This window comes from Eschrichtius robustus, chromosome 3, assembly GCF_028021215.1.
Source record: "Eschrichtius robustus isolate mEscRob2 chromosome 3, mEscRob2.pri, whole genome shotgun sequence".
In the NCBI taxonomy this organism is placed as follows: domain Eukaryota; kingdom Metazoa; phylum Chordata; class Mammalia; order Artiodactyla; family Eschrichtiidae; genus Eschrichtius; species Eschrichtius robustus.
In genome coordinates this window covers 96,659,078-96,728,875 of record NC_090826.1, presented here as the reverse complement: position 1 = coordinate 96,728,875, position 69,798 = coordinate 96,659,078, and the positions used below count along the sequence as shown (strand labels likewise).

At 51.3% G+C, this 69,798-nt stretch overlaps 2 protein-coding genes and 1 pseudogene across 3 annotated transcripts; all 3 read left to right on the top strand.

The window, feature by feature from the left end:
• Window positions 1-15,697: 15,697 nt before the first annotated feature.
• On the top strand, window positions 15,698-16,681 carry LOC137761211 (L-lactate dehydrogenase B chain pseudogene; annotated as a pseudogene).
• A 30,051-nt stretch (window positions 16,682-46,732) lies between these two features.
• On the top strand, window positions 46,733-56,914 carry EPS8L3 (EPS8 signaling adaptor L3). The gene is made up of 18 exons (XM_068538114.1): window positions 46,733-46,763; window positions 46,922-46,986; window positions 48,725-48,883; window positions 49,168-49,317; window positions 49,406-49,461; window positions 49,877-50,016; window positions 50,104-50,219; window positions 50,481-50,601; window positions 50,687-50,748; window positions 50,993-51,067; window positions 51,388-51,536; window positions 54,488-54,569; window positions 54,805-54,839; window positions 55,342-55,525; window positions 55,711-55,839; window positions 56,144-56,217; window positions 56,505-56,637; window positions 56,889-56,914. The coding sequence occupies exons 1-18, from the start codon at window positions 46,733-46,735 to the stop codon at window positions 56,898-56,900; spliced, it is 1,773 nt and encodes a 590-aa protein (XP_068394215.1). The 3' UTR covers window positions 56,901-56,914.
• Window positions 56,915-59,311: 2,397 nt separating this feature from the next.
• On the top strand, window positions 59,312-62,857 carry GSTM3 (glutathione S-transferase mu 3). Of its 2 annotated transcripts, XM_068540450.1 has the most exons (8): window positions 59,312-59,400; window positions 59,799-59,874; window positions 60,215-60,279; window positions 61,682-61,763; window positions 61,841-61,941; window positions 62,066-62,161; window positions 62,250-62,360; window positions 62,660-62,857. In XM_068540450.1, exons 1-8 carry the CDS (start codon window positions 59,353-59,355, stop codon window positions 62,756-62,758), a joined length of 678 nt encoding a protein of 225 aa, XP_068396551.1. In that variant the 5' UTR covers window positions 59,312-59,352; the 3' UTR covers window positions 62,759-62,857. The 2 variants fall into 2 exon arrangements, with proteins under 2 accessions (XP_068396551.1, XP_068396552.1); XM_068540451.1 differs by lacking the exon at window positions 60,215-60,279 and having other exon boundaries at window positions 59,333-59,400.
• Window positions 62,858-69,798: the final 6,941 nt, after the last annotated feature.

Here is a 69,798-nt window from a genome sequence, read left to right as displayed (position 1 = left end):
GGGAGGAAGGGAAGAGGCCTGTTATGCAAGGGACTGTCACCCTCCATGGGCAGATGGGTCATCAAGGGTGTTACATCAGGTGGAAATTGCCATTAATAGTAGTTCCCTCTTGGGCCAGTCACAAACCCACAGAGCACGAGGGGGTGAGAAATTTTACTACTGTGGGAGTAAGAAATGTTGCTACTGGATACAATTCCATTTTTAGAAACTGGGAAGTTATTTTGAGCAGAGGGTTGATACTTGTTACGTTTTTAATAGCCTCTGCACTCTAACAATACAGACACATAGGGGCTCTGAAGAGAAACCAGGGCACAGTGGGGTGTCTTGCTATGCTTCTGTGGTTGCTAGGCAAACCCTCTGGCCTCCCACCCCAGCTGAGGCCTAGTAGAGAGCCAAGGGTGGGCTCCACGGAACCCCACGATTCCTCGTCCCAAGTGCCAGAGCCCCTTAGGTGTCTCTGGGACTCTCTCAAGGGTGTCTAGAGAAAGCAACCTTCTTTTCTTTTCAGCCTCAGCGGTGTCTAATTAGGCAGGCAAATCAGCAGGGAAGAGCATTTTGTACAGCTACACTTATGCCTCACTTTCTAAAGCTATGTTTCCTATGGCTGCTGTAACAAATGATCATGAACTTGGTGGTTTAAAACAACAGAAGTTTATTCTCTTATAGTCCTGGAGGCCAGAAGTCCAAAATCAGTATCACTGCGCCCAAATCAAGGTGTCCGTAGGGCTATCCTCCCTCCAGAGACTTTAAGGGAGAATCTGTTCTTTGCCTCTTGTAGCTTCTCGTGGCTGCTGGCATTCCTTGGCTTGTGGCTGCATCACTCCAGCCTCTGCCTCCATGGTCACATTGCCTTCTCCTCTTCTATCTGTGTCAAATTTCCCTCTGCCTCTCTCACGTAGGGACACTTGTGATTGCATTTAGAACCTATCTGGATAATCCAAAAGCATCCCTCCGTGTCAGGACCCCCAGCTTAACCTTACATCGGCTAAGAACTTTTTTCCATATAAGGTAACATCTATAGTTTTCAAGGGATGAGGATCTGATATCTTTGAGGATCATTATTCAGCCTACTATCCAAGCCAATGTCTCCCTCCAACAAAATCGGACAGCAGGTCACCACTCAGCCCTGGCGTGCTACCCTATCACTCTCTCCTTGGCACCATACACCAGGGTAAGAACAATTGAAAACTCAGCACTGATCTGATGTCCTGCCCATCCTGGAGGTGTCTTGTATGGATCTACGAACAGGCCAGGCCTGGAGTTTCTGGGAGGAGTGGGGATGTTGGACTGCACACTCAGGCAATAAGAGCTCCCGTAAGGCCTCCAGTTACCACCACAGAAGGAAATAGGGAACTGTAGACCAGATGCCAGCACCATAAAAACTCAATAAAGAAATGGAAAAAATAGAAAATGCTAATCCTTCAAGAATCCCAGCCTCTAGAGATAATTAAAATATTGTTGTATAAAGTGATCTTCTTTCTAGAACTTTTTCTATTCAGATAGACCCATATACTTATAATTTTAGCATGCGGAAGTGGGATTATACTACTCATCCTGTCCTTCAACCTGTTTTCTTCAATAAATGATGTATTTAGGATGCCTTTCATGGCAGTACATGTACCATTTCCTCCATATTTCTAAAGGCTGCTGAGGATGGACCATGAGTAGTTACCCTATTGATGGGCAATTGAATTGTTTCTAATTTTTCAGCTGAAACAAATATGGTGAGATAATTCAGTGAGATATTAATATCTGACTTGCCCACGTTGCTACAGGAAGCTCACAAAGACGGGGAGGCATTTTTCTCTCTCCTTCGCCCTCCATCCCAACTCACTCTAAAGCAATCAAGCCTTGGGTAAAAAAAAGTCAGGGCTTCCCTAACTCCTAGGAAGAATTAATAGGCCTTTGTTTTCTAAGACTGAGCCTCACAGAGACAAGGAACCAGTTGTCAGAGAGGGGGAGGGGCTCTGTGTTTGTGGGGAGCTTCCACTGCAAGCACACAAACATCTCCTATCCAACTGACTTAGACAATAGAGAGAATGTATTGCTTCCTGTGTCAGAAAAGCCTAGGGGCTGAGTGGGGATTCAGGTGTAGTTTGATCCAGAGGTTCTTCACTTCATTAGGTTCTGGTTCCGTTTTTCTGTGGTTCTTTTGGCTCAGTCCTGTTCTGTAAGTTAGCTTTGCCCACAGAATCATTTTCTTCCTTATAGTGAAAAGACCTAGAGCAGTTCAGGGCCCACATTCACTCATGACACTATTCATAGAAAAAGAAAAATCTCTGTCCTAGACTCTGTCCGGCAAAACTCCTGTGATGCATCCTGACTGGACCAGTTTAGGTCATGTGCTCATCACTGAACCAATCACTGTGGTGGGGAGTCGGAATGTCCTGACAGATTTAGTCTAAGTCATGTCTCCCTCCACCCCGAGCTCTGGAGTTTCCAGAGGGTTTAATCCTCTGGGGTTAGAGGAGCAGATGGCTTTCCCAAAGTAGGGGGATTTTTTTCCAATAAAACTTAGGAGGTTGGAAAAGGGGAAATAGGGAGGAGTGGGAACTGAGTAGGTAACCAGCAGGGGTTCATGAGCATCGTTAAGAGTGAAGGGGCTCGAAGTGGCCTGGCTTAGGGAAAAACAGGTGGGTTTTCTGGGCTGTGTAACGCCCACGCCCTTGTGCCTCTGGAGTCCCGAGGGGGCAGAGCCCAAGCACAAGTGTGTGAGGAGCAACTTCACACCAGCTCCCCCAAAACGCACCATGAGCATCCTGATGTGTGAGCACGTACCTGTGTGCTAGGATAAGTTCCTAGAAATAGAGCTGTTGGGACAAAGGGCTTGCATATTCAAGTTTTAATAGACATTGCTAAGGTACCCTCCACAAAGGATTTACCCACGTCTCCTCCCAACCATACAGCCTATGAAAAGACCCATTAGCCCACCTCTTGTCAGTACGTACTAAACGTCACCCATCTTTCTAACGTTTGTATCCCAACAGAGTTAATTTCTTGTTTTAAAACTGTAAGGTAGAGTGAACATCTTTACACACACACTTATTAACTACTTATAATTCCTCTCCTATGGATTACCTGCTGGTCCTTTGTTCTTTTTTTTTACTGAGTTATCTTTTGGTTGTTGACTTGTGAAAGCTCTTTGTAGATTAGGGGTATAAACCCGTTTGTTCAATCTGTTGTAAATATTTTCTCCAGCTTGTTCTTTGTGTTTTGACTTTGTATATAGAGCTTTTGTTGTCAGAACTTTACAAATTTTATGTGGTTCAACATATCAGGCTTCTCTGGTTTTCTGCTTAAAACGTCTCACTCACCCTAAAATAACAACAAAAAAATGGTCACCTGTGGGTGTCTTTTTATATTTAAATATTTCACCTATCCGGAGTTTTTAAAATTGCATTATATATGTGAAGCAGTGATGAATTTTCTTTTTTTTTCAAATGGATAGTAGATTGGGATGTAAGAACTCTGTGAGATTCCAGAACTTTCATAACTTTCCTGCTGTTATCATTTCCATGGAGCAATTAGAAGAGATTAGAAGGAACATGGCTGGTGCTTGTCTTCACGTTCAGGGACAGCCAGGAAAGGGGGATGAAATGAGACTGGGATGCAGCCTTCAGACAATGTTGGGAGGATGCGGTGTCGTACCCAGAGGAGTGGAAGCAGCTGAGCCCTGCAGTGAAGAAGAAAGGAGGAAACGAAGAGTCATGCTCCTCTTGAGAAGAGTTCAGGGAGCGAGAGAGAGACCCCTGCGGCATCCACCACTCCCCAAACCCCATACCCCATGCCGGGGAGCATTCTGTACTTTTGCCACCTCTTTCCAATCTTTCTGCCCAGAGGTCTGGGCTCATTAGCGTGTGTTCCTTCCATGAGTGTTTTTGGCCACCTACTCTGAGCCCAAGAAAGGGTCGCCACATCTGGTCTGGTGGTAAGGGAAGTTCATAATAATCACCCTGAGACAGCAAGGAGAATGCTTGTGGGGACTCTGCCAGGCTGCAGGAGATGGAAAGTCGTTTTATAAAGGTTTCCTTCAGATGTGGCATTTAAAATTTTGTCCTTCAGATCTGGAAAAGTATCTCCCTGACTCCTGGGAAAATGAAAAGGGCCATATTATTACCAGTCGTGCCCACCCGTGCCTTCCCTGAAAGGGCTATCCTGGCTGTGCTGCTTGCCTGGTTTGGGAGAGGTCAGAGGTCAAGAACACCCTAAGGGAAGGGCACCACCATCAGCAGCCATCCTGGCCTCCATTGCAGGGGTTGGAGGTCAAGGACCGCAAGCAGCCAGCCCCAGCAGCTTCCCAATAGTGTGTGTACATCTCTGTCCCTACATTGCCCTGGACTCATCTTTTAGGTGACCTTCCCCGTTGGAAGGCACAGACCATGCAGCTTGGTGTGGGAGGTGCTCCACGAGTGGCTGAATAAATGAATGAGTCAGTGATGGTGGAGAGCAGGGTATGGTGCTGGGGCCGCAGGGCTGCGTGTGGGCCAAGCCCAGCTGAGGACCACGCGGGGGCAGAGCCCACAGCAGGCAAGGGAGGCCCGAGGGCAGCCTGTTGGGGGAGCATGGCCCCTTTCATCTGCTTCCTTGCACACAGGGTTGCCTGAGAAATGGCCATCACCACCCAGTCCCGTGCCCACAACCCTCTCTCCCCTGGAGGAGTGACTCCAGTGCGCAGCCCCTCACGATGAAGGGCAGCCGCTCCTCCCTCAGAAGTTTCAGCAACTGCAGGCCCCACTGGTCACCCACCCGCATTCCCTGAGCCCTTTCCTGCTGACTCACCGCAGTCCCTTCGTTGGTCCAAGCTTCCTGCCAGAAACCCAGCGGGGCTAAAGGGGAGGGAGCGAGGAGGCTGTGGACGCTGCATCAGGACCCAGGAATGCCCTGCTGGGCGGGAAGTGGAGCCGACTAACTTCCCAGCTTCTGCTACGCTGAAGGGGTGACCAGGAAGTGGACCATCTGGGGGGCTGAGTGGACCCCTCTGTCCCCGACTCAGTCACGGCCAGACCCTCACCAACCCCCATTTCAGAGAACGAGGCCCCCCAGCCCCTTGCCCCTGCTGCTTGTGTTAAAGCACCATCTGGGGCCTCCCTGTCATTCATGTTCCGTGGGACTGCCCGTGACGGTGTCTGGTTGTGTGCAGTTGCCTGTGACTGTGCGTTCCACTTACCCATGAGTGTGCCCGAGTGTGACTGTGGTTGTGTAGGGTGGTATGAGTCTGTGCGTGACTGTGTGGATTCAGAATCCCTGTGTGTCACAGGGTCCAGCTGTGTGTGATCACACGCAGGTGAACGGGTGAGTGTGAGTGTGTGCGGTGAAGCCCCACTGTGTGCGATGTGAATGGTTTCACGTGCTCGGGTGTCCGGCGTGTGAATGCACGGTCACCTGTGGTTATAAGTGACTGTGGCTGCGTGTTGCTGACAGTCACAGTGTGTGACGGAGTGTATTTGCGGATGCTTGTGTGTGACTGGGTGGGCTTCGTATAAGTCTTCAAGACCCCGTGTGTGTTCCACGGCACAGGCCCAGGGAGGTGAGGGGTCTGCAGCCCCTACTCCATGGTAAGGGAGGGAGAGGGGTGTGTGTGTGTGTGTGTGTGTGTGTGTGTGTGTGTCTGTGGTGTGCTTTCTTCTTTTCTAGGTTCTACCCCGGAGGAGGCTGTAACTTTTGAAAGGAAGTAAAATTAGGTTGCAGGATGTTCTTCCCCTGGGTCACTGACTGGTTTTAGAGCGTTTTCTTGGAACAGGCCAGGCTTCGGGGTAGTGCCAGCCTGTCTGAGCCCTCACAGCAGCTCCAGTGCTAACAGAGTCCCAGCACAGGCCTGGCTCAGGCCCAGGCAGCCTCCCCCGTGCAGGGGCACAGCCAGCTTCTCTCAGCCTGGACATCTGCCCCCAACCCTCCCCATACCTCATCTGGGCGCAAAAGGAACACAGGCACCCAGCTCTCCTTCCCTTCCCAACCTGAAGACATGCCTTTCAAGGGGTTCACCCCTAACTCCTTCAGGGAAAGCAGAGGGAGAAACAAAAGCATCCCACATGAGGGTTTGAGGAATGTTTCAGAACTTTACAGGCTCTTACAGTCCTGGCCTCTGGGCTACTGCCTCTGGGCTTCTGGCCTCCACTTTTCTACTTGAGGAGGGTGGGTGAACCTCCCGTCTGACTGGCTCCAGCAGGACCCTCACTCACCACCCACCCCCACCTCCTGCAGCTGAGATGGGCCTTCTGCCTCTCTGAAGAGACTCCAGCTCTGAGGGCCATGGCTTTGCCCAGAAATGACAGAAAAGGCCCGCCTGGTTTGTCTTCTACAGATCCGAGTTGGGCAACAGCTGCCCACATATGCGAGCCTCAAAGTGCTTCTGCCCCTGCTGGGAAAGGATGTCTACGCTCAGGCTCTGGATGGGCTGCATGGGCTGGTCTGGTGCCAGGCCGAGGATGAGCGAGGTGCTACCGAGTCAGCAGGAGTCTGGAGCCCCCCAAGCGGAGAAAGTGCTGGAAGCAGTGGTAGAGGGAAATAAGAATCGAGGGTGGGGAGCCAGAGCTCTGTAGAGAGAACTGGGCCAGGGCCAAGGGTGCCCTAGCAACACCAGGGGCCCACAGACCCTGAGGGAGGAGCACTGTTGAGAGAAAACCCTGGACCAGCAGCTCAGGATACGTAGGTTCTGTTCTAACTCTGCCACGCAGCAGCTGTGTGACCAGAGGAAGCCGCTTCCCCTCTCTGGGCTTCCGTTTATCTACCTTGAAGATTGAAACAGAGGAAATGAAATACGTAAAGTGTGGAACCCAGAGGCAGGAGTAGGCACTTGATAGACATGAGTCCTCATCCCGTATCCTAAAGGTGGCTGTTGACCCCTTCCCAGGGGTCTAAGGCTCTTCCCAGCCCAGATGCTCTATGTCTCTGAAGGAATCCATCTTTTCTTCCCCCATTAAAACCTGCAGGGCACACCACACCCAGATCCCAGGGAGACCCTGCTCAGAGTGGGCGAGGCGCGGTGGAGGTGTGGGAGGGGAGTTGAACACTAAGAAGGGAAGAAAGCCTGGGGTGGAGGCAGGTGGGCAAACATGGCAACAGGAGCTGGGGGCTCCCCATAGCAGGGCCTGACATGTATTTACTTGTCCTTCCTGACTTGTCCATCCAACCTGCTCCTGTTCCCTCCCTCCCACCAACTACCGCGTGCCCTCTGGGGCTATAGCTCGGACTCAAGTCGTTCTGGTTAGTGCTGTGGCTCAACGCTTGTGAAACATTCAGACTAAACTCAACGTCCTAAACCCAAAAAGCTAAGCACCAGAGGCTAGAAAAGTTAATAAGATACAGAACTTATCTTCCAAGAACTTTAGACTACAATAATAAGAACACCTATTGATCATACTAGCTAATACCACATGACAAATTCAACTGCCTTCAAGATCCAGACAGATGATATAAATGGTGAAGCAGCCTGATGGAAGCCAATAGGACATGGTGGGGCCTGGGGACCAATTATGGATCAACATTTCCTATTTCCAAGTGGGCCAAAGAAGAAACAGCTGCTTCTAGCTGCCTTTTATGGCATTTTCTGAGTTTTCACTAAATGCCAGGCACTGTGTGCAGTGTTTTTGTGCTTTCTTTCGTTTAACTCCCTCACGAATTCTGAGAGATTAATATCGTAGGAGACAGATTCTAAGGTGGTCCCCATGATCCCCATATCCCCACGTTCATTCCCTTGTGTAATCCCCGCCCCTCGAGTATGGGCAGCACCTGGGACTTGTTTCTAATCAATGGAATAACCAGTATGCCAGTATCTAACCAATATTGGCAAAGGTGATGGGATGTCCCTTGCATGATTACATGTTTTAAAGGCCCAGTCTCGCCAGCAGACTGGTGCTAGAGACTTCCTCTCTCGCTGACTTTGAAGACGTTAACTACCATGTTCTGAGAGGGCCTATAGAGAGAGTCTCATGGCAAGGAACTGTGGGTGGCCTCTAGGGACTGAGAACAGTTTCCCCCACCCCCCGCCACCAACCAGCAAGATTTCAGTCTTTTACCACAAGGAGATGAATTCTGCCAACAACCTGTGTGAGCCTGGAAGTGAGTCCATCCTCACTAGACTCTCCAGACGAGAATGCAGCCCTGGCAGGCACCTTGACTGCAGCCTTGCAGAGGACCCAGCTAAGCTGTGCCCAGCTCCTGACCCATGGACGCTGTGGATAACAAATGTGTGCTGTTTTAAGTTGGGAAATTTGTGGTAATTCGTTATGAAGCAGTAGAAAACATTAATGTAAGTATTAGCCCCATCTTACAGATGAAAAACCTAAAGCCCAGAGGCTGAGCAGAGTCCCCAAATTAGGATAAGGCACAGCAGGGACCAGAGCCCCGCCTCCAGCCTCCTCGGGCTGATGTTCTCTCCAGGACCCAGCCTGCTACGCTGGTCATTGTTCTCCCAGTGTCCACCTAGATACAAGAGGAATAATCTGCATGGCATTGATTGAAATATTGTTTTTCCATTTCAATTCAACAACCTCCTAAACCCTTACTGTGTGCCCTGCACTGTGCCAGATGTTGGGGATACAGCGGTCAGCAGTGCAGACACAGGGTCTCCTTTTAGGGAGAGGATGGAGCAGTGGAGGATGTAGACAATGGACAAGGGATATCGCTGTGATGAGGGTTACAAAACGAGGAGGGATGGGATGTGCTGGGAACATGTAGTGGGACAGCCAGCCTCAGCCAAGGGCCAGGGATAGTGTCCATGAGGAAGTGACACACAGGTCCCTTGGGGGTGGGCTTGGTAGGGAGTCAGCCTCTGCATTGCAAGTGAGTGAGTGAGTGGGTGAGCTTTCCTGATCGAGGGTCCCCAGGGAAGAGGCCTCTTCCAGCAATGTGAAGTCACCCTATTTCTGTGCACTGGCTTCCAAGACACCTTGTCCCAAGGACCCAGGGTCTGTCTGACTGGACTGTGACGTCCAAGACCTCAGAGCACTACTTCCTGGATGTATCATGGGTAGACAGGGTAGGGGTGAAAGTTGCTTAGCCGTCACTCTCATCCCTTAAACATCCCCAGACATCTGGCAGGGGAAGAATGACAGGTGAGGGTTGGAGGCAAAGCAAGCAGACAGGGGAGGGGGGAGGGTTTGAGCAGAGGCAGAGAGAAGAGCAGGAATTAGAAAGCCCCCCCCACCCCCCCCCCACAGGCCCAGCTGCAATCTGTGATGACTCAGCAGACCCAGGGATCCTTGCCAATGAGCTGGCAGGATGGTATGGTTCAATCAGGGTCCCGGCAGGAAGCAGGCAGCATACTCAAACTGGACCATTTGAGGAGCATTCAATAAAGAGGTTCTTTTCAAAGGTAAGGGCAAGCTGTAGGAAAGGACTGCGGGAACCTGGACCAACAGCAGCCGTCTGTTCCACTGCTAAGCCTGATGGGGCGGGGGAGGTGACCAGAAGGGGCCTGAGTGGAGAGGCTGCCTGAGAGTATCTAAGGTCTCAGCTGAGGGATGCAGCCAGACAGTGGCAACCCCACAGGGGGCATCAGGGGGAATAAGTGCCCTTGTTCTCTCTCCTCTCTGCCTCCCATAAGCTGGCAGTGCTCCCCACTGGTCAAGGCAGAGAGTAAGTGTACCGTTGAAGCAGTCCCACAGGTCAGCCTCCCAGGGCGCTGCAGAGCAGCGTGGAGAAGATGGGGAGCAGACCCGGAAGCGAGGAGAGGCCCACTCTCAACTCCACTCCTTCCCAGCGGGGGAGTCTGGACAAGCCACTCAACTTTCCTGGGCCTCAGTTTCCTTCTCTGTAAGAAGGACAGTGAGTGTGTTCCGAATTTGAAATTCAGTGATGAATTTAAGAATTCCAGCCTGGAGCCCCGCATGCATTGGCTGGCTGCCAGCACTTGGTTTCTAAGCGTCGGCAAAGAGAACACAAAATCGAGGCCACCGAGGAGCCAGACACCCTGGACATCCATCCCAGAAACGCTGGACATCCGAACACTGCACTATGAGAGGCTTGATCAGCAGGTCTTGGGGGCCCTGCCAGGCCTGGAACCCAGAAACTCTCTCTCTCTGCAGGGGCCTGAGTGGCACACACACACACACACACACACACACACACACACACAGCAGCTGCAGGAAGGGCAGTGCCTCACCTCCTGGCCCCTCTGGAGAGAAGCAGCAGTAGGCCTGTCGCAGCCCAGGGTCTGCCCTCGGGATGGCTGAGGTCGGTGGAAGGACAGACAGCAGGACCGGGCCCCGAAGCCCTGCCCGTGGGCCCAGCTAGAAGGGAACTTGGCAGAACAAGTGCACCTCCCTGTGTGGAAATCCTTCCAGGCACCCTAGACACAAGTCGTTTAGGTGGGACCCCGGCTGCAACGGGGAGGGAGCTCACCACCTCACAGGGCACCCCGGGCAGCCGGGCAGCCACCTGCCCCTGGATGCCCAGGCCCCGCCAGGACAGTCTTCGGAGCCTCAAGGACAGACTCCAGGCCCCCACCCCACCTCTGTCTGCCTGTGACATTGCTTCCGTGCCCAGAACAAAGGCAGCTGGTGAAACCCACAGCCCTCTGCCCTTTATTTCTTTATCACCCGCATTTCAAGTTCACAGGAAGAGGGTTTTCAAAGCCTCAGAGTCAAGGTGGCACTGCGGTCAGTATTTTCAAAAGAAAGGAAACCAAAAAGGATCACAGAACTGCAGGTACAGCAGATTAAGGCCCTGCAGGGTGGGAAGGGGCCGGGCGGCAGGGAAGGGTGTGCACGCGTGCGCGGGGAGCCCACTGCTTTCCCAGCTCTCCAGGGCAGGAGCGGAAGAAGGGGCAGAGAGGGAGGCCGCTGAGGGAAAGGAGAGCAGGGCTGCCCCACTGCTTTTTAGGTTGAGGGGGGCAGCTCGCGTGGCCGGGGCACTGGCCAGCTCTTGCCTCCACTGCGACAGCCCCTAATGTTCGCCCCCCTCCAGCCTCGCGCCACGGTGGCATGTTTCCTTTTGATGAGCGACACCATCTCTTGTGCTGCTGGCGGCTCAGGTGCATCCTGAGCTCAGCGTGGGAAACGTTGTGTCCACATCTCCAATGAGACTGTGATTGAATCTACCACGTTGCTTATTAAAAGTGTGGGCCATGAAGTCGTTTATTTACTGCCTGTGTTTTCCTTTTGCTTCATTTTTCTGGTTTCTTTTTCATTGATTTTATCTTGTGTATTGAATGAATCCTTTTTAGAAAAAAAAACTTTTTTAAACTTGTGAAATGTTTTTAAAATATAGAAAAGCGGGGGCTTCCCTGGTGGCGCAGTGGTTAAGAATCTGCCTGCCAATGCAGAGGACACGGGTTCGTGCCCTGGTCTGGGAAGATCCCACATGCCGCGGAGCAACTAGGCCCGTGAGCCACAACTACTGAGCCTGCGCGTCTGGAGCCTGTGCTCCGCAACGGGAGAGGCCGCGACAGTGAGAGGCCGCGACAGTGAGAGGCCCGCGCACCGCGATGAAGAGTGGCCCCTGCTCGCCACAGCTGGAGAAAGCCCTCGCACAGCAACGAAGACCCAACACAGCCAAAAATAAATAAATAAATAATTTTTTTAAAAATATGGAAAAGCAGAGGGAATTATTAAATGAACCCCCAAGTACCCACCTACCAGCTTTATCAATTCTTAACAGATTGCCACAGTTTTTCCTCTTTTTGTTGTGGTTAGATACACTGACACAGAAGTTACCGTTTTGACCATTTCAATTTCTTTTAGAAACATAACATTATACATACAGTTAAAGGGCCCTATGACCTCTCTCCCACGCCCTTCCCTTCTTCCCTAGAGGTACCCACTATTCTGAATTTGATTCCCCTATAAAAGTGATATATGGGTATTGTAAAGCAATCCATATAGTGGAAAAGGGTATAAAGCAAAAAGTAAAAATCTTCCTGCTACTGCCAGCCTTAAAGTCACTCCCCCCTGAAGTAACAATTGTTAAAACTTTCTATGAATCTTTCCAGGTATCTTTTAATACATATGAATATATTATTTTGTTTCCTTTCTTTATACATGTGCGCTTACACCATGCATAATGTTCTCCAACATGCCTTTAGTTTCCAGTTGTCACTGTTCCTTGGACATTTTTCTGTGTTAGTACTAATAAATCTACTGTGTTCTTTTTAACAGCTGCATGAGATTCTACTTTATTTGATAGTTTCCCATGGATGGGTATTTAGGTGGTTTCCAGAGACTTAGCTATTCTAAACAAGCCTACATTGAACATTTGTGACATACAGTTTTGCTCACTTGTGGGAATACTGTATTTCTGTAGAATAAATACCTCAAAGTGGAGTTTCCAGGTAGAAAGTACTGAACATTTGACACCTTGAAAGATATTGCCAACCCTCCGTCTACATATGATCAACTCAAACGCCAACAAACAACATGTGAGAGTTTCTGTCTCCCCACATCCTTGAGAACACGACTTTTCATACCACTATTGGCCTCTTGTTTATTTTCTTCTGTAAGCTGTCTGCTCTTACCCTTTTTGAACCCTAGCATTTTGTGGGCTTACTTTTTACATTTGAATCTTTGATCCATCTGGAATTAATTTTAGATGCAGTGTGAGACAGATATTCTTTTCAATGAACATTTATTGATATTCCTGCTCCGTAAGTAGATTGAATTAAGTACTGACATAAAAGGAAAAGCAGATTTCTCTTCATTCCTAACAGGCCACAGCTACGTGGTTTTGCCTCCCCACTTAGAACTAGCTGACATCAAGGCTCTAGGTTAAGAAATGGACCATCCATAATGGATGGGTGAACACAGAGGCTCTGCAGACATTCAATCACTTAGTTGTTCAACAAATAGTCAGCGGTGGATTCAGTCACTGGAACTTTGGTTTTTTCCTGAGGAGAGGTGTATTGCATGTGGGAAGAGGGGTATACACGTATTTGGTAGCCAGAGTAGACCGTGGCCGACTGCAAAGAGTCCACCCAAATCCATTTTCTCTCTTCCATTATAACGGACTTGAAGCTGGGCGCATGGCTGCCTGACTAGGGACAGCATGTCCCAGCCCTGTGCGTTTAGAAGGGACCATATGACTGCATTCTCACCAGGGGAATGTGAGTAAAGCTGACATTAGCCCCTCCAGATATAGTGGTTTTAAAACATGACACAAAGTCTTTGACTCTCTACCTGCCAAGTGGTGGGTGTCTATGACCCCTCCATTTGAACCTGGGCAGTCTTCACCCAAGGGGAAAGTGGGAAGTAATGTGATTTCTGAGGCTAGGGCATAGAAGGCTAGGCGGCTTCTACCTTGTGGGAACACTCGCTCTTGGCGCCCTGAGCCTCCATAAAAGAAGTCCAACTCCCCTGAGGCCCCATGTCAGTGCCCTGGAGCAAGCCCTGCTGAGCCCAGTCTTCTAGCGAAGCAGCAGGCAAGTGAAGGTGTCTCCTGACAATTCAGCCCCCAACCATCTGAGTCACCCCCAGTCACCTGAGTCTTCCCAGCTGAGGCCCCAGACGTTGTAGAGCAGAGAAACAAGCCATCCTCCCTGAATTCTGTCCAAAATCCCCAGCATTCCTCACAGACCCACAGAACCAATGAGGATAATGGAATAGTTGATATTTTATAGCACTATTTTGGAGTGGTTTGTTATTCTGTAGTAGATAACCGGAGCTAAGCCAAAACCTAGAAAACTCTTCCCCCTTCCTGCTGGCTCCAACTCAGATGTGGCAATGACCTAGCCTCAACTATGCAGACGACAACTCCTAGGAATGACAGAGCCACAGGATGGAAGGAACTTGGGTCCCCAAAGGACCACGTGGAACACTGCCGCCAGCTGATAAGAAACACTCACCTCGAGGGTTATACGTGAGAGAGGAATACATGTCTTTATCCCTTAAGCCAAACAAACAATACATACTGCACCCCTGAAACTAACACAGCATTGTTAATCAACTAGACTCCAATGTGAAACAAACAAACGAACAATACCATACGAAGATGTAGTAGTGAGCAAGGTACACCTGGTCTGGGGAGGAGGGTGGAGGGAGGGGTCACAATAGCAGGTCAACCCACCCCCCAAAACAATGCGATAGGTTATTTAATGACAGTTGTAATCAGTTCTTAGCAGAGATATACAGGGAGCTGTAAAAACAATTCACAGGGGCTCTCACCCAGTGTGGATGGACATGGAAGGTAGCCCTGAGGAAGTGATGCTGCTTTGAGACCAAAAGGGTGAGTAGAAGTTAAGTAGGATGATAGGGAGGGAGGAGAGGAAGAATGTTCAGGCGCTGAGGGTAGGTGGAGCACGTGCAAAGGCTCTGAGTCAGGAAGGAGATGGTGAGTTTGAGGAACTGGAAAAAAATAAAAGCCAATGTGGGTCTTGTGGGTCAGGCTGAGGATTTCAGATCTGACCTCTAAGAAATAAGAATCCATGGAATAGTTCTCCAGCAGGAGAGTGACTTGATCAGGTCAGCCTCTGGAAGCTGTAGGGGGAAGAGACCAGGGGCAGGGAGACCACCAGGAAGCTGATGAAGACCCTGTCTGTGGTGGGGGCAGTGGAGAGAAGTGATTGGGTCTGAGAGATATCTGGGAGGCGGTCGATAGTATCTGGAGGGTAGGGGGAGCTTGTTGAGATTGGGAGGAGTCAAGGATGAAATACCAGGGAGATGTCCGGTCTATGAGTAAGTTATGATGTCATGGCCGGAGGAAATTTAGACATGGCCAAGTCCAAAGGTAGCTCAGAGCAGGAGAATGGGGATTGGATTTTTTGGTGGGTGCCTTTGAGCAAGTCATTTCTCACATCTTTATATCTTTTCTATAATATGGAAACAACCTACTGCACAGGATGGCTGTATGTATAAGGACAATGGCTGCCTTCATTCACCCAAAAACACTTAGTGAGTGGTGCCTATGACGTGCAGTAAATAAGATAAATACATAAAGTACATGGTGTGTTAGTGAAAGTGCCAAGGAGAGCAAATAAAGTAGGGAAAGGAGACAGAAGGAAGAAGCAAACTTTTAGATAGGATGTTTAAGGTATACACTCATGAACAGGTGATCCAGGTTCTGTGGAACCTGAGGGAGGCTCTCCTCTAGAAGATAAAAGTTAAAACATCTTATTTTTTCAAATTTCACAAAAATATGTGGCCATATGAATAGATTTCTAGGGCTTGGAAGGGGACCCAGAGCATAAGCGTCAAGGGTTGCTCAGTAAACCCACCTCTGCTCACGGGTAACAGAGCTGTGGGAAGGGGAGGAGGAGGACTGTGGGTGTCACCAAAAGAACCTGTTTTATGAACCTTATGGTAAGTCATTCAACTACTCTGACCCTCAATTTCCTGATCTGTAAATGTCCTTATAAAGTTTTAAGGAGTGAATAGAGGCATATAAATCAAGTTCCTGGCTCATAGTAGTAAGTGGTCGCTATTACTTTAATTTGCATTCCTACCATGGAGAACCATGGTCTCAGCCTTGGGGAGGGACCAAAATAAAAAAGGGATTACGAGCCCCAGTGGCAGGCAGACCCCGCACTGCCTGTGAATGCTGGGGTCAGTGGCTCCCCTATGGAACTGGCGTGCGGCAATGGCCCTCATGTGCTACACTCTGGAGAACTGCCTTATAGAGATCACACATCTCGTGAAGGCCTAGCTGTCCCTATGGACTTGGATGCGTGAACAGGATGAACAGAAAGAGAGGAGGCTGGGCACATGGCTGACCTTGTATCCTTTGCACGACTATTACAACTGTCCCCAGAGCCTTCTCTCTCCTGTGCACAATGGCATCTCTTAAGGAAAAACTGATTGCGCCGGTCGCAGAAGAAGAGGCAACAGGCCCAAATAATAAAATCATTGTAGTGGGTATTGGACATGTAGGTATGGCATGTGACATCAGCATTCTGGCAAAGTCCCTGGCTGATGAACTTGCCTTTGTGGATGCTTGAAAAGATAAACTCAAAGTAGAAATGATGCATCTGCAGCATGGGGACTTCTTTCTTCAGACACCAAAATTTGTGGCAGATACAGTTTACTCTGTGATTGCCAATTCAGAGATTGTGAGGGTAACTGCAAGAGTCCGCCAGTGAGAAGGAGAGAGTCATATTAATCTGGTGCAGAGGAATGTTGTCTTCAAATTCATTGCTCCTCAGATCATCAAGTACAGTCCTGATTGCATCATAATTGTGGTTTCCAACCCAGTGGATAGTCTCACATATGTTACCTGGAAAGTGGATTACTTAAGCACCGTGTGATTGAAAGTGGGTGTCAAATGTGGATTCTGCTAGGTTTCACTATTTTATGGCTGAAAACTTGGCATTCATGCCAGCAGCTGTCATGGATGGATTTGGAGAGAACATGGCAACTCAAGTGTGGCTGTTTGGAGTATATGTGCCCAGCGTTTCTCTCTGGGAACAGAGTCCAGAAATGGGAAAGAACAACAATAGTGAAAATTGGAAGGAAGCATGTAAGACGGTGGTGGAAAGTGCGTGTGAAATCACCAAGCTAAAAAGATAACCAGCTGGTCTATTGGTTGAAATGTGACTGATCTCATTGAATCCATGGTGAAAAATCTATCCAGGATTCAACCGGTGTCAACAATGGTGAAGGGGATGCACGGCATTGAGAATGAAGTCTTCTGGAGCTGTTCATATATCCTTAATGCTCGGGGGTTAACCAGTGTTATCAACCAGAAGCTGAAGGCTGATAAGTTTGCTCAACTCAAGAAAAGTACAGATACCCCGTGGGACCTCCAGAATGACCTATAAGACCTGTGGCTTCTGGGTTCTAGGCTGTAGAAATTTTACAACTCCAATGTGAGGGAATTCCCTGGCAGTCCGGTGGTTAGGACTCTGCGCTTCCACTGCAGGGGGCACGGATTCCATCCCAGTCGGGGAACTAAGATCCCACATGCTGCGCGGAGGGGCCAAAAAACAAACAAACAAACAACAACAACAACAAAAACTCCAATGTGATTAGCCATGATCCTTTGGTTTTCATCCATGTACATGGATCACAGTTTGCTTTTCTCTTCCTAGTTGTGTGAATTCAGGTTCACAGAATCAAAGCCCATGTTTGGTTTTATGTTTGCAATAGGAGCCCTTGAACTAAGAATACTGACTATTAAAAAAAGGAAAAGAAGAAATGAAGGAAGGAAGGATGGAAGGAAACAAAGAAAGGATGGAGGCTGGGGGCTTGGACAGGTCCCGATTCCTGCCTCTGCCAACCTGTGGCCATGGCTGGTGGCTTCACCTGCTTGAGCTGCCGCTTCCTCGGCTGTCACACAGCAGGACAGTCCTGACACCGCTGCACGGGGTGGGGGGGGTGAGGACATGATGTGCAGGCACGCACAGAGTGAGGGGCCGCTGCCCCTGCCCTCCTCCTCTTCCAAGTCAGACACACAGTCTGGGACCTGTACCAGGAGGAGACGAGGCGGTGACGATGGCCTTGGGCACCTGGTGACTGAAAGTTCTCCCGGGCCCTGGGTGCGTGGCTGCCACAGCAAATGCTCTCGGGCATATAACAAAGCAAGCTTGGCTCGTGGTGGGTGCTGGTGACGTTCGATGACCTAAAACAATGAAACCCATAATCAGAGAGTGCTCGGACTTGGCTGCTGTGGGTTTGTTTGCCCACGCACGAGGTACAATCATCTCACTCGGAGTTACATCGGCTGTTAGCCCTCAAGTTCTGTTGCTAAGAGATTATGAGCCAAATGATGTTTCCAAAAAATAACCACTACAGGATGTTTCAGAATAGAACCATAATAACAGCCCAAACAGAACGGGTATGTTGTTATTGATAAATCCTTACGAAGAGCCGAGGGATGGGGTGACTGGGAGGATAGCCTGGCCATACACCTTCTACGGAAATGACTGGTTTGCCAAGGTCTTGAATATAACAAAATAAACTCAGGGATAAAACTGTAAGGGACATAATATAATGTCTTCATGATTCTGAAATCAATCAACCAAGATGTATTTGTTGGGGGCCTATTTGCCTGTTCCGTGCATGTTTATGACCATCTTAGCCACATTAAGTTGCAGGCAGTGACTAAGTCTGGCATAGCTGTAACCACCCCTGTTTGGCAGGGTGCCTGTGTGTCACAGTTGATTAAGTGATTTAACAGCCGTTTGCAGCCACCTCCTCCACTATTGCTCTGTTGCTGGGGCAACAGGAACCAGTCAACTAACAGAAGCCCACGTTAGAGCAGGACAAGAGATTCCATCAACAGGGAAGTCAGAAAACAGGGCCCTTGCAAGGAACTGATTGTCATCTGGTGCCTAGACCAGTTCTGCCCATGGGATTTTCCTGGGAAGATGCAGCCATTCTGCTGTGGGTCCTCACCTCCAGGTGATCTCTATGAGGCAGCTGAATTAGTGCAAAGCAGCTGTCATCTGTTAAGAAAGGAACCCCTGATCTCTGCCCGCCTCTTTCCTGACCAGGGAGCCAAGCCGTGTGATGCCAGCCCCGCCTACCTCTTCCCCTCTGGACGCCCCCATCAGGCCCTCTGCTTGCTGTCTGGCTGGCTCCCCTGGCTGCAGTGGCCTCAGGGTCTACGTTTTATCTCGCTGGGCAGGTAACGGAGGGCAAGTCGTTGTGTTCTTCTTTCTCATTTTACAGGTGAGGGAGACAAGGTCAGAGGGACAGAGTAAAGTGTCAAAGCCGCACAGCTAGTAAGTCAAGTGCAGACTCCTGTCGTGTAGCCCCAAATCCCAGGATCCTCACTGCTCACCAGACCCCAAGAGCCCAAGATGCTTTGCACAGGAAACCGCCAAGTGTTGCAACGGCTCCCAGAAAGGGGTCAGTGTTTCCATGGGCCAACCCTGGTGACCCTCTGTCACTGTGTGGCACCCAGGGAAGGGGGCAGAGCCATAAGCACTCTGCCTTCCTCTTTCCCCCAAGGGGCAGAAGAAGGGGGTCATGAATCAAGCCAACCATTAAGATCCCAGACTTGGAAGCTTATTCTGCCACTTAGTACCTGGGTGACCTCAGGCAAGTTAATCTTCTGCAAAGCTGTTTCCTTTCTTAAAATTAGGAGATCAGTACATACGTACTTTATAGGGTATTTATGAGGAATGCGTGAGATTAAACAGGTAAAAATGGTTAGCAGTGTATATGCGAAACACTTGATGAATTCTAACAGCAGCAGCGGCTGGGGCTATAATATCCTCATTTTCACCACCACCATCATCCATTTCTGCTCAGGACCTGGGGTGCAAGTGGGCAGAAGGCTGGCACCAATTAGAGTGCCATTATACTCCCCAGTAGTGACTGGCCTGTTCCATGAAAGCTTTTGGTGACAAAGGGACACATTTCCCAGGGTTCCTGGTGATAGATGCTTCATTTTTCAGAAGCTGGACTCAAGGAACGGAAAAGCAGCTTTGTGGGTTTCCATGCCTGTCTAAACACATGTGCTTCCAATTGGCTCTGCTGGGCTGGAATTCCCCGGTGCCCGGCCCAGGCCAGCTCCCTCCACTGCCCAGTGCCCCCCACCTTGAGTCATGCTGGGCGCCTGCCCTTGGCCAGACCTGGGGCCTCAATGGCAGATTGCTTCCTCCCCATCATTTCTCAATTCCATCCCTTGGAGTGGGAAGAGCTGGGGGCCCCCCGTCCAGTCTGTCTGAAAGTTGTTACTCTGAGAGTCTGAAAACCGCAGCCCGGAGAAGGGCATCTAAAGGCGGGCTGGGGGGAGGGTGGAGATGAAGGCTGAGGTGGAGGGGTCATAAATTCACCAGCCCCGCCGCTTAGCATCCGCCCCCAGTGCAACGGCTCCAGTTATCCTGTGGGGTCAGGATGCTGTTTCTGCCGAGTCATCCTTTCTTGCCCAGAGGGATCCTGGCCCAAAGCCACATTCCTGGTGGGGTCTGAGTGCCACAGAGCACGGAAACTTCCTTTCTCACCAGCCTCCCAGCTCTCCAGCCCGGCACACAGGCCGGTCTCTCAGCAGCCTCTGCCGGCAGCAAACACGCTCCGCTCCTCCAAGTCTGTGTGTGTCCCCCCAGAAGTCCAGCCCACCCCAGACCCTGAGCTCCGGGAGCGAAGAACATCCCACAGGGAGCGAAGCAGGTAGTGTGCCAGTACCTGAGGGAAGGGAGGAGAGGCAGGGCCTAAGCGGAGGGGCCCAGAGGGGGATTGAGGAACTATTTAAAATTCCTGCCTGTCCACCTGGTGGGCCCTCCTGCCAGTGGGGGTCCAGCAGCCCCACTGAGAAGGAGACTACTGCCCCAGGACTGGCTTGGGCAGGGACCAAATCTCAAGCCAAAGAGGCAATGAGACAGTCTAGGCTTCAGCCCTGGGCCCATCCATACTTCCCCCCACCCAGTAAGTCCAGCTTCCCCTGATCGTGCAAAACTTCAGTGTCCCCAGATAAACAAGCCGACCACACCTTCTGCAGAGCCTAGGTTTCAGGAACACCTTTGAGTACCCACAGTGTGCCAGGCACCGTACTAGGCACTGGCCCTACCACAGAGGACAAGGTAGATGTGCCCAAATCCCTGATGTCTTTTCCAGGTCCACTGCCCTTGTCTCCACTCATGTTCTCATCGCAGACTGCTTGGGTTACAATCTTGATTCCTCACTTCCAGCTGTGTGATCTTGAGCAAGTTACTTTTCCTCTCTGGGCCTCCATTGCCTCAGCTGTAAAATGGGGGCAAGCTAGTGTCTACTTTATAGGAATATTAAGAGAGAGAAATGAGTTCATGTATGTAAAATATTTAAGACAGTGCCTGGCACAAAGAGCTCAACACGTGTGTGTGTGAGCTTGTGTGTGCGCACACACGCGTGTGTGTGTTCCTGACTCTGAGCGTTTGCTCAGGCTGTCCTCTACCTAGAGTGCTTTTCCCCTTTTCTGTGGGAACCTGTAAATTCAGACTTGGCAGTTTCCACAAGGGAGGACCAATGGGTCCTAAGGTCAAGCCACGGGCAGGTGAGGGCCACTAATTCTTGCAGAGCATTTTCCTGTTTGACAAGGGTTTTACACCCCTGTAAGGCAGATGAGGGAAGGGGGCTCGGGGAGGTAAGACACCTGCCAGAGGTCACAGTCCTAGTCTGCACTGGAGCTGAGCGTGGAGGCTGAGAATTCTGACTGCAGGTAGCACTGTCCCTGCCCCACTTCACAGTGCTGGTCCCCAGGAACCTTCAGACACCCTGAGGCCATCGCCAGAATCTCAAAGCTCCCCCAAGGCTCAGCGCCCAGAGGACAGGGCCTTCCTGGCCCTTCAGAGACCCTGGGGTCAGTAGGCTTTGTCTCTCAGAGCCAGACAAGGCCAAAGCAGCCCTCAGGACAGGGGGTGCTGGCCTGGCAGGGGTGCCGGCCTGGCAGAGCCCTGAAGAGGGCCCTGCAGGAAGAGCTCAGCCAAGGAAACTCTGAGCAATGCCGGCAGACCACAGGGCCCCCAGGCTTCCTGCTCTCTCCACACAGGCCGCCCTGTCAACGTCAACGGGTTTGTGAAACCCTGCCGGGCAGGCAGTGGAAACTCAAGGGGCCCCAGGGTTCACTGGCTGTGGTCACCCTGTTCCTTCGCAGCCCAGGAGAAGGTTGCTTTCTAAAGGCGGCCATCCACACTGTAATGGAATCCAGCTGTGGGAGACAGGCACCTGACAGTGGCCCCATCATGTTAGGCCCTGGGGCCTCCAGACCCCAGGACTCCTGCCTGCAGGCCCAGATCTCCTGGGACCCCCACAGAAGGGAACCCCTAGATGCAGATGTAGGGTGGGATCTGTGGTTGAAGGACTCTGGAGTGAGAGATAATGTGGATTATAAGCCCAGTTCATAGCTCTGCTAGCTGTGTGACTTTGGGCAAGTTGATTAACTTCTCTGTGCCTCAGTTTCCTCATGTGTAAAATGGCGATAAAAAACACCTCTCTTGTTTTGAGGATCAAATAAAATAAGGTATACGGAAGTTTTGGCACATATGTGGCCCACAGTAAGTTCTTGGGATATAGAAGCTGCTGTTTTATTTAGTAACCATGATGAGTGGCAACAGAAAATTGGGGTGCAAATACTATTGCATTTCTTTGATTTTGGAATTTTAATTAAAACCATCCAGACCCAGTCTACTATACTTGAAGGAAATCTATACCTTCCTCCTGAAGCTTCCTCTCCCTTTGAATTGTCCAAGAACCCCAAGTCTTATGTGCTCTGAAGTAGGGGGTCAACTCCCCAAAGGGGGCCAGGAGCCCTGGAACTCTGACCAGTCCCGCTGCCTGTTGACACTATTCCCACATGGTCAGAAGGAGAAGCTGGTCCTGTGCCACCCAGAGCCCCACACGCCACATGGATCTTCCAGGGGGATAACTCCAGGTACGGCCCAAAGCGTCCCCAGTCCTGCTCCCAGAGTTACTACCCACACTCATGCTGTTCATGCCCATACACCGCCATTCCCATGCTGAGTCTGCAGGGCTCCTGGGTCCACTCTCCACAGATTGGAGCTTAGTCCCTTTTCCTTCCCCAGGACCCGTGCTGGGGCTGGAGCTACTTCTCATTTCCAGACCCTAAAGCACAAACGATCTTGCTACTCCTCTGTGTCTGAAAGTCCCCAGAAAGCTGCACACCTTGGCCACCCTCCATGGTTCGCCTCAGTGCTGATTCACCTGCCCACAGACCACCAAGGTAACTCTCACAGAGAACAAAGGAAAAAGTGGTCTCCGTGGGGCATCATTTTTCTTCTCAGTAACTAGACAGCAGGGAGAAGCCAAAGTTGAGGCCAGGGCAGCAGGGGAACCTTTTCTCTTCATGCTCCAGGAGCACCAGATGTGAGCTCCTGGAACAGGGCGGGAGAGGGTTGCGTTCTGGTATCCCTGGTGGCTGGCTCCAGCACCTGAGCTCTTGTCAGTTTGTCCATATGGCTCAATGAACACTTGTTGACTGACTGACCGACTGACTGAGAGCAAAAAGACCTATCTGAAGGAGGGGATCCAGCAGAGACGCTGGGTTGGACAAAAGAGGGGGAAATGGACCAGGGAAATCAGGGTAATGGGGGAACAGATGGGTCCGCGGGAGGGGTGGGCAGCCTTGTGGGAACAGAGGAAAGAGGACGCATTTCTAGGGTGGCCTAAGAGCGAGGGGCAGTCAGGGCGGCACTAGGTTTGCTGAAAGACCCAGGAGGCATCTCTGGGAGATCCCTGAATTCCTCCAGGTGCACAGTGGAGACTGGGGAGTGTGATGGCAGGACCTAGTGAAGGGGAGGTGTGCCAGAGGTGCTCCCAGGGGGATTCAGAAGCTACCATCAAAACTGTAACTCCCCTCTCTGAAGGGACCACTGGGCATGGTTCAAACTGAATCAACAGCAAGCATACTGCCCTTGACAGTGCCCAGAGCTCAGGCTGCTTGAGAGAGGGGCTCACACCGCGCAGAGGCTGCTGCAGCGTTCTCTGGGTCCATCTCAGTGCCCTGTGCTAAGACCTCCAGGAGCCTCTGGGCCTTGAGCAGCCTGGAGCTGAGCTGGGCTCCCTCAGGAGCAGCAGACATGGGGAGTGTCTGAGGGTACAGGAACAGCCAGAGCCCACTGGACCACTAGAGTCACAGCCTTTAGAGCCTAATACCTGGGTTCAAACCCCAGCTCTGCCATCTACCAGCTATGTGACAAGCACCCTCTCTGAGCCTCAGTCACGCACCTTGCCAACAGTATGGACCTCACGGAGCTGTTTGTGAGGATTTAGTAGGAGGACGTAAAGCATTTAGCCCAGAGCCTAGCCCGAGGCACATAGGAAAATGGTGCCCCACTTGGCATGACACTGGTACAGGTGTGCTGAGGAACCAGGTAAGGGTGACAGGGACCTCTCCCAGGCTCGTGCCTTTCTAAGAACCTTCCTGGCATCTCTCCCTCCTCCAGCCGGGGCTCCAGGCCCAATTAGAGGAGGCTGGGCCTTGGCCCAGGAGCACAGGAGGTTTCTCACCGGGGCAGGGAAATTGCTGGGTTGGGGGTGTGGGCAGCCACAGTGACCGTCTCTGTGCAGGACGGATGCGGCTTTGCTGACAGAGAGTCTGCGGCCTGGACACGCCAGCGGTGCAGGTCTGAGGTCAGCAGTGGGGAGCCAGCCTCACCGCTCCCACCAGGGCCACACCAGGGCAAGGCATCTGCTTTCAATCAGCTGCCCCTTGGTTCAGGGAGGGGGCGGGGGCTGAGACCCCCTCCCAAGCCCAGTTTCTCATCACACAGAGTGGACACCGAGGGCAAAGAAGGCAGGGAGCAGTTCCAGGGGCCCAGGACAAGGAGACAAGGGTTGGAGATCAGGTTTATTGTTGTTAGGTCACTTAAACCCCTTCGCTAGCTCCCTTTCGCAAGGCCATGCCTAACCCAGCTGTCAGTCCTCCTGCCCCCTCATGTCCTGTCACAAGCCTCTGGCTCGCTCCCCACTCCAGGGCTTTGCATTCATGCCCTGTACCTGAGGGCCCTTCCCTGCCCTGTACATAGCTGACCACCCCCATCCTTCAGCTTAAGCTTAAATCCCATTTCCTCAGGAAAACCTCCCTGACCCCACATTTGGTCCCGGTTAAACAATCTTGTAGGGCAAGATTCATTTTGTACTTACGTATTTATCTGTGCCACTACTTCACGCCCGCCTCCCCTGTAGACTCTAAGCCCCATGCAGGTAAGAACTGTGTCTGTCTTCCTGGGAACTGTATTCCTAAAATCCAGTGCACGGCCTGGCACAGAGTACGTGCTCAATAAATACCTGGTGAATCGCACCTCAAAAGGTTTCTAGCAGTTTCCTTCTGTAATCTTCAATTTTTTGATCTCTACTAAGTCCCTGCAGGATAGTCAGTACTTATGCACATTTTACAGGCCCAGAGTCAAGGTCATGGGTGAGTTCCTGGACCCTGGCTCCTAATCCAGTGCTCATCCTTTGTCTGGAAGGAGAAGGGAGAGGCATGTGCCATGGACTCAGAGACCTGAGAGAGGGCTGGGTGAGAGCCTGAGGAGGGTGGGGGCATTGCTGGACCCCTCCAGCAGCCAGGCTCTCCCACAAATAATGTATCAGTCAGCTTGAAGCACTCCTCATTTCCAGAAAAGTCCAGCAGATGCCACTGGGGCTGTGCCTCAGCAGCCCCCCAGCTCTCCCACCCCACCCCTGAAATAGCCTCCACCACCACCTCAGGCTGGCTCTCAGCTGACCCCCCAAGCCTCAACCCCATGAAGGAAGTGGGCTTGGCAGTCAACCACCCTGGGGTCAAAACAAAGTGCTGCTGCAACTGACAGCTATGCCATCTCAGGCTGGTTACTCACTACTCTAAGCCTCAGTCTCCTCACCTGTAAAATGGTACAATAACAGGGCTGACCTTAATGGGTTGTGGTGAGATTCCATGAGTCCATGCAGGTCAAATGCCTAGCACTAAGAATTGGGTCCCTGCTCTCCCACAGCCCTCGTTGGTTCATGGGGACCATCTCTCAGACATTAAGTGGTTTTTCTGTTGGTGGTGGACAGGCCTTACTCTCCTCTCCTGGGACTGCCTTGAGGACAGGGACCAGGTCTCATGTGGGCACTCCTAGACTAGCGTAGGCCCAGACTGGTTGCTCAGCTAGATGCATGAATACAGGCATTGTCTGCTCGGGTCCAGAGTAAAAGCTCTGCTATTTTCCTGCTGATGCGAAGACTGGGGAACAGGGAGAGAGGCCCCTCCCCCACCAGGATCTAGTCACTGGAGGATGAGTGTGGAGGGCAGAGCTATAGTGCAAAGGGGAGCTTTCAGAGAAACTGTGAGTTCCAAAAGAGGCAGCGATAAACTCCAGAAGGGAAGGGGGGTACAACTGGAGTGGAGGCACAATGAATGCAGAAAATAGGCTGTGATGGAGCCTCTGCCAAGCGCGGTTTTGGCCTGGGACCCAAAGTATAGCCCCGGGGCCCACAGAGACAGGAAAGGATGCCTGGGAGGGAACAGGAGAGTTAGCCTGGACCTCGGCCAGCAGGTGGGGAAATGAGGCTAAAGGAGGCATAAGAATCCAGAAAACAAAAACACCAGCGTGCAAACTTGAATGCTGGAGCCCTCTGGCAGCCTGTAGTACTCTTATCTAGGACGGAGCTCCACCTCTGGGCGTCCCCTTAGCAGCACCGCCCAGAACGGTGCCTGCCCGGAACACGTGCCCAATCAGCATTCGGTAAATGTATGAATAGAGAGGAAGGAGATTTTTCTCTCATCTTTTCAGCTGTTCTCTTGGCTTACCTGCACCCTGCCCTCCTTACGGCCGTCTCCAAGATGCGTCCACAGCAAGCAGGCTCTGACCCCCTCGCTCCCACTCAGAACCTCGGGTGCTTCCTCTCCCACCGCAGGCTGGGGTCACACTAGCGACCTCTGAGCCGCCTCAGGATCGCAGACCTTTCCTGTTTGGCCTGCATGTGTGTTTTTGTTTTGTTATGTGTTAAATTTGAATTAATTACTAACATCTAAAAATAAAAGTGCCCACATAAAAATATGGGTTTCCAGCTTCTCTGAAGACTGAGTTGGGCGACACATCGACTGGGTGTGCCGGCCCACCTTGGGGAGAAGACCTGCCCTCCGCAGAGCAGCCTCCTGCACGGGCATCTTCGCACCCCCCGCCCCCAATCCCCGCCCTGCAGGCCGCTGAGCAGGTGACCCCTGCCGTGGACTAAAGTCCAAACTCCTCCGCCAGGCCCCAGAAAACTCAGAGAAGTAACCCTCAAGATGAGCACCTTCATCTGTCTGTCTCCACGCTCTCTGTCCCCAAGGTCTGGCCACACCACACCACTTCTAGTTCTCCAACAGCCCAGGCTCTTTCACACCTCTGGCACAAGTGGGACCTCAGGCCAAGGAGCCTGTCTCCACCGTGGGGACCTCGCTGACGCTCATCCACTCTTCACTGTAGGCTCAAGGCCACCTTGGAGGTGGCGTCTCCTGCTGCCCATCCCAGGCAGAACCAGCAGCCCTCTGTGCCCCTGCAGCCCACGGCCCAGGCTATCCCAGCAAGCCTCCCTGCTCTCTGCGGTGCACCGCTGGCTGTAGGCTCAGGGGCCACAGGAGCCACGTCTTATTATCCCTCTATCTCTGGGACCCTCAGGCCCAGTCTCTGACCTAGAGTACAGTCTCCTGGGCCTCGCTCAATACATTCCTTGAGGAAATGAATTAAATAGAAACTCTTGATTTCATGGGTGGCAGAGGCATAAAAAATCCCCAAAACAACACCAAAGAAATTGAGAGGGCTTTGTTGTGGCTTTATCAAGAGCCACATTTTATCACATCCACCCCAATACACACACATACTGCCCTGGCAGTTCCAGGACAGACCCTGCCCCAATCAGGCCTGCTCTAGAAAAACAGGAAAATGGGACAAATGTTATTTTTAAAGATATACACACACAAAACCACACACAAACACACACATGTACGCATGCACGCACACCGCTACACACATGCACACACATGTCCCATGTCAACTACCCTCAAGCACCTCCTCTCTCACCTCCAGCTAGGGCCCCCATGTCTCCTTCACGTTCTAGGCCTTTTCTGACACCCCAAAGGATCCACCTTTCTTCCCAACAAACGGCTGTGTCCTGAGTTCTCAGCCTAGCCCTACTCTTTGAACTTGGCCCACTAAACTGATCGTGGAGTTGGACAGCCCAGACCTGGAGCTAGCGGTAGTTTCAGGTATCAGACTTAAGAGCTGAAAGGGATTTCAAGACCCGTGCATGTTCCGGATGAGAACAACCAGCCTAAGAGTCAGACTCCTCCTCCCAGCCAGCTTAGGCGGGCAGGGCCTGGCTGGGAGAATGAGAAGGGCCCTTCAGCCCTCCGCTGAGCACTGCACACCAGGGTGACCTGACCCTCACAGGAGCAGTGGATCCTTCCAGGCCCCATGTGTAGATGTGGAACCAGCCCACAAAGCCTGCTCCGGTGAGGCAGGCCCTCTCCTCATCTGTCTGGTTCTGGCTCTGGCTCTGAAGCTGCGTTCTTCACCACCATGTTCTGAGTGTCATTGTTATCCGAAAACCGGGTTCACCTCTCGCTAGGTGTTGAACCAAAAGACACAACCAAGCTAAAGGTCGGGAGAAGGAAGGATTTATTGTTACTTGCCGCAACTGAGGAGAACACCGGGGACCTTTCCCAAAGCCGTGTCTCCCCGAACAGCAAATTAGGGAAGTTTTAAGCTAAGGGTGCATGCATATTCATGAAGGGGCTTGAGCAGAGAAGAATTCAGCGTAGAATTGGGGCAAAGGTCAACAGAGTCCAGGCTTTAGTTGACTGAAGTCAGGAGGGTCAACATCATTCCGTCCTCCACCTGGGTGGGGGGCCTTAGTTCCCGCAGAATTAAAGACAGGTATCAGATTGTAATGTATATCCTCGAGGAGGAACTAGGACTTTGTTGTATTCCTGAACTATTATTTCTTGACTGCTTTCCCTTTGTTCCTGCATTCCCTCACTTCCCTTAAGATCATTAGTTACTGAGAACTGTTCAAGGGCAAGCATCGTGGCCAGACTTAGATCCCAAAATGGTTTAGGCCAAAAATGGCTTCTCTTATGTCAAGAAAGCCATGCCTGGTTCTCTTTCTCCAGGACCCCCTACCTTACCTGCTTACATCATCACTGGCTCTGACAGGCATGAAAGGGAAACAGAAGCTAATTCACCTACCTAGTCTCACTGTACACGGGAGCAGCATTCAAATTCGTCGTCGTCGTAGATTTGTGTATTTACTCAGTGAGGTAAACTTCTGCAGAACCAAAGTAAACCGTGTGGAAGACGGGGTGGTGCTTTCTCACTGCCTCCTCAGAGACTCCGTGTGGGCCCAGGCCTCATTGGCTGAGGGAGCCCACGAGATAAGGAGGTATCAGGAGAGCGGAGCCAGGCGCTATCTATAAGCTACCTCCTGGCCCTGTTTTCCAGAGGAAGCTCAGGCTCCGGGGATGAGTCACATGCCTCAGGCGCGGTTCCAGGACAGAACCCGGGTAGACTTGCCTCTGACCCTGCCCTGGCTCTGCCCCCGCCCAGCCTCGGGTCTGCTCACCAGGCAGAGAAGGGCTGTCACCCTGGAAGAGGAAGGAGAACCTCTCCTTCTCCAGGCCTGGGGGGTGGGATGCGGGGTTCCGCAGGACCACAAGTCCCTTCCACCCCAGCACCCGCCACAGCTCTGGGAATCTGGGGCTTCGGGGTGTCAGCTCAGGTTCTTCTGGGCTTCTCCCGCCTCTGCTTCCTGCTGCTCCGGCTACCATAGCCAACCCCATTAATCACTTTCACTCGCCAATCCCCAGGAATGTGGCGGTCTCATAAAAGTCAGCCCTGGGTTAAACGAACAAACCAAACTGGAGGCTTCAAGTCCGTTGCAAGGCTCCACCAGGGTTCTCCTTCTCCCGCCACCCCTGCCCACCGCCAGTCCCTGCTCCCACTGGGATCTCAGAGCCACCCTCCCACACCCCCCCCAGGACTAGGAGGGAGCAGTGCCTCCCCCAGTGAAACCACCTTTAGATTGTGGGGTGGGTGGGTGCCCAGAAGACTGAAAAACACGTCCCCCTGCCCCCAACCCCCCAAATCTGTGCCCCCCCACTCCTCCATATTTGGTGTCTAGCACCCCACTCCCCAATTGCAGCCTCTGCAAACCAGCTCTCATCCTGCCCGGGGCTCTACACACCCCACCTTAAGGGAATGGGATGTGGCTCTGAGGCGATCCCCCTGAGGAAGTGGAGAGGCCAGAGGGATTGGGGCCATCTGGGATCCTCTTCCTGCCCCCCCTCCTGCCTTCCTCCATCTCCTCCTCCATCCTCTCCTCCATCCCCAGGACTCAGCACCAGTAAAGTCCCACTGGGCCTGGCCTGGGGGCAGGCTCAGTCCTGCCTCAGGGACTTTCTGCTGACAAAAAGAGGGACCCACACCACTGTCTATAAACAAAGGACAAATATGCAAACACTCAGCCCACTCACCAGAACATAAGAATCCACAGCTGCACCGAGGGACGCGCACAGGTGCAGACTACACTGCTGCTCAAGAGAGCCGCGCTAAAGGGGCCAAAGCTGTGGCTGCAGCTCCCACGCGAGGGCCCCAGACCCTAAGATTCCTCAAGCCACTTAAAGTATTTCAGAAAGCCAACAGACAGCCCACATTTAGCCACAGTGAGGCTTCTGGGATCAACAAAAAGTCTAAGGCTTTGCTTTTGGCTGGAATTACATCAGCTCAATGCAGACCATCTCATGCTGATAAGCATTCCAAGGGTCCGTGTACCAGAATCAGATTGAGAAAATGGAGAAAGAAGTAATAACAATCTCTATTTAACAAATTTTTTTCAAACATGGAGTATATAGCGGATAATAAAATGGATCTTAGATGCTTATTTCCTTAATATACAAAGAGCTCCTACAAATCAATGAGAAAAAGATGCATAGCCCTCCCTCAAAATGGTCAAAGGCCAGTAACATGGGATTCACAAAAAGAGAAGAAAGTAATTAAAATAGTCAACAAATATAGGAAAATATGCTCAACCTCACTCTTAAAGACACTTAAAAACTTTTAATGAGATATCACTTTTCACCTATCACATCGGCAAAGATTTAAAAGTTTGATAATACTCATATTAGTGCAGATGCAAGAAAATGGACATTCTCATACACTACTGGTGGAACTGTAAATTGTTAGTGTTTTTGGAAGGCAATTTGGTAACATATATTCAAATTTTAATCAGCTGACAATCTGCAAATATAGTTGTTCATCTCAGCACTGTCTGTAATAGTAAAAACTGGAAGCAGCTTAAATGTCCAGCAAAAAAAGGAACTGGTTACTCGAGTCTTTACAATGGACTTTGCAGTCAGTACAAAGAATGGGTAGATCTACAGGTGTCAACGTGAAAAGGATGCCCAAGATATGACATTAAATGAAAAAAAGTAAGCTGTAGTAAGCAAATAGATGGCTGTTTGAGAACAAGTTTTTGACCGAGAGATGTCACAGCCTAGCCAGAGATGCTGGGGCTAAGGGTGGGGTCCTCTGGAGGAGGAGGACTCTTCTGGTCTTTGTGATATTCCTCCAACCCACCCATCCCCACCTTAACTCCAGTGCTATGGAGGCAGAGTAGGGTCATGTGGTCCTTGACTGGGATGTCAGCTCCTAAGTTTCTTTCCAGGGCTGTCACTCTGCTTCCCTGACCATCTGTCTCTTTATCCATAAAGTGGAGATCACGGCACCTTGAGGGTTGATGTGAGAATTAGACACATAATATAAATAAATGTTACAGCACGATGATTGCCACATAAGAAGCATATAGTTAACTACCTTTTTTTGGTAATCACTTTGCAATATATACTATATCAATTTATTATGTTGTACATATTAAATTTACACAGTGTTACATGTCAATTATAAAGCTGGGGGGTGAGGATCATATATAACCATATCTGTTCATCAGTGTTCTCTGAACACAGCCTTACCTCTGTGCCTTCGCTCTGCTGGTTCCCCCATCTAGGATGCCTTTCCTTTTTCTCCATCTGGCAAAATCTTATTCATGTTTCAAGGCCTAGCTTCAGTATCACCTACTTTGTCAAAACTTCTGCAGCCCTGAATGAGCAGAAGTATCCTCTCCTCCTCAGGGCTTCCGGGCACTTTGTTCATAGCCCCTCAACCCTTACCAGCTAAGCCGTGGGAGTCTTTGGCCCTGTGCACTGGGGGCTCGGGGCCAGGATGCTGCCTTGGCGGGATGCTGCCCTCCCATCTTTGTGTCCCTCTCTCTAGCACAGAGGCCACTGGGTAAAATCTTTGTCAAATGCCCACGTGAAAGACTTCTGCTTGTCCTGACAACCTTCCCTCCTCCACTTTGGGGAAGGGAGTGAGCAGGGGAATGGGACTTCCTTCTCCCTAGCTGCTTTCCTGGATTTGGTTTGATTCCGAAGGAGCTGGGGTGCCCTCAGGGGCCCAGTTCAGATGCTTCATGATGCTGGGGCTCCCTCATTAGGGGGAGGGGCTGGGGATACCAAAAGCAAGGGGCACAGCTGGAGAGCTGGACTCGGGTGATGCGTATGCCCTAGAAGGGTGGGTGCCCAACCCAGGGCTGTCCCATCAGGTCACCCGACCTGGCAGCTTCAATGGCCACACACTGGCCTTTTAAGGAAAGGAGCCGGCCTGCCTCCACCCCTACCCCAACACACACACACACACACACACACACACGCACACGCACACGCGCACACGCGCACACACACACACACACACACGCACACACACACACGGAGCTGTAAGCAGCTGGCCTGTTTCCTCTGGGCCTGGTGCTCCTCCCCACTCCCAGAAGGGCCACCCCACCCCAGACCTAGGCTAAGGAAACATCGTGGGTCTGTCCTGCCCCCTGCTGGCCTCGGAGAAAATGGGCCCTCGGCTGACGAGGCTGGGGGAAGTGCTGGGGGCTGCCTGGCCTCCCTGCGTGGCATTGTTCCCGAAGACAAAGACCCTCCCCACCTAGCCCCAACCTTCCCACTGCCCTGTGGGTCTCACCATTCGACCTTACTGTTCAAGTCCAAACTGCTTGGTCGGTCAAAGTCCTCCAGGACCTGGTTCCAATGTCCCTTTCCAAACTGATTTCCCACCACTCCCTCCCAAAACCTTGGCCCTAGGTAAAGCATCTGTTCTTTGTCCCTAGAGTACACTTGCCAGTGTGTCCTGACCTCCAGCCTCAACGCAGACTATCCCCCTTCTAGCAATGCCCTTGCCTTTTCTCTCTGCTTCAAGATCGGTCAAGTCTCACCTCCTGGCTGACTGCCCCAGCTTCAGACGTCCTCACCCTGCTGAATGTCCTCCAGCACTCGGCCAGAGCTCATTCGTGTCCCCTGTGGCTTGTGCTCACACTAGTCTCATCTGCAACTAGACCAAAGGATGGTCACATTGGAATGTGCACAAGCTCAGAGGTTCAGCAAAGAGCCCTGCACACAGTTGGTGCATAATCAGTGCTGGGTGGGGCAGGTGATCAATCCCAGCACCTCATACTTCCATTTCTCCCATCAGCCCCCAAAGCCTTGAGGAGGCTGGCAGGGTCCCTCGGGAGGGGAAGGATGGTCTCAGTTTAAACTGTAGGTCCCTGATCATCCTCCAGGCCGCTTACCCTCACAGAACTAGTATTCTGGCAGCGCCAGCTGTCAGGGAGAGGTGGGAAAGAGGGGGAGGCCCCCTGACATGCAGCTAGACTTGGGAGAAATATGTGCCCAAGGGACACCGACCCCTTCCTCAGAGCAGGATCCAGGGCACTCCCTCCACTCACAGCCACTTCTGCTTTCCTAACTTCTGGTTCCTGTCTACCTTCATTCATTCATTCACTCACTCATTCATTCACTCAGTGATCCTCTATTAGGTGGCGGGCACTGGCTTGGTTGTGGGTATTACACGGAAAAGACACAAAACCCTGTCCTCAAGTATTCCCTTGCCTAGTAGAAGAGAAAATTAAGGTCTTCACCAATATCTTGGACTAAGGTTTCTGACAGAGATATAAGAAGCGGCATGTCCTCTCAGACCACAACCCCTGAACCAGCTGAGAGGCAAGGGAAATCCAGGGAGCCTTCCAGGACGAGGGCATGTTGGAGGTGAGATGGGAAGAAGGAATAGGCATTAGTCAGGCTAGAAAGATGGGGCGGCAGAAGGTGAAGCAAGGTCTGGATTTCCAGGTACTTCTGTGCAAATGGCTTTAGGGTGGGACGGGTGTGAATGGGAGAGAAGGCAGAAAGCAGATCTCAAGAGCCATGGGCGAAGCTAAAAAAATTTTTTTTTTTTCCCCTTAAAGCAATGGGAGTAACTGAAGGATTTATAAGCAGTGAAGTGATGTGTGTAGATCTGAAGTTTAGGAAGATCTGTTGGGCAGAGGTGGGCAAGCAGCAGAAGGGAGAATCCCTGGGGAGGAGACACGTGGGAGGTTTGGGAGGCTGTGGTGGAATAAGGGGTGAGGTGCGGGGAGGTGGGGAATGTCTGAATTAAGGCAGTAACAGCAGGGATGGAAAACCGTGAGCACATTCTGGAGTCTTAAACAAGAAAACACAGGACTCAGTGACTGGATGTGGGGAGTGGATGGTGGGACCACAGACTGAGATGAGGACACATGAGGAGGAACAGACTCAGTTTGGAGCATGATGAGCCCGAAATGTTTGGGGGACATTGGCCAAAGCTGACCAAGAGATGGCCAGTTTGGGGGACATTGGCCAAAGCCGACCAAGAGATGGCCAGAGCTGGGTCAGAGGTGCCGAGAGCCTGGGCCTGAGCCGTCAGCGGAGGCATCTCCCAGACCATGGCTGAAGCCTCGGGAGTGGCTGCACTCGCCCAGGGACAGTGGGTAAGAGAGAGGAGGGAGGTGGAGATGGAAGGTCCTGCTCATTTTAGAGGTGCTATAGCTAATCACCGAGGGACAGGGAGGAGAGAACAAACTAGAGGCAGTGTGGTTAGTGGAAAGGCGTTCACATCAGAGGACATGGATTCATATTCTAGCTCTTCCAGATACATGACCATTTCCTTACCTCTCCAAGCCTCAGTTTCCCCAATCGTGAAATGGCCTTCATAATACCTACTTTGTAGCATTATTGAAAGGAAAAATAATAATACCCATAAAGCACATCACACAGCTCCCGGCAAAGAGATGTTCAATAAATGAAAGCCACTATTATAAATGGCAAACATGGAGAAGCTGCAAAGTTTCCAGAATCTTCCAAGTCTGCTAGTGGGCCTAACTGGAAGCCCCTTTGAGCCTCACCTGCCAATTTTGTTAACAAGCAGGATATAGATGTCCCTGAAGCTCCCACTTGTGTCCCTGAGGGGTACAGGCTGGGAGACCCAGCCCTCTGGGCCCCCTGTTCTCCCCAGGGATGGTGTTCTCTGGATGGACACCACAACCCACCCCTCCTGACCCCTGCCTTGCCTTTCAGGAACTTCCCTGGAACTGCAGCTTGCTGGTGGAACGGCATAACTGGGGCCTCAGCCTCTGCCCTGTGTCTGTGCCCAGCTGTGTCCTCCCCACCACACAAGCTCCTGCGCTTCCTCTGGGCAGCCCCAGACCGAGTGAGGTGGATGGGATAAAAAGGTGCGGGGCAGTGGAGGAGTCAGGGAGCCCGTTAGGACTGAACTGCCCAGCTTCCCTGCGGGGGGGGGCAGGCGGGGGAGCTCCCCAAGCCAGAGGCCATGCAGGCAAACTTCATTCAATGAGATGGCAACCCTGGCCTCAGTTTCCTCATCTGTAAGATACCAGGCGGGGCCAGGCCACCTTTGAGGTCCCACTCACCAAGACTGCCTATGATTCCACCGTGTCCTCGCCTTTCCTGTCTGCAATTCACCTACTGACCAGCAGAGGGAGCCCACACCTCTTCCCAGCCAGCGCGGAGCTCGGCCGGGGAGGCTGGCCAAGGGTGAGGAAAACTTCTTACTAAATCACCGCTGTTCGGGGCGTGGGACATGCTTAGTGCAGTGTCAGGCCAGAGCAAGCGTTCAATAAGTAGTAGCCATGGTTGTGTCCATTTTTCAGATGAGGAAACTGAGGTTCCAAGAGTTAAATTTGCCCCCAGGGGTTCAGGCACTGATGACTATTTAGGCAGCTCCGGGAGAACATGATACTATCTCTTAACATGTGAAGAGCTTTCCTTAAAAGAGGAGACACACTAGGTGATTGTTCCAGGAATGCAGGCCTGACACTGGCCTAAGGAAGAATGCTCTAACGGTCAGGGCTGGCTGGCTGGAACAGGGACTGCCTTGACTGTGAGCACACTCTCCAAGGGAGTGTTTCAGAGGGCCAGGAATTAAGGGGTGGTGGGTCTCCCTAAGGCCCCCTCCAGCCCAGGGGACCACATTCTGAGAGGACTGAAGGGCCTGGTACAGTGGGTGCCTGCCCTGAGTCACAGACACCACTGCCCTTCTGGGGCTCAGCTCCCCCCGGGGCCTTGCAGCTGTCCACACTCTCCCTGGGACACGGTCAGCCTCAGGGCTGGAGAAGCCCAGCATCTTCTCTGCAGGCCTCTGGATCCCAGTCCCAGGCCAAGGGGCAGCCCCCCACTGGCTGTTCCGCAGCTGGCCCCTCCCTCTGAGGCTTGTTCTGGAATCCAGGGCAGGCCTCTCAGGGCAGGGTCTTTGGTGGCCTGAGTTCTGTGCTCTTTTCACAAGGCTACGGCCCTGCCAGCCTGCTGGGGAGGGCAGTGCAGCCACAGATCAGGCTGATCAGGCTCATTCTGGGAGCCCAGTGAGGCTGGCGCTCAGGCCTCTCTTTGGACAAATATTCTGGGTCAGAGTTGGGCAGGCTGGGGTTCCGGCCTGAGCTGCTGTCCGGTTTCAGAGCAGAGCATGGTGGGACTCTTCTCTGGAAGGATGCTGCCTGTCTGTGGCACAAGCGCACCCCACGGGGCACACCCAGGGGGGGACTGAGTGGGGAGGGTAGGAAGCAGCCAGAGGACAGCCTCTCAGGTCCAAGCTGGTCAGGCAGCAGCCTAGCACTGGTCTCTTCTGGCTGACACACTTAAGGCAGGACATTGCCCACTGGCTCCCATCGAACCGCTGGAGAGACTGCAAAACTTTGGATTCTGGGACTCGTTCCTGGACTCTCCATGGGTGGAGTCTAGGACTCTGTATGTTCAACCAGGCTTCCCAGGGATTCCCACGGAACCAGGTACTTGAGACAGTGCTCTAGAGAGACCAAGGTGGCAGCCTGCCTGGCACCGTGCTATGCTGGTGTCGCTGAGGGAGCTGGGGAAGGCCTGCCAGGGAACAGACATCTTGGAGGTATCGGGTCTGCTCTGTGTGGCTCTGCAGGGAGAGCTGGGAACAGCAAGAAGGACTTACAGGGAGGCCAGTGCTGGGGAGCATATTTACGGAGCCCCTCCCCTGCTCCAGATGTGTGACCAATGTTGTCTTGTGTAATCCTCCCAGTCATCATCAGCCCTTTGGACGAACCATGAACCTGAAGTTCAGCGAACTCAGGTTCCAAGGCCACACAGCTAAGAGCCAGAGTTAGGGTTCACACTGAGTGTTTCTGGCTCTGCGGCCCTTGCTCTGGACTGTGGAGGGTCCCACACGGGCTGCATTGCTGGGGAGGTAGTGAGGCCCTGGTCACTAAGAGGGTCCCAATAGCAGCTGGATGCTGCAGAAGGGCACCTTGTTTCTTGTGGAGGAGCCACGTGGGGTGGGACTATGTGGCGGGGGTGTGAGGGCCAAGAAACCACAGAGACTGCTCAGCTGGCCCTAGGCTCCCACCCATCCCCCCCCCCCAAGGCTCAGGAGGGGTAGCACAGCATGTCCAACACCTCTCAAGGCCAACCAGGGTATGGCCTGGCCCCAGCCCAAGCGCTGGGTGGCCTCCGTGGAGAGACCTGAGATTCCTCAGGGGCACAGCCCAAGTTCTTCGGGACCCTCGGGGACCACACGGCGCAGAGGGGAGGGCTGAGCCCTCCTGCTGGCCCTCCTGGGGCCCCAGGCTACTGAGTTCACCCACCAGCAGCCACCCCTGGGCAGGACTGAGTCCCAGGGCTGCAGGAGGAGCACCTTCCTGGGACATTTTTGTGTTGTTTTGTTACTTTAAGAATTCCCATTTATTTTGTGTGGGGTGGAGAAGGAATGGAGAGACAATGATTATAAAAGTAACGTGTTCTTTGGGGAAAAGTTGGAAAATACAGAAAAGCACAAAGAAGAAACCACATAGAAGCCCCCCTGCAAAAAAGCCCTAAAGATAACTGACATTGTTTCCTTTAGTACCTTTTCTTCAAGCCAAGTTGCATAGGTTCCAATGGCACTCCTGCCATCTCCGGGCTGTAACCCAGGATAAATTACCTCTCGCCTCTTTGTGCCTCAGTTTCTCCCTATCTAACTTGGAGATGAAAATAACAGAACCTACTTCAAAGGGTTGTTGTGAGCATTCAACAGATAGGTGCCTGTCACAGAATGGATGCCGTATAAATGTTTAGATTCACATGCTGACGTTTATTTCTATGTTTATATTTTCGTGATTACAATTCTTTTTTTTACAAAATTGAGTATTACCATTTTGTAACAAGCTTTTTTTCACCTAGTACAAAATCATGAACATTTTCTATATTTAGATTTACGATGGCAATGTTTTCTGTTTCGATTTACATGATTATAAGTTTTGTTTAGATTTTTTCTATGTTTTCATTTGTATGATTTCAATTTATGTACTTCTTGTTTATTTCACAAAACTAGGATCTTACAGTATCTACCATCGTGTGGCCTGCTGTTTCCATCTAATGCTGCACCGTGAACTTTCCCGCACATCACTGAGTAGACTTTTACATGCGGTTTTGAATGGCTGCATTGTGGTCGCCTTGGGCAGTGGATTGAAATGGAGACAGGAGCAGGAGTGCATGACGGAGGCGCTGGGTGAGCCCCCTCCCCTGCACACCCACGACAGGCGGCCAGGTCAGGCCCAGGGAGGGCGACCCAGGCTGCTGTCCCTCTTGGGACAGTGAGCTGGGCCCATGTCCATCCCCTTCCTTGAGATCATCAAGGGCAGGCCCTTCTTAGAGACTGCGCCTTCCTAAGCAGCCCTCCCCGGCCTGACCCATGGTTCCTCTTTACGCCAGCTTTTCTGGAAGCCTGCTCTGAATCACAGTCCAAGGTTCAGGCCTCTGGTGAAGAGCTTTCCAGACGTCCCTGAGGGCCTTTCCGCCAGGGCTGTCTGGGTAAGCGGAGGCTGGATGAATCTGGGCCCCTGGGACCACCTACCTCCCTGGATGAGGGGTGGGATGCAAGATGGAGGGGAAGGAAGAGGAGGCATGTGTGGGAGTGTCACCCAACAGATCCAAGGCTGGATATGGTGGCGGAACCAATTGCCCAGAAGTGGGATGAGGGGTACTGAGAATGTCATCTAGATTGTCATCTAGAAGAACATCCTGCTGCCATGGACAGTTAGGAGAAGGAAGGAGAAACAAGGCCTGAGAACTGGCTTTAGGCTTGGGGGGTTAGGGGACTGAGGAACTCAGGGTGAGCTAGGCAAATGGGGGCAGGCCTGAGATTCTAAGCCCAGTCTCCCAGTCCCTGGATGGGGCTGTTTCTAGGAGCACCTAAGGCCCAGCCTTCTTTCCTCAAAACTTAATCCTCCGACACCACACAGGCCCCACAGAGTTGACCATTTGCCCTCAGATCACCCCCTCCCAGCCCCCTCCTGCTGCCAGACCCCTTTCCTTCCTCGGCCTCTGTTGGGAGGGAGGTGGAGGTGAGGAGCACAGCAGAGTTGCCCTGGGGAACCAGGCCAGAGGCCATGTGCGCGGGAGCCCCCGCTGGCTCAGGCCCCTTCTCTCCCAGCGAGGCCGGCCCGTCCAGCTACTACCTGGACCCCACTCTATATCTATCTGCTTCTTCTACCCCTGGAATGTAAGCTCCAAGTGCAGGGATGTCATCGCTCTTATTTACTCTGTCTGGCTCATAGAAGTAATTTGCCCTGCATGCCAGCACAGGGGGCAGCAGAGATGGGGTCTGTTTCTGTGACTCCCAGCAGCCCCGGGGCCAGGCACCAGCCCCTGGTCGTGACCACCATGACTCAGGCCTCAGGCCCCCAATCTGACTTGGAGGCCGTGCCTCGTCTGTGAAGGAAGCCAGCCAGAGCTCGGGCTGGACGCTGCTCTGGCATTCAGTTCCACGAGCCTGAGGTGCTCCTAGCTGGCGCCCCACCGCTGGAGGCCTTTCAGCCACAAATAGGCCTCTCTCCCCCAATAACCAGAGCCCTGGCCTATCTCCCTCACTGCTCTTCATGAAAGCAGAGCTCTCTTTCCCCAGAGCCCTCCAGAGATCCCCCCTACCGATCAGGGTCTGCTCTGGAATCTCCGAGAAGCCCAGGCCTGCTTCCCGGGTCAGGCCAGGGTAGCCTGGAGGGGCTCCTTGACCCCTTCAGTCTAAAACCTGTGCACCTGGGTCCATCTCTACCCCCCATTCCTCAGCAGCCTCTCTCTATGCCCTGAGAACCAGCAAGTGGCAGGGCCCTCCCGGGAGGCAGGGACCAGCTACATCCTTGTCACACCTTTGTGCAAAAGCTTTCAATGAGGGGCTTCCCCGGTGGCGCAGTGGTTAAGAATCCACCTGCCAATGCAGGGGACACGGGTTCCAGCCCTGGTCCAGGAAGATCCCACATGCCATGGAGCAACTAAGCCCGTGCGCCACAACTACTAAGCCCGCGCTCTAGAGCCCGTGCTCTGCAACTAGAGAAGCCACTGCAATGTGAAGACCGCAGACCGCAATGAGGAGTAGCCCCCCATCACCGCAACTAGAGAAAGCCCGCACGCAGCAACGAAGACCCAACGCAGCCAAATGAATTAATTAATTAATTTTTTAAAAAAAAGAAAGGGTTCAGTGACTCCACTTACCACCAGATGATAAAGACACACTTATCCCCTGTCACCTGCCACCACCTGCCTGCCATACTCAAACACACATGCGTGCACACATAACACACACACACACTCTGGCCATTCCCAGTTTCTAATACTCCATTTCACCCATCCATCCAACAGGATTTTTACTCCTTCCACCTGGCATTCCCTTCCCACTTCATTGCTGGGCCAAACTCCTGCATGATTTTTAAGCACTGACCCCAGCATCCCCTTCTCTGGGAAGTTTTCTCTGATGCCCCCAAACAGAGTATGGTCCTTTGTGCCTGGGATGCCACAGTGTATGTATTTGTCCACAGGTCCTCTTCTCCTCTATAGACTGTGGCAATAAACTGCCCTGGGGTCTCAGGCATTCCAGTCTGATGGGCACATACCCCTCAAGGTGACACCTGCAGTAGTGGAGGGACGTGTGTACAAGGCATCTGGGAACCCAGGGCCAGAGTCCCCACCAGTCTTGGGCAGTGGGAAGGCTTCCAGAAGAGGCAGTGCTTACGGGTAGACACGAAGGATAGTGGGCTTTTCCCATGGGCAGAGAGAACAGCAGGTAGCTAGGTACCAAGGCATGACGTGTCTAGGAATCACAAATCATTCTCTGAGTGTAAAGTACAAGTGGCAAGATGTAGGGGGAGATAAGGCCATAATCAGAGGCAGGAGCCTGAAGTTGATGAAGTTCCTATTCCATTAAGTAGGACCTATGGCGCTGTTTGCTACATTTGGGTAAGAGAGAATACGAGTCTCTCATCTAGCCACCATTTCATGCGCTGCTGCTGACTAATTTATCAAGGCGACGGTTCAGGGGCGAAATGATGCCCAAAGTGATCCAAGTCCCAGTTTAACAAAGAATGTAATAGTGAAAGCTTTTAGAAGGAATTCTTTCTAAATCCTTTGAAATTGAATTCCTGGACCTTCTAGGTTTCCCAGAATTAATAAGAATTTATCCAATAAATTGTTAGATATCTTCAAGTTTTAATAAATTTGTGCATCTTTTTTAAGTGCCATGATAAGGCATTTGGATTTTATCTGGAGATGAGCGGGAAGTTAGTGATGGGTTTTAGACAGAGGAGTGAATGATCAAATTTCCAGTTAAGGAAGATCCCCTGTCTGCAAGGAGGAGGGGAACTAATAACAAGACTGGAGGCAGGGAGGGTAGGAGACTCCAGCACCGTCACAGGCAGACAATTTGACAAGCGGGGGGTGGGGACTCAGGCCTTGACAGTGGGGTGGGAGGAAGATGGATCTGTACAAACTTGCTAAGGAGATGGGACCCACAGGATGGGTGATGGGCCAGGTACAGGGGCTGAGGGAGGACTTGGGGTGGCCCCAGTGCCCTGCTTGGATGGTTGGCTGGTGTTGGTGCCTTTGCTGAGCTGAGAACATGGGAGGAGAGGCTGGGTGGTTTGGAGAGAGACACTGAACTCAAGCTGAGTTCCAAGGTGTCCCTAGCATGTAGCACAGTGCCTGGCAGAGAGGAAGCCCTCAGTATATAGCTGTGGAGTGAATGTATAAGTGAATGAATGAATGAATGAATGAAATGAGTCCCTAATCCCTTCCCCTCCCACCTGTGTCCTGGCTCCTGGTGCCCCAGCCAGGATTACTTTGCCAAAGAATTGCTTTGACACTTGGAGCTTTCTTTGTGCAGAAGCATCTGTTTGGTCCCCCAGTCCCCAGGGATGAGGGGCCTGGCCTCTCCATCTCTCCTAATGCTCCTCTTCCCTGGAGTGGTTCCACAATGCCTGGCACTGAAGAAGCCCCAGGCCCAGCCCCACCCAAGCTGCAAAGGGCTCCTGTCTGAGGAGACCCACACTGCTCCCAAGGGTACTCGTACAGGCCCCTGCAGATGCAAGATGCTGAGGATGCAGATGGAGCTCTTTGTTTCTCCACCTGAAGATTTCACATGGATTTCTGCAGTGGGCTGCGCCCCTCCCCCAGCCCCCTCCCCCAGCCGCCATGAGAGTGCCAGCTGTGCTGGCCCCTGAATGCGAAAACGGGGAGAAGACTGTGGGAAGGACAGGGCCTGGCCTGAGCTGAGTAAGAGACACAGTCTTGGCTGGGCACCTGGGCCGGGGCTGGGGCCGGGACTGGGGAAGGCAACGAAGGGACAGGCTGTCCTATCTGGAAAGAAGCTGAAGGACCAAGAGGCTGAGACCCAGGGAACAGAACAGCCAGGGAGGTCAGGAGAGCTGGTCCCATGTGGCCACGGCTGGGGGCTGGCTCAGCAGCCACCTGATCCCTGGGCCCCTAAAGCTGGCTGCCCGGTAGACTCTCTTAGGTGGGGAAGGCCCCCGGCCAGGATCCCCTTCCTGGACTCCAGGCCATCCAGGCGGTGTTGGCTGGAGTGGGGGCAGGGGAGGAGGCTGAGATCTCCTGGAACGGACCCAAGGAAGCGAAGGGTGGACGTGCTGGCTCTGCTCCCAGACCACAGGGCTCTCCAGCACAGATCCTAACCCGACAGGGCCCAGGTCTCTGCCCACGAGACCCACCACCACATGGACACGGGCATTTCCCTCCCTCCTCTCCCCTCCTGCCTCACTCCCTGTTTACACCCTACCTCCCCTGTTAGACTGTGAACCCCCAGAGGGCAGGCAGCCTGGGTGCCAAGGAAGGCTTTTAAATACCATGAAGCACGAGGACTGGGTAGGGTCATGAATAGACACAGAGGCAGAACTCAGTTTCCTATCTCTGCTGAAGCCACCCAGGCTCAACCAGAGGTCTGAGGGCATGGGGTAAGGTAGGGCAGGGAAGAGCGGAAGAGCAAGAATGATGAGGGAGAGGGCTCCCTGCTGGGTCAGAGGGGAAAGAAGAAAGGGCAGAATGAGGTGGGCCCTGCTAGGAAGAAGTCTTAACCCTCCACCTAATGCCCATGGTGGTCCCGGTCCCCAACCTTCATCTGCTCTCACAAACTCCACATTCTGCTTGCAGGCACCACCTGGGCACACACGATCACGAACCCACATGAACCCACATGCGCAGCACACACAGGCACACGTGCCAGCCCACAGCTGCCCCCAAGCCTGGGGCCCACCTCCAGCCGCCTGTGCCCTGACCACAGATGCCAGACTCTCCCGAGCCATGGGCGCCCTCTCCTTCTGGTCCCAGCCCTGATGCCTGTTGCTGACCTGGGGCCTCAGAGGAGGTACCCAAAGGGGGAGGGAAGAGGGGGCCACACACTAATGGCAGAGGCAAGCAGAGGAGGAAGCTGGGAAGCAGGAGTCTGGCTAAGCTTGGGACACATGTCGGCGCAGGCATTGCCACAGGCCCAGGCTTTGGTGCTGGGCAGGTGGTGGCCTAGGAGGCCTTCCCACCCATCAGAGTCCAAAGAGCACGGGTGTGGCTGCCTCATGGCCTCACCAGCGTTAAGACCCACCCGTCTGCGCAGTCGGGGCTCACCTGTCACAGGGCCTCTGCCTGTGGCTGCGCCTCTAGCAGAGAAGCTGCTGCCTTCCCGCCACCAGCGCCGGACCACCAGCTCAAACAACTGCCCCTTCGGGGGGACCAGCCACCAGGCCTCACTGGGACCCAGGTAAGGGACTGGCCCTCGGGGAGATCAGGGCCCAGCCAAGCCGCGGGGGATGCCGGGGCGGTGGATGCAACTCAGTGAGGCTTCCCAGGCCGGGGTCTCCTGCCCATTGTCAGATGTAGCCAGGACAAGAGGCCCTAAGAAGAGCTTGGGACTCAGCCAAGGGCTAGCCGGCCAGGAAGCAGGGCAGGGAGGGCAGGGCTCCAGCGCATCTCTGGGCTGCTTCTCCCAGGGTCCGTGATGCAGACACGAACTCCTTCCCTGCTCCAGGTCCCTAAATTTGGGGGATAAATGGGGAAACTGGGCTGCCACAGATCCCCCCTTCCCAGGGGCAAGGAGGCCCCCACTCCTCCACCCCCCACCTTTCATCCCCCCATCCCCACCCCCACCTTGAGGATCCCCCCACCCCCTGCCTGTGTCATCAGGATCTTGAGCAGCAGATGTTTCCCTGGACCTGCCCACAGAGACCCACAGGGACCATCCTTGTGTGAGGCGGCTGGTGGGTAGGGAGGGGAGCTAACCGAAACGCCGTTCATTTTCTCTTCTTTGTCTTCTGGATCTAGAAGCAGCAAGTGTTGCAGTCTGAGAGGTGCAGCTGGGGAGAGGGAGAGCAGAATTTTAGTACCCCCTTACCCTTGGAGAGGAAAGGGTTCCTCCCAAACAAGGAAAACAGAGACCTAGCCACAATCCCTTAATTGTTTACTAGCAACCGTTTCCCCAGCATTGAGTCATCTTATCAGATCTTCTGCTATTTTCACAACAGTCCTAGTAACAGGGGTGTGGGCTGCTCTCTGACACTTTGCCCAGGATATTCCAGGGTTTCTGAACAACTCAGAGGCATCACGCAGATGCACGGACACCCACGGAACTGACACCCTATTCATGATGCATACTTACATCATTAAAGTAACACAGTCCCTCGACCCACACACTCAGCTAACTCCCGCCCCACCCTGCACATACGCACGCACCTCATTTACTTCCATTCCATTTCAACATATACATATTCTAGAGCTCCTCTATGCCAGGAAGGCGCTGTGTGGACAGCAGTGGCAAGATAAGTCCATCCTCAGGAGGTCACAGCCCAGTGACAGAGGCACATATATAGACAGTTAAAGCATGGAGTTTGCAGTCAGACACGGCTGGGTTCATTCTCTATCAAATACTTACTTGAGATCTCAGGCCTGTTACCCTCTTTGAACCTCAGCATCCTCATCTGGTAAATGGCATAATAACAGAACCCACCCAGCAAGGTTGTTCTGAGGAGTAAATGAGTTGATGGGGGTAACATCTGTAGAACAGTGCTCAGCACATAGGACCAAGGAAGTATAAGCGATGGTAGTGAAAATTAAATGATATAAGGTTCATCAGGCACTTGGCATTAGGCTCACAGCACTAACCAGGGTGGCTGCTCTTGTTAGAGAGGAACATACAAGGTTTGGTGTGGCGTTAGGATGATGGGCAGGATGGAGTGGGGTGGTCAAGGAGGACTTCACTGAGGAGGTGATCCTTAACCTGGAATCTATTTATTTATTTAGGTTTTTTTTTTTTTGAGTTAACCTTGGTTTATAACATTGTATAAGTTTCATGTGCCCAACATTATATTTCTACTTCTGTATACACTATAGCATGCTCTTCACCAAAAATTTAATTTCTATCCATCACCACACAGTGATCCCCTTTACCCATTTCCCCCTCCCTCCTGCCCCTTCTCCTCTGGTAACCACTACTCTGTTCTCTGTATCTACATTTTCGTTTGGTTTGGTCTGTTCATATATTTTGCTTTGTTTGTTTGTTTCTTATATGCCACAAAAGAGTGGAATCATATGTTATTTATCTTTCTCTCTCTGTCTTATTTCATTTAGCGTAACACCCTCAAGGTCCATGCAAATGGCAAGATTTCATCTTTTTTATGGCTAATTCCATTGTATATACAACATCTCCTTTATCCTGCATCTGTTGATGGGCACTAAGGTTGTTTCCATATCTTGGCTATTGTAAACGCCATGATGGACACAGGGGTGTGTATTCCATATTCTTTGGATAAATACCCAGAAGTGGGATTGCTGGATCATATGGTAGTTCTATTCTTCATTTTTTGAGAAGTCTCCATATCGTTTTACACAGTGGCTGCACCATTTTACATTCCTACCAACAGTGCACGAGGGTTCCCTTTTCTTCACTTCTTTACCAACTTTTTTTTCTCTCTTGCCTCTTTGTTAATAGCCATTCTGACAGGTGTGAGGTGATACCTCGTTGTGATTTTGACTTGCATTTCTCTAATAATTAGTGATGTTAAACATCTTTTCGTGTGCCTGTTGGCCAACTGTATGGCTTCTTTGGAAAAATGTCTATTCCGTTGAGCTGGAATTTAAAGGGTTGTGTGGGGAGGGCCTCTGAGCAGAGGGTTCAGAGGTTGGAAAGGCAAAGAGACAGAAGATTTAGTAAGACATTCAGGAAAGTGCAGATCACTGACACATCCTACAGAGCCCCATCATAAACGTGCATACAAATGCATGTGCATGCACACACACACACACACACACACCCCTCCTGAGCGGGTCCCCAGCATAAGAGCCAACATTGGCCTCCTCCTAATATTGAAACAGGCTTGGACAAGAGGCTTGCTTTGGCAGGGAAGGCTGCTGACCCTAATTCCTTCCCTCCAGAAGCTAGGCACACCCATCTGGCATCTTTTACACTCAGGCCCAGGATGGGATCTGGTCCCAAGGTCCTGTCCACCCAGCTTTCCTGAGCCCATTGGAATGAGCTTTATTGGCCAAATAATGGGAAACTGGGAGCCTGCCTGGGGGTCTCCAAGGGCCAGCCAAGACGGAGGTCTCCTCAGCAGAGGGTACGTCTGGAGAAGGGTCCAGAAAGACCTGTGGTCCAAGCCTCAGGCCCAGGTCAGGGATGGGCTGCAACAGCAGCTCTCCCACCCAGCTCTGCCCCGGTATCCCTCTCCCCAGCCCTGATTGCTGCCTCTTCCGTTCATTTTGGGTTCTAGCGAGTCATCTCAGCAGCGTCAACATGTCCCGGCCCAGCAGCAGAGCCATTTACTGTAAGCCGTCCCTCCAGTGCCCTCTCCCCTTCCCTCCCACTGAGCTCCCTGAACCCCCTGCCCTCCCTTCTCTCCCTCACCATGCTCACCACCCCCTATTGCTGTATATGTCTCACCTCCTTCTTCTGCCCCCACGCCCTTGCTTTGTGCCACGGCAGTGCACCGGAAGGAGTACTTGCAGAATCTCACCTCAGAGCCCACCCACCTGCAGCTCAGGGTGGAGGTGAGTAACCCGGGGGCCCCAGACAGTTTCCTGATTCAACCCAAGTTTTCCCATGTGTCCACTGCCCTGACAAAAAAACAGACATCTGAGATAAGTCTCTGCCACAGAAGCCAATGGCCTGACCCAGTCAGAGCAGGTGGGTTCGGGCCCAGCAAGCCTAACTGAGCATCTGCTAAATGTGGGGAAGGAAGATGGGCAGGGAAGGCCAGGCTAGAGGTTGAGGTGGTGGACGTCTTATCCCCGGGCAGGAAAAAGCAGCAGAGGGACGGGTCAGGAGGCACCTGCCGCCACCCCATCCCCCCCTGTCTCCCAGTCCACCCCCTGCCCCAGGAAACTGCTCTTTGCCCAGGATCTGGCACAGCTGGAGGAAGGAATGTGTGAGGTTAGCGGTCCCTGTGTGAGGACTTGAAAGGACCACTGTGTGAGAGCGGAGCTTTCTGGGCTTGAGCTCGCCGGGCAGGCCTGCGCAGCTTAGGGCCTACAATGGAAGCTCTGGCCCTGCGTGGGAAGACAACACTAGCTCTGCCACATCTAGTTGCCTGGAGAGTTGCTGACACCACAGCAAAAGCTCAGACTGGAAGGATGTGGCAGAGAAGAGAAGACACCAGGTCAGGTCGAAGGTCTGGGGTAGAAACCGCCCCTGGGCAGCCGCAGATTTAGGGCCCTCCCGGAGAAGAAGCAGAAGAAGCAGCGAGGGATGCTGGAGCAACCGTCTGGAGGCTCCAGAGGGCGGCAGAGTTCAGGGCCCCCCAGCCAGCTGGGTTGGGCCCAGGAGCACTGGGCTTCATGGAGGGATGGGGGTTAGGAACCGGCTTCAGTTAGTTCTAGCAGGCAAGAGCAAGAGGAGGCATGTTCAGGATGCCAGGGCATTTGCTCATGATGTCAGAGCTCCTGAATATGCCAGCCGTGTGAACAGGGAGAGGAGCTGGGAGCTATGCAGAGGGCAGCGTGGTGGGATCAAGGGGCAGGAGGCAGACGACCTCCCCCCAACAAGGGCCTGGTGGGGAGGGTGAGGGGCAGGACTGTGACCTGTGAAGGCAGTGTTTGGATAAGAGAAGGGAGGGGTCTCCTCAAGGATAAAAACACTGCTGGAATGATCAGGCTAGCAGGGGGCAAGGGCCTGAGTGGAGACAGAGGTCAGTATGGACCTCTCCAGGCAAGAATCAGAGAGAAGGGGGGCTTGACTTCTTCCTGAGAGACTGGGAGGTGATGGATTAGCAGAAGTGGGACGTGCCTTCTGGGCATGGGGAACAGCATGAGAAAAGGCATGGAGACAGGAACGCTAGGTCAGGGAGGAGATGGACCAGGCTGGGATGGTGATTCCAAAGAGGGCAGAGGAAGCCAGGGGCAGAATTTGAGCGTCCTATATATATGCCACCCAGAGAAGTTCAGACTTATTTGTTGGGTAGTTGAAGCCCACATCTACCACGATCTAGCCCCCTCAGCTGGCCTGGACTGTTAAAGGCCATGACTGTCCTTCCTCCAGAGTCCTAAACCCCCTCCTACAGCCCATCAGACCCTGACTTGGGGGCCCCATCTTAGCCTGACTGCCTCTGGCCCTCACACTGGCCCTTGAAGTTTGCTTTATAGGGATTGCCTGGCACTTCCCAACAAGGAGGCCAGGGACATGTCTTCCCCCTCTGCTGCCTTTCCCCCAGCCCCCAGCCCTGCTCATTCCCACCTGTGATCCCCTTCTCCAAACCTTCTCCGAGTCCTGCATCTCCTCCTCTCCCCTCAGCACCTGCTGACATGTAAGCTGGGGACGCAGGGAGTCCAGGAGCCCAAGGATGCCCTGCAAAAGCTGCAGGAAATGGATGCTCAGGGCCAGGTGTGGAGCCAGGACTTGCTCCTGCGGGTCAGGGATGGCTGGCTCCAGCTGCTGGACATCGAGACAAAGGTCAGCCTCCCACCATTCCCCGCAAGGGATCATAGCTGACCCAGGCCGTGGGAAAGCAAGCACCAGGCATGAACACCGTCGATCCATGTCCCACACGGCAACCACCCCTTCGCATACACAATACATACCCAGGACTAGGAAGAAATGGGGGACAGAGGCACAGGGTCAGGGGAGACGATGCCCCACCCCAGACCACTAGAAGGGTGGAGCAACCCAGGTCAGGAGCTCCCAGGAGTCAGCCTGGCTCTCAGTGACCTCACAGCTGACCTCTCTGCCTGGCCCAGGAGGAACTGGAATCTTACCGCCTGGACAGCATCAAGGTCATGGACGTGGCACTCAACACCTGCTCCTACAACTCTGTCCTGTCCATCACTGTGCAGGATTCAGGCCTGCGAGCCACTAGCACTCTGCTTTTCCAGTGCCAGGAAGTGGGGGTGAGTAGGTGTGGAATCCAACAACCATCACGCCCCCACTCCTCCCTGACCCCCCATCCCCAGCCTGTCTGACTGCTGCTTCCTGCAGGCAGAGCGACTGAAGACCAGCCTGCAGAAGGCTCTGGAGGAGGAGCTAGAGCAAAGGTAGGCAGCCTCTGCCCCAGCCCACCTGCAGGACCTCAGAGCTCAGGTCTGGGTGGGCCAGACCCTGCCCCACATCTGGGGGAGCCCAGGAGCCTGTGGCCCAATAACATAGTCATTGACTTGGGGAGGGGCCAGGCTGAAATAGGGCACAGATGGGCATGGGGAAGGGGCTGGGGCTGGGCCCAGGGAACTCTGGAGGCTGGCCTCCGAGGCTGATGTGGGACGAACTGGTCCCAGAGAGCAGGCACATGGGGCAGGGAAGAGTCAGGGAAGGGTTCAGATGGAGACCAGGGAGCAGGGCTGGTCGGGCTCCTGGAGACAGGGAGTGGTACCCTCGGGTCCTGGGGCAGAAGGGTGGGCAGTACCTCTGTCCCAAGAACCCTGTCAAAGCTGTGTCTCCACCATGTGCTCACAGACCCCGATTCGGAGCCCTTCGCCCAGATCAGGACAGATGCAGGGGGCCTCTCCTGGAAAGGCCGATCCCTAAGGAGCAGGTACCTCCTCTGGAGTGTAGACCCCTTCCAGAACAGCACCACTGGATGACCCCAGAGCACAGTAAGTTTGGGTGTGGGGGCCAGTGGGAGGAGAGGATTCGCATCAAAGATCAAAGAAGTTCTGGGCCATGGTCCCCTCCCATTGCAGACACACCGCCAACCCCAAGGCCCCTGCCACACCACTCCAGCATCCAAAAGTCAAGTGCCTTCACTTTGCCTCCTTCGAGGAGGTCCCCATCCCCCGGGGACCCAGAACGGGATAAGGTAACTGCAGATTGTCTTGGGATCGTTGAGGATTTTTGGTCCCGGCCCAAGGGAGGACACCAGTCGTCTCCCTCACCCCAACGAGCCAGGTGCCAGGGTGACCAAGGCAGGGCCTGGGCTGAGGAGGGACACGGAGCCTTGGTCAGACCCTGGGCTGGGCCTGAGGCTCAGGCTTGTGGTAGGAGGTGGCGGGGGGTCAGGGTTGTGAGTTCCAGGGTGGGCCTAACTGCCCACTCAGGCCATGGGTTGTTTGGGGTCCAGGAGGTGCTGAACCACATCCTAAGCGACATCGAGCTATTCATGGGAAAGCTGAAGGAGGCCCAGTCAAACACCAGTCGTAAGAAGAAGAGACAGGGGAAGAAAAAGATAAAGAATCAGGGGGGTGAGTGCTGAGGGCCAGGGGAGAGGAGTGGGGGGAGAGTCTTGGGATGATCTGTGACTCGCCACCTTCCCACTTCTCTCTGTAGGGATAACAGAGGCACATTACATCGACTGCTTCCAGAAGATCAAGTACAGCTTCAACCTCCTGGTATGTGGCTCCCCACAAGTTCCCCAGCCCTTCCCCCCACCCCACCTCAGCAGTCCCCTCCTCTCTTGTCTCATGGACATCCCAAGCTTCTCCAGCTTCTCCCCTGGAACCACCCCTCCCCACCCTTGGGACTTTTGGAGAAATGCCAGGCTCCCCATCAAGGCCCAGAACAATGGGGCCCTGGGGTCCTGGTGAAAGTAGGGTGGCAGGAAGGGTGGTAACAGGCTTCGCCTTGTGTCCTCAGGGAAAGCTGGCCATGATACTGCAGGATACAAGCGGCCCCGTGTTCGTACACCTCCTCTTCCAAACTCTGAACTCCGTGAGTCGGGGGAGGAGAGGGTGGTGCAGAGGGACCTGCTGAAGTTAAGATCAGACAGAGGCCAGGGTGGGAGGTAGGGGGCAGAGGGAGTCTGTGGGTCTCCCCCTTGCTCACCCCAGCACATTCTTCTCCTTGACCCCAAGACACCATCCCCACTATGCACTGTCCTTGACCCCAAGGACACCAATGGGGGCAGGAAGGAGCAGGCCTGGGGCAACGTGGTATTGCAAAAGTGGGAAGCCAGGGACCCCGGGCCCTTTCCCACTCCTGTCTGGCCCTGCAAGAGCCCAGACTTCCTGAAACCTTCTGTCCCGCCCCAGATCCTGGAGCAGTGCCCTGAGCCTGGCCTAGCAGCCCAAGTGATCTCACCCCTCCTCACCACCAAGGCCATTGACCTGCTGCAGTCCTGTCTAAGCCCACCTGAGAGTAACCTCTGGAAGGGGCTGGGCATAGCCTGGACCACCAGCCAGTAAGTGACGACAAAGCCTGAATGAATCAGAGGCAAGGGACATGGGGGCATAGGGCAGGACACACAGGGCAGGAGGTGGCAGGCTCTACATTGTGTCTTAAAACAAACAGAAATTCTGTACCCATTAAACAATTAAACAAAACTCTGTACCCATTCCTCCCACTCCCCAGGCCCTGGTAACCTCTATTCTATGAAATATCTCAAAACAAATTGAAGGACTCTACCTGGAGTGTCCAACTTTTAATTAGGCTAAGTACAAACAATGAAAACAAAACAAAACAAAACCACCACTTACCATCACCCACCACTGAAGGGAGGCATTATTTCAGAAAAAAAGAACAATTCTTCCCAAGGAAGGAGAGTTGGCAACCTTCTACTAAAATTTTTCTCATTTTTGTCAAGGACAAAGTGAAAACTCTGTCTCAATTCCTGCCCAGATTTTAACAATTACTGATGTAAGAGATGCTGCAAATGTAACATCAATAAGAGTTGCAACCAACCAGCCAAGGAGCTAAGAGAGAAAGAGATATTCCACGCGGGTGGACCCGTGAGATGGGCAGTTGGGCGGCAAGGCCAAATTGATGAGAGCTGTGGGGAGGGGAGGATGAAACCAGCTTGAATATGCTGAGCTGAGGTGTCAGTGGAACCTTCGCAGAGACAGAGTGGCCTGGGCTTTGGGGGAGAGGTCCGACCTGGCTACAAGAGTTTGAGAACAGTCAGTACAGAAGTGATAGTTGGGGCCACCTGGAGGTAAGCACTGCAGTGGGAGCCCCAGAGCTCACTTTAACAAGCATGGTCTGCTCTCCCCATGAGAGAAGGGCCTGGGGAAACTTCAAGGTGGTGAAAGGAAACAGGGTTAAGGAGACAAAGAGAAATTCCAGAGAGTTAAAAGGAGAAACAAAAAAGCAGAAGCATGAAAACCAAGAGAGAAGAGGGTTGGGTTTTTTTATATAAATTTATTTATTTATTTTTGGCTGTGTTGGGTCTTCGTTGCTGCATGCAGGCTTTCTCTAGTTGCGGCGAGCAGGGGCTACTCTTCACTGCGGTGCGCGGGCTTCTCATTGCGGTGGCGTCTCTTGTTGCGGAGCACAGGCTCTAGGCGCGCAGGCTTCAGTAGTTGTGGCCCGTGGGCTCAGTAGTTGTGGTGCACAGGCTTAGTTGCTCCACGGCATGTGGGATCTTTCCGAACCAGGGATCGAACCCATGTCCCCTGCATTGGCAGGCGGATTCTTAACCACTGTGCCAACAGGGAAGTCCAAGAAGAGGGTTTTAGAAAGAGAAATCAACGGGGAAAAAAACCAGTGGTTCTAGGATTCTTTTTGCCTAATGAGCAGTTTTTCTTTTTCCAATTCAGCCCCATTAAAGGATTTTTGTGTCCAATTCATCTAAAGCCATAAATTATAACTTAATGTAATCAATTTCTTTTATTGTGGTAGAATATACATAGGATAAAAGTTAGTTAAACTATTTTTAAGTGTATAATTCAATGCCATTAAGTACATTAACAATGTTGTGCAACCATCACCACTATCCATTTCCAGAAATTTTTCAGCATCCCAAACAGAAACTCTGTACCCATTCCTCTCTTTTCCCAGCCCCTGGTAACCTCTATTCTATTTTCTGTCTCTGTTTATTATTTTAAATATAAAATTAAGTCAGATGTGGCCTAAGATATTTTCTCATTTCTTAAAGTAACCAAAAATGAACGAATGAATGAAATGAAAGACAGAAACACAGAAAATAGAATAACTAAAGAGTTGTAAAAACTCTCAAAATAGTTAAATTTCAGGTAAATTTTATTCAGGTTATTTGATTTTAGGCAAATTGACCCAAAACTATAAATAACCCTAAATTCTGTGGTAATCCAGAAGGATATAGACCATACAAGGCCCTTGGATCTGGCAGTCAGGAGATTATCAGGACTTTAGAAGAACTAGTTTCAACAGAGTAATGGCAGAGGTAAAAGTCAGGTTGCAAGGAATAATGAAAGGACCAGAGGTAAGGAAATGTAGGCAGGGCACATGGACCCATCCGCAAAAAACTGGACAAAGACAAGGTAATAGAATGACAGCTTAAAAGGCACAGTAACAGAGTCAAGGGAAGACTTGAGCATGTTTTTAGGGCAAAGAAAAGGAGCCAATAAAAAAGATTCAGAAGGGGGAATAATTTACTTGTCCCCGTTGAATAAATTAGCTGCCTCCTGTGTCCCATGCACTGTACTATGGATACAGCTCTCAAGGAGTTCAACATAAGTAAGAAACACAGACATGTGAGAATCATGTGCAATTCAGCGTGAGAGGAGCAATAATCCAGGGTGTCTGGAGTTCAGCAGCATGCAAAGAGGAAGCATTCACCTCTGCCTCCGAGACGTAGGGAGGGGACTTCCTCGAAGAGGGGACTTGGCATTCCCCAGGCCGGCAAGCAGAGCATGACTGGAGACCACAAACTGTGCTGCTCCTCCTGCGTGCTAGGTGATGGGTGAGGGGGAGGCTGAGTGGCAAGTACCAGCTCCCACCCTAGAGCCAGCCAGAGCGCTCTGCTGTGATCACAAGGGGGAGTTCCACATACTAACCCACTAGAAAGAAAGAGATCTGCTGCTGGGGAACTATAACCAGTTAGACCCCGCGGGGGTCTTCCAGCCCTAACGCTCTGCGGTTCTACCACTTTCATTCAAACCCCCCATCAGTGAGATAAAGTGCTCATCTCTTCTGGTGTTGATATGTCTGCACTTTCACGGGCCGAGGTGAGGCTGGCCCACGGATACCTGCACTGTGGGATTTGTACATGCTTAGCTGTTCGCTCCTATGTGGATGTCCTAGGGCCTTTGATCAGTGCACGTGGGCCACGTCCTCCACTACCTAGAAGATTCCCCAGGCTACGCCTTGTCATCTCCTCCCTCTCCACATCCCACAGCCTGGCACAGAGTGGACTCAGCCTTGTTCTTTCCCCAGGGCCAACTGGACAGGCAGTGAGCCCCTGCCCTACCAACCCACATTCTATGACGGTTGGCAGATTCCAGAACCTTCCTACCAGGTAAGGGGAGCTTAGCACAGAGTCCTATTCAAAGCCCTAGTCTCTGGCTGGTTTCCACTATCTCAGTCCAAACCATGGTCACATGACACCTAAGTGGTAGGTGGGTTCTGTGTGGTGGGCAGACAGGTGAGGGGATATGAGGCAGCTGTGTGCAGGTGGGTCTGTGGTCTCACACCCCACCTCCCTACCACCACGCTGGCTGACATCCTGCTCTTACTCTGTTCTGCCTCTACAGGCACTTTCAAGATACCAAGACTCTACTTCCTTCCGGTATGCCCTGGGTTTAGTCAGGACCATGTGGTTCTGGGGAGGGAGGGACAGGGCTGATCCTGTGGATCTGTGGACTCTACATGTCACTGACCTCTGGGCTCTCTTTCAGCCAGGCACGTACATGTACAGGCACACCCCTCCACTACCTTGGGTGAAAAGGCAGTTTTTTACCTTCCTAGGCTCCAACCCCTTCTTCTTTCAATACTCCCCACACATACCTCTGATTTCCCAGAGCTTGAGTATTAAGTGCTCAAAGGAGAGCTCAGATACAGAAAATTCCACTGCTGGAAGAGTCTTGAGAAATCAACATTTCAGACCCCTTCTGCTTGTAGAAACCCACACTCCAAGCCCACCTAACAAGGACCTGCCCTCAAAATCTGTGGAAGCCCAAAAGTCACCGTTAGACTCCAAGGCGGGGATATCTGGGGCTCTGGGGCTGAAACAGGGGCCCAGTCTCTGAGGCCCCACTCTCCAGCCATCCTGACTCTGTCTCTGGGGGTAGCGGGGGAAGCCCTAGGTTAGGGAGCAACTTGCACTTTGCTCAAGAGGAGACACACAACCATGGACCCCACCCAGTGCCCTCCAGACCCGGACCTGTCAAGCCAGCCCTGAAAATGCAAGTCTTATATGAGTTTGAAGCTAGGAACCCACGGGAACTGACTGTGTTCCGGGGAGAGGTACTGGAGGTGAGGCATGGGCTTGAGCTGATAAAAGGAGGTGGTGGTTGGTGGGAGCTGCTGGGAGCATGGAGTGGGTGGCCTAGAGAGGGAGAGGGAAGGTGGGGAAGGGCCAGGAGGGAGAAAGCCTGGTCGGGGAGGGGCAAGGCTGGTCGGACAGAGGCTCGTGTCACTGCTGGAGTGACTCTTGGCAGGTTCTGGACCAGAGCAAGCGGTGGTGGCTGGTGAAGAATGAAGTGGGACGGAGTGGCTACATCCCCAGCAACATCCTGGAGCCCCTGCAGTCGGGGTTCCTTGGAAGCCAGAGCGAGTCGCCCCTTCAGGTACTACCCAGCCTAGACTATTCAGAAGCTATAAAGCCTGAGTCAGAGGTGGGGGCAGGGAGGATTCAGTGACAAGTGGAGGAGATGGTCCCGGTTCAACTTAATCAGTATTATCACACGCTTACTGTATCCTGAGTTTATTCGTGGGACCAGAGCAGAGAACAAGCCTTGTGCCTATCAGACAAGCGAACCATGGAGTGAGACAAGTGATCTGATGGAAGCCCAGAGAAGGGACCCAGATGATGGTGGCTGTAGGTGGCTCTGAGATGAAATGGCCTCTGACCCCCACTTCCCCTGATTCTAGGCCCCAGGGCTTCGACTTAGCTCAAGGCCCGAGGAGGTCACAGCCTGGCTGCGGGCAGAGAACTTCTCCACTGTGTGAGTGCCAAGTCCCATGGCTTTACCTCTGTAAATGTCTCAGATAATAATCAGGCACCCCTCCCCATCACAAGAGTCTCTTCCAGGGCACTTCTCCCTTCAACCTCAGGAGCTATGAAATTAGTTTCAGCCAATATGTTTCTCTTACTCCCTGACCTCCAGATACCCTTTCTGTGCATTCTTCTGTCACCCCAGTCTCCAAGCCCAAACAGCCCCTTCTCCACCCAGACACCAGGCCTGGGTCCTTTCGCCCCACCACTGACAGTTTCTGCTGTTTCTGTTCCCAGCACCGTGAAGACACTCGGGTCCATGACGGGGCGCCAGCTGCTTCACATGAGACCTGGGGAGCTACAGATGCTGTGTCCCCAGGAGGCCCCACAGGTCCTGGCACGGCTGGAGGCTGTCAGAAGGATGCTGGGGGTGAGGCCACCCTGGGATCCTGACCCCCGCTGGAAATGTGGGATGATCCCTGAGTGAGAGTGTCAGGTGGACAAGCCAGCAGCCCCAACCCTGGGGTGGCACTCAATGTGTCAGGTCTGGCCACAGGACAGTCCCCCAGGAGCTTGATTTCATGTGCTCAGGCATGCCTTGAAGCTCCTAGCTGATTGTTGGCGTCAGCTCTGGGGTCCCTCACCTGCCACTAGCCTCACCTCAACCTTTTCTTTCCTCAGATGAACCCTTAGGCAGCAACTCAAACACCTCCAAGACCAAGACTTTCTCACAAGCAAGATGGCGGATCTGATAACTCTTTAGAGCCCCGAGAATTCTTCTTTCAGGCCCCCAGGTTGCAGCGAACCCCACACCCCAGCTCACACAGCAAAGAAGATGAGCAAGCCCAGAGGTTGAGACAAATAGTGCCCCTTCTTGCTGTGTTGAGAGCTCTCCGCAGTTGCCACCTATTTATTGCATCTCTTTCCTGAGCCTGGAGCACTTAAGCCTAGGTTTGTCAGGACTCTGTTTAGCCCCCCTCCTCCCCAATAAAAGTATCTTCAAGCTTGTCATGCGCCTCTCTTGCACCTTCCTCTGGCCCTGATGGAGGCCAAAGGCAGAGAGTCAGGAAGAGCTGGAATGCTGGGCATGAAACAGCAGCAGCCCTACATCCATCACTGGGCCAGACTGTTTGAATGTGAGTGGGAATTCACTGGAGCTGAGCCAGAATTTGAGAATTATGGTCCAAGCTCTCCTTAGTTTCTAAACAAACTCCAAAATAAGGCTATACTCGACATCTTTATCCTTCTGTGTACATTTCTTCCAGTATATTCCAAGGCACCCAGCACAGTTGAGGGCACAACACTTCACAGGAGCAAGGAGTACTGGGGTTGACAGTGGTAGGTTTTGATCAGCCATACTGGCTGATGATCCAGAGACGCACTAAAAAAAGCATGTCAGGTGCTCCACGCTCTACTCGGCAACTTTCTCTTCTAATACTTTTGTCCCCTCCTGTTCGGTGAGCTAACTTTGAGCCCCCTCCCCAGCTTGTCTCCTTAGTGGCAGAGCATAGGGAACACTGGACTGGAACATTGGACTGCCTGTGTGAACTCTGGCAAGTCGTTTCACTCTCTGGTTTCCTTTTCTCTCAAACGTTAAGTGAAGAGCCTGGACTGTCTGTGGCTTCTAATATTTAGTATGCATAGCCTTCTTTAATCTCAGAACTGTCACAGACCGCCCTCCCTACAAAACAGAGGTTGTACTTTCATTGATTTAGTCTACAGATAAGGCTTGATGTACTTATGGATTAAGGGCCCTTAAGATGTTCCCTTAGTCTCTCTTAATTGAATTTGTCCATGACCCTAACACTGCCAGAATATTGTATTTTTCGACTGCCTATGTCATCCCCTCAAGTTCCTGGCCTCAGAAAACCATCTCTCTTAGCTGGTAACACTGAATAAGAAAGCAAACATTTTCCCTCACAAAATAGAACAAAAGTGAGACCCTTAAGGTTTGACTGTCAAGGGCAAAAGTTAACCAGAAAAGTTAATTTGGGGGAACGGGGAGAGGAGATATTGACACATTGCCTTCTGGGGCTTCATGGAGCTGAAGGAGTCCTAGAAACAGGGAAACCCTCCAGAACCAGATAAAAAAAGTATGCTCCCCAGATTTCCTCGCAAGGACTGAGATGAGGTGAGACTGTCTGGATATGCAAGCGCAAAGGAACTAGCACAAATTGGGCTGACAGACCTAGGTTTGAATCCCAGGCCACCCATGGAAACTTGAACCTAGGAAGGCAACTCACCCAACCTCTCCAGGCCTCAATAATCTTAAAGGGCATAAAACCTACTTCACAAAGTTGTTGTGAAGCTTAAATTGCAATAAATTAGTAACATACGTGAAATACCTAGACTACTGACTAGCATATCATAGGCGTTCCGTAAGTGTTAGTCTTATACCCAAGTTAATTTGTGACTGGCCTGTTATCTTAGGAAGAGAAATCCAGGCATTATAAATGCGTCTGTCCCAATGTGTTTGTACTTTTTCCTTTCTTCTTTTAGTGAACTGTCCTTTTAAAAAGCCTCATCTTTGCTTCAGCCAAACTAAGGGGGAAATGTGAGTTCCCAAACCCAGGCTAGGGCGTCTTAGAACACAGGGGCTCTGTGTTCTAAGTGGCTGTGCTGTAGAGGCCAGGCCAGACACCTAACGAGCAGCTCCGAACTCCTCCCCATCCACCCCCAATGCACACGCCAAAGATAGAGATTCCCTGGTGGTCAGTCTCAGTCCCCTCCTGGTTCTTGCCCACCTCCCCCGAAACCCTCCACCCCCCGCTAGATATTTATGGCATGAATCGCACTCTCCCAGGGTAACCAGGGCCCTCACCGCCTAGGCTGTTAGGGCTCCTCCCACCCTAATCGGCACTAGTAAACAAACACAGTTCGGCTTCACGCGTGGAGAATGCAGAGACCCAAACCCAGGTCCGGGTCACTCTCCTCCTCTGCCTAGCCCGGGGATGGTCCGCCCCCAACCCCAGGGACTGTAGAAGTCGCGCATGCGCCTGGCCAGGCGGACACTCGGAGGGAGGGGAAGACGACGGTGGGGGCGGAGTCAGGCGCGCACGTTGGTGCCACCTACTTACGTCGGGTATAAAGCCCCTCCCGTTGGCCATCTACCCCCAGTCCGCGAAGGCCCGCACGCAGCATCGAGATGTCGTCGGAGTCGACCATGATTCTGGGTTACTGGGATATTCGCGGGGTGAGTGCCGTCTCAATTGCCAAGCCGCTCGGCCTGGTAGACGGACGCGGAGGTGGCCGGGGGCTCACGGTCAGTGGTCTCCGAGAGAAGGGGGGGTTCTACTCGGGGGCCAAACCTACTACGCCGCGACGCTTAACGCAGCGCGGCCGGCCCCAGCCGAGCTCCCGGGCGGCGGAGGCCGACCCCTGCCCCGCCTCTGGACACGCTGGCCTGGGGGAGAGGGGCTGAGGGCAGCAAGCCCAACGGAGTAGGTCTCAGGAGCCGCTTAACTACCCCCTCGGCGGGATGCAGCGTCTGGGCAACCCTGGGCCGGAAGGGGGCGGGGCATTGGCGGGCGGGGTTTGGGGGTGCCGTTGGGAGCTGTGCAGGTGCTGACGGGGAGCTTTTTTACTCCCCAGCTGGCGCATGCCATCCGCATGCTCCTGGAGTTCACGGATACAGCCTATGAAGAGAAAAGATACACGTGCGGGGAAGGTAATGCCCCTCTGGGTGCCAGTGCGACGCCGCGCTAAGCCGAGCAGGCCCTCCAACTGTCCCTGTCTTCTTCTGCCCTGAGGGTGGCATCACGACGAGGTCGGGTGGGACTTCTGCCCCAATCACCTGGGAGCTCTCTGCTGTGTACATTGTGGGGAGAGAGCTGGGGATTCTCCCTCTGCCATAGCCCAACCCTGTCTTAACACTTTATGAGTAATGGTTAAGCTTTGGGGGCCTAGGTATGTGAGGTATTGGAATTAGGGTGTGTCTTTAGATCTTTCCACTCTCCTCAGGTCGGATATTAAGGAGGTTGGATACCACTTCATTCTCTCTCTTACAGCTCCTGACTATGATAAAAGCCAGTGGCTGGATATGAAATTCAAACTAGACCTGGACTTTCCTAACGTAGGTGGCTTTAGGAGAAGAGGGTACAGAAGGGAAGGCCTTCAAGTATATCCTTGCTCCTTTCCTCTCTATTCTAGGGGGATCTAGAATATGGGCTCTTAACCTGGATAGAATAGATAGAATTCAGGGGTCCTTGAACTTGGATGGAGAAAAAATTACATTTTCATTTCCACTAACTACTAACTAAAAGTTAACAATTCCTTCTGATGTGAGTATAGGCAATCAGTGACCTTGATTATTAGCCATGCCTGTGACTTTGTCACTAGTAGAAAATGGATATTTTTGTATTATATTAATGTGTTGCAGATATTATAAATATTATTTGTACTTATCATAATTTGAAAGTATGATAGTTATTTTTTTTTTTTTAAGATTTATTTTTTTATTGATTGATTGATTGATGGATTGATTGCTATGTTGGGTCTTCGTTTCTGTGCTAGGGCTTTCTCTAGTTGCGGCAAGCGGGGACCACTCTTCATCGCGGTGCGCGGGCCCCTCACCGTCGCGGCCTCTCTTGCTGCGGAGCACAGGCTCCAGACGCGCAGGCTCAGTAATTGTGGCTCACGGGCCCAGTTGCTCCGCGGCATGTGGGATCCTCCCAGACCAGGGCGCGAACCCGTGTCCCCTGCATTAGCAGGCAGACCCCCAACCGCTGCGCCACCAGGGAAGCCCAGTATGATAGTTATTACCTCTCGTTATTTAATGCATTCATAGACACATATTGCTCTTACAATTTTGTTCTTTTAATATTATATAAATCGTGTAAATATATGTAATTTGCTTTATGCATTTAAAAACCTTATTCTAAGAAGGGGTCCAGAGCTTCCCAGGTGGCGCAGTGGTTAAGAATCTGCCTGTCAATGCAGGGGACATGGGTTCAAGCCCTGGTCTGGGAAGATCCCACATGCCACGGAGCAATTAAGCCCGTGGGCCACAACTACTGAGCCTGTGCTCTAGAGCCCATGTGCCACAACTACTGAAGCCCGCATGCCTAGAGCCCGTGCTCCACAACAAGAGAAGCCACCGCAATGAGAAACCCACACACTGCAACGAAGAGTAGCCCCCACTAGACACAACTAAGGGAAGCCCGCGTGCAACAACGAAGACCCAATGCAGCCAAAAATAAATAATTAAAAAAAAAAAAAAGAAAGTGTCATGGCTTGCACATACGCATACACACTCACACACACACACACACACACACACACACACACAGATTAAGCACCCCTGTCTAGAATCAGGTGCAGACCCAGTTACTAACTTTTACTTACTCTCTTCTTTCTCCTGACACAGCATCTTCTCTCTACTGTTCACTTCCCTGCAAGTCTTATCTTTCAGGAGAGAGAGGCAGGTAGGCAAGAGAGAGTCGGGTGGTTCATTTGGCCTGTCCTTTTCCTTCCAGCTGCCCTATCTCATGGATGGTAAGAACAAGATCACCCAGAGCAACGCCATCTTGCGCTATATCGCCCGCAAGCACAATATGTGTGAGTGGGGTAGGGCTGGTGAGGTGAGGGCTGCTCACCTGGGGGTGGATAAGGCCAAATGACAGTTTGGCCTACAGGTGGTGAGACTGAAGAAGAAAAGATTCGAGTGGACATGATGGAGAACCAAATAATGGATTTTCGCATGCAACTGATACAACTCTGCTACAACCCTGACCACGTGAGTTTCCTTAGCAGGAAGGCATCAAGAAAAAGGAGCATTTAGGAACCCAAGGGTTAATTCTGCTCCATTCGCATACAGATGATGACAGCTATTCTCACTTTCCCTTTTACCTCTCTCCCAGGAAAAACTGAAGCCTCGGTACTTGGAACAGCTACCTGGACAACTGAAACAGTTCTCCTTGTTCCTGGGGAAATACTCATGGTTTGCAGGGGAAAAGGTAGGAAGAAAGGAAAAGGAGGGGATCCCTTTCTATCTCTGCAGGTGTTAATGAACTCCCAGACCTGATGATCTTATCATCCCTCTAGCTCACCTTTGTGGATTTCCTCACCTATGATGTGTTAGATCAGAACCATATCTTTGAGCCCAAGTGCCTGGATGAATTTCCAAATCTGAAGGCTTTCATGTGCCGTTTTGAGGTGATGCTCCCTGCACCTTTCTCTTACAAAAACAGGCTCCCCCGGGCCCCGAGGGACCCCATTATGGTAGATTCTTGCCCAACACCAGCTTTTGCCTAAAGGGATCAAGGTTGGACACCTCTAAGCCTTTAAGTCTTGGGAACGCCCTGGCTTCTAAACCTTGAAGGCACTGTCTACAAGAAATGGCAGGGGTGAGGGGCTTGGGGGTGGAGTCAGGCAGCATGTGAGTGTTGCTGTTTTGGAATGGGTCTTTTGGCTGGGTTAGAGTCTTTATAAGGTTTGGTGTGCTTTCCCTTCAGGCCTTGGAGAAAATAGCTGCCTACATGCAGTCTGACCGCTTCCTTAAGATGCCCATCAACAACAAGATGGCCCAGTGGGGCAACAAGAGAATATGCTGAGCAGGAGGCATACTTGCACTGCTTGTTTTGTTCCATCCTGTCCCTAGGGGACCTGTACTTTCTCTTCTCTGCTCTTTTCAATAAATAGCACTGAGGCTACTGGTGTCCAGCTGGATGTCTCTCGGGACTAAAGGCCAAAGGAGAGTAAGGACATGTTATTTCAATCACTGCAACGTTGACATTCACCCACCCCACACCTGAGTTTAAGGACTAGAGGTTCTTGCCCAGCCCTTCAGAGTACTAGAAATAAAGGTGAGATTGCACAGCTGTAGATGACAAGTGTGTTAAATGAGACTAGAGCCCCTGTGAAGACCTGGTGAAGATAAGTAAAACTGTGTGGTACTATGAACTCAACAGAACTGGAGTTCAGAAACAGACCCTTATATATGTGATAGAGATGATATTTCAAACTGGTAGACTAACCAATATATAGGAGTGGGACAGTTACTTAACAATTAAAAATAATAGACCCTGGGCTTCCCTGGTGGCGCAGTGGTTAAGAATCCGCCTGCCAATGCAGGGGACACAGGTTCGAGCCCTGGTCCAGGAAGATCCCACATTCTGCGGAGCAACTAAGCCCGTGTACCACAACTACTGAGCTCACACGCTGCATCTACTGAAGCCTGTGCGTTCTAGAGCCTGTGCTCCGCAACAAGAGAAGCCACCGCAATGAGAAGCCTGCGCACCGCAACAAAGAGTAGCCCCCGCTCGCCACAACTAGAGAAAGGTCGCGTGCAGCAACAAAGACCCAACACAGCCAAAAATAATTAATAAATAAAAATAAATGTATTAAAAATAATAATAATAGACCCATACTTCATACCATTCACTAAAATTAAGTCATCTGGAGTTTAAGGCCCAATGTTAAACACAAAGCTCTAGAAGTATTAATGAAAACGTATGACTGTTTGTGATCATAGGGTAGGAAACATTTCTCTAAGACATTTTAAAAAGCTGTAAAGGGAAAGATTTACAAATTCAACATTATTCCACATAAAAATTTTTTGGGACAAAATGAAATGACAAGTGAGATAAAGGACCAGTATAGAGACTATATAAAGAACTCAAATCATTAAGGCAACTCAGGTTTTTTTTTTTTTAATTGAATATAGTTCCCTATGCTATACAGTAAGTCCTTACTGTTTATTTTATATATACTAGTGAGTGTCTGTTAATCCCAAACTCCTAATTTATCCCCTGCCACCGCCTTTCCCCTTTGGTAACCATAAGTTTATTTTCTATGTCTGTGAGTCTGTTTCTGTTTTGTAAATATGTTCATTTGTATCTTTTTTAGATTCCACATATAAATGATATATATGTCTTTGTCTGACTTACTTCACTTTGTATGATAATCTCTAGGTCCATCCATGTTGCTGCAAATGGTATTATTTCATTCTTTTTTATGGCTGAGTAATATTCTATTGTATCTATATTACCACATCTTCTTTATCCATTCATCTTTCAGTGGACATTTAGGTTGCTTCCATGTCTTAGCTGTTGTAAATAGTGCTGCTATGAACATTGGGGTGCATGTATGTTTTTGAATTAGAGTTTTCGTCTTTTCTGGTTATATGCCCAGGAGTGGGATTGCTGGATCATATGGTAACTTTATTTTTAGTTTTTTGAGGAACCTTCGTACTGTTCTCCATAGAGGCTGCACCAATTTACATTCCCACCTTCAGTGTAGGAGGGTTCCCTCTTCTCCACATCCTCGCCAGCATTTATTATTTGTAGACTTTTTGATGATGGCCATTATGACTGGTGTGAGGTGATAGCTCATTGTGGAGGCAAACTCCATTTTTTTTAAAAATGGACAAAAATCTATGAACAGATGATTTATGGAAATAGAAATATTGATGGCCAAAGAAAGTTTAAAAAATGTTTATAATCCAAGAAACTGCAAATTATACCAGTAAGAGGACCATTTTTCAGCTGAACAAATTTAAAGTTTGTGAAGTGTTGGCAAAGCTTGGGAAATTGATAAGGATTTCTTGCTGGTGAACTTGTGAATTGGTATAGCTACTTTGGAGGACAGTTTGTCAATATCTTCTAAAACTCAAATCATATCCTGTGGCCCAACAAAGATGACCTTGCTTCCCCAAACCCAGTAAGGTAGAAAGAGTCTCCTGGGAAGAAGGACACTACAGTCCTATTTAATATAATCAAGGAAATGACATCCCATTACTTCTGCTGCAGTTTATTAGAAGAAATCATAGGTCCTGCCTACACTCGGGGAGAGGATTTCAGAAGATCGTGAGTACCAGAAGGTGGGATTATGAGGGCCATTTTAGAGTCTGTTCACCACAGGGAAGAGGCAAGGAAATGAGAAATTGGCCTTGCAGTCCCCTGAGAAAAGAATCCTGGGAAAAAGTGATGACAGAAGAGAGCACCATGGCAATTGTAAAGGAGAGCTTTTAAAAGCATAGGTCCATATTGCACCTGAATTCCAGATAAACTGTAGAAAAATCACATGTTCCAAATTTTTCTAGTTATTACGTTTGTTAGGGAAAATCCATTTAACGGTTATCCAAAACCAAGAAAGCAGAGAAGGTCACTGAGGAACAGATGCATTCCACAGGAGATGTGGCTCCCCCAGGTCCCAACTGCCCCTAACTCTAATTCTAAGATGGACAAGAAGAGAACACTCTCGCAGTGGTTGCCTTCAAGGAAAGAAGGGAAGTGGACGCCCTATCATCCCAGAGGCACAGAGATCGCACAAGTGTGAAACTAGTAGACTAGTGATGGGTTTGTGCAAGTAGTATCAATAACTTTTTAAGACAAAAAACTCGTGATAGCTGAATTGAATTTGTTGGAGGAGTTCCCCAAAAAGTATTAAGGAAATTCATTTGTATTCATTGTTGAGCAACTGGATTGAGGCATTTCCAGTTCAGAAGGAAATAACTTATGTGATTCAAGAAAAATTTGTAGAGTTATTTCATTGATGGGATGGGTGGAGTGAGGAACTCTGATGTGTATGGGCATGGATCTGCCTTTAAAGACAGTTTAAGGGCTTATGAAAACACCTGGACTTGGTACAGAAATTGCATTTTCCTTATCCTTCAGCTGCAGGACTAGGTGGCGCAATGAGCCATGTGGGTACAAAGGGATTTAAGGAGTTCAGGTGGATGGTAAGGGAGAGGGAAGGAAGTGACATTTAGCCAGTGATTTTTCTAATGTGCAAGCTTGCTCATGTCACTCCCCTGCTTGAATATGGCTAATGGCTTCTTAGGCCTTGGGAAAAAGACAATCTCCCCCAGTTTACAAAATTCTTCATAATCTGACCTCTGCTTCCTTTCCAGCTACATCTCTTGGCAGGCGCCCGCCTCTTTCCCTGCCCTGGAGCACTGAATTCCCTAGACTCTAGAGTCAGGCTACCTGGGTTCGGGTCCTGGCTCTGCTACAGTAAACTCTGGCCTCCTGTGCCTCTGTACCTTCTCTGACAAATGAACCCTCCCTCACTGGGACCTTGTAAGGAGTAAGCCAGTGTTTTTAAAACATTTGGAATGGATGGATGCTATATAAATTTGTAAATATAAATTATCCAGAAGCACCATGTTCTCTTTTATCTTCACGCTTTTGGACTTGCTGTGCCCCCCCGCCTGGAATGCTTTTGCTCTGGCCAACTAAGCCTGCCTACTGCCTATTCATTGTGTAAGGTAAGCTGAGAAGCCCCTGCCTAGAGGAGCCACAGCTGATAACCCTTGTGGGAAGCGTTAGTGATGGTCACCAAAGATTTCTGAGTGTTTTCCTTTTAGGGAAGCTTCATTACCCTCTTGAATTTACGTGTAACATTCTGACTTGCTTTGGCCAATTAAATGCAGTGGAAATTACACACGTTTTCCAGGCAGAAGCTTTAAAAGCCAGTGTGGGGGCGGCCATATCTGCTTCCGACTGCTGTCACGACTGAGAGCAGGTGCCAAGCAGAAGCCTCCATCAGTTTGGGTCTCTGACCACGAAAACCAGGGCCTGTTGACCGCAGTGGACGTGAAGCATAAGCAAGAAATAAACATGCCTTAAGCCACTGGGGTGTGGTTTATCCTGGCCGACATTCCTCCACCTGCCCACAGCTAATTTAAATGCGCTGACTTTTAAAATCCCTGTTCCTATAGGATTCAGTGTTCTCCTCCATCAGCACTTTCCACACTGAACTCTAATTGCTGGTTTAAATGTCTGTCTCTCTGCTGCTAAACTATACGTTGCCTGAGAGCAGGGACTGTGACTTAAGCCAATTTTTTTTTAAATTTGGAGCTTGTATAGAGCCTGACACAAAGCAGACACAACAATGCATTGATTCCCTTCCTTCTAATGAGAATGGAAGGAGAAAAGAAGAGCTTGCTTCAGAAAAGTGCTTCATGCTCTCAAGGAGCTTTAAAAATTTCTCTCTGTTCTGGTTGGGAGACAACACGAAATGCCCTGTTCTTGAAGCAGATGGCCGAAGTGCTTGGAGTCAGCACAGTTCAGGTTCAGGGAGGTCCCGGGGATCAGCAAAGAACTCTGAGTCTGGAGGGTGGGTGATGAGATTTCGTGGTCTGCCATGCTCCTTGCTTAGGCCAAATTGTAATGAAACATTGCTGAGGACCAACAGGCATGAGCTCTTAGTGTTTTTGGGGGATTTTCAATAGAAATAACTATAGGTGCTTCACACGTGAGATTTAAATCCAGAAGAAAAGATTATATAGATGTGAGTATGTTTGAATTTCAAATAAATAGGTGCTGCAGTGCAGAGGACACATGGAGACCCAGGGCCAACCTGAGGTTACTGTCATTAGAGCGGGTGTTTACAGTGGTGGCGAGGGGTGGGAATAGAATAAACAGGATAATGTTCATGCTGTGTGAGAAGTTGGAGGGAAAATGAGAGATCTGTATCTTATCTTCTGTGGTGTAATGTTTCCAACTGTATTAACATTTTTTTTTGAACTGTGACTGAAACCGTATCTGCTTCCTTCCAAAATTATGTTTAAAATGGGAAGAAAAGTAGAAGAATGTAGGAAATGCAGAGTGGCTGTTGGGCCTTTTAGGCAGGACTATGCTTTTTCAGGGAGTGTGGCTACCCCACCAAGGGGAGTCTGGGAAAAGCCAGATCTGATTAAATAGGAAAAGGACAATGGGCATGTTCTGGAATCCACCAGGACTGGACCCTCTTCTTTGCTTCCAAGTCTTGAGTTACCATGTAGAGCAGGCTGGTCTCTGTGTCTGTCATCAATCAGGTGGTAGACTAATAAAGTGGGACGATCGTGAATCTGGAAGTGGGGTCACCAGAGGGATGGACACAAGAGCCGATCCAGGGAGTAATTTTAGTTTGCAGGTATCAGTGTTTAGTATAAAAGCCTTATTATGCAGCATCTCTTTGGAATCCTCTCACCAAAGAAGGGCGTCCTATAAGCATTGTAGATAAATGCAAAACAGCTTATCTGCAAATCTGAGTGCAGGCTGTTTTCTATTAAATTATAGTGCTCGCTTAATTTTCCCTGTTTTACACCTCCCATTCCCTTACTATTTCATATGGGATGAACTGGAAGTCACTGACATTATGCTTTAGTCTGTCATTTTCAAAATATCAATCTGAATGTCACCCCGAGATGCCAAACTTGGAACTGGATGCAGTAGTTGATGACACTTTGGGTGGTTCCTGTTTTGGGTGAAAGGGTGCACGTGTTTTTGTTGGTACAGGGATGGTTGCATGAGTGTCTTGTGGTGGCTGTAGGGATGATTGTTTGGAAATGCACGTGATTGTTTGGAAATGCACGTTATGTTTCTGTTAGGCATCTATCCTCTGCATCTTTTAAACATCATTCTTATAGGTGGGGAATTTCTCACATTATAGGTCCCACCTCCCCAAGGTAAAAGATTGCTAGTTGACACTCGATATCCCATCTCCCCATCTTCTGTTGTCACAGAAGCTCCACTTCTGCTGGGCATGTTACTTCCCAGGTGGAAGACATCATTTCCAAAATGATTAAGTTCTAGCCAATGAGATATAAATAGAAGTGTTATATGTTACTTCCAGGAAGTTTCTTTAAGAAGGAAAGAACAAGCCCCATTCCTCTTTCTCCCTCCTGCTGTCTGGAACACAGATGTGACAGGGCTTTAGCAGCCGTTTTGTGTCTATGAGGTGACAGAATGGAAAACACCTGCTGAGGATGATGAAGCATAAAGTTAAGAAACTAAGTCATTAAACCTACTATGGGGCTTCCCTGGTGGCGCAGTGCTTAAGAATCCACATGCCAATGCAGGGGAGACAGGTTCGAGCCCTGGTCCAGGAAGATCCCACGTGCCACAGAGCAATTAAGCCCATGCGCCACAACTACTGAACTTGTGCTCTAGAGCCCACGAGCCACAACTACTGAACCTGCGCACCACAACTACTGAAGCCCGCGTGCCTAGAGCCCATGCTCCGCAACAAGAGAAGACACCGCAATGAGAAGCCCACACACCGCAACGAAGAGTAGCCCCCGCTCGCCGCAACTAGAGAAAGCCCGCATGCAGCAACGAAGACCCAACACAGCCAAAAATAAATAAATTTATTAAAAAAAACAAAAAACAAAAAAAATCCTACCATGAAGCCAACATTCCCAGTGCTTAACTATCTACCTCCAGATCTTTTTTCACATGAGAAATAAACTTCTGTCCTATTTAAGCCACTGTTATTATTTAGTTATATACAGGAGAACTTAACCCTAACTAATTCACTTGCTCTTCCAGCCTCCCTTGTGGCTGAGGCATGGGCCTGTGACCCAGGCTATGTTAACTGCACACGGTGGTACGGGACCTCAGTTCCAAAGAGGCAGGCCCTGAGAATTTATCTGGCACGGGTAGTGGTGGAGGGATCAGGATTTTGGAGGCGACAGTAGTGACACATTCGCCTCCAGTGCCACATGTCAGGGTTAGGAGCCCCAGTGTCTGTGCCCAGCAATGGCTGTGGGGTTGTCTCTAGGACAGTCCCACTTGTGGTTAGGCACACTTCCTAGCTGCCCAGCTTCCAATGCCAACTCCTTGGCCCTCCCAGGGATTCAGTGAGCTACCTGATACCTCTAAAAAAT

Coding starts and splice junctions, on each gene's coding strand:
- EPS8L3 (XM_068538114.1), top strand. CDS start 46,733: ATGTCCCGGCCCAGCAGCAGAGCCATTTACT. Junction 49,318..49,405: donor TCCAGTGCCAGGAAGTGGGG/GTGAGTAGGTGT, acceptor TGCTTCCTGCAG/GCAGAGCGACTGAAGACCAG. Junction 50,602..50,686: donor AAAGATAAAGAATCAGGGGG/GTGAGTGCTGAG, acceptor TTCTCTCTGTAG/GGATAACAGAGGCACATTAC.
- GSTM3 (XM_068540450.1), top strand. CDS start 59,353: ATGTCGTCGGAGTCGACCATGATTCTGGGTTACTGGGATATTCGCGGG. Junction 59,401..59,798: donor GTTACTGGGATATTCGCGGG/GTGAGTGCCGTC, acceptor TTTACTCCCCAG/CTGGCGCATGCCATCCGCAT. Junction 61,764..61,840: donor CGCCCGCAAGCACAATATGT/GTGAGTGGGGTA, acceptor TTTGGCCTACAG/GTGGTGAGACTGAAGAAGAA.